Source organism: Pipistrellus hanaki (assembly GCF_964339955.1).
Source record: "Pipistrellus hanaki genome assembly, chromosome: 7".
Taxonomy (NCBI): Eukaryota; Metazoa; Chordata; class Mammalia; order Chiroptera; family Vespertilionidae; genus Pipistrellus; species Pipistrellus hanaki.
In genome coordinates this window covers 69,544,248-69,594,717 of record NC_140509.1, presented here as the reverse complement: position 1 = coordinate 69,594,717, position 50,470 = coordinate 69,544,248, and the positions used below count along the sequence as shown (strand labels likewise).

Genomic DNA, 50,470 nt, shown 5'->3' with positions numbered 1-50,470 from the left:
TTTTGCCAAAAGCTACATTTCATATTCTCCAAGTCTGTCCCCCGTTGATCGATGGGGGAAGGGACTGGAGAAAGGCAGTTTAGATGTATGTGCGCTGGTCTAAGTGACATGGGAAAATGCTTACCTGTCAACCACACCTGGAAACAGGTATTTGGACAGGATGTGCAGGGCCACTGTAGTCAAGCAAAATCTAGACATATAAACTTCTAGACAAAGGAGCCACACTCTTTTGGCTCCATGGCATCTGGCAGGGGCACACTCCCCTGCGCCCTGCATGGCTCATGGCAGGTGGGGCACCACTGGTGGATCAATGGGCTTTAATCTGGCCTGAATGCCAAGCCACACCTGGCTTCATGGAACGAAAACTCTGGACACTTGCCCTGTTTCTGATTGCTGAACTCCTAGCTGCCCCTCTTTCAGGACTGGCTTAGGGGAAGTGGGACATTGCAACTCAGGGAATGTTAACTCCATGCAAATAATGCCTTTTTTGTTTTGTTTTGTTTTGTTTTGTTTTGTTTTGTTTTTGTTTGTTTGTTGATCTTCACCTGAGGATATTTTCCCATTGATTTTCAGAGAGAACGGAAGAGACAGGGAAAGTCAGAAATATGGATGTGAGAGAAACACATTGATTGGTTGCCTCTTGCACTCATCCCAAGCAGGGCTCAGGCTAGGGAGGAGCTTGCAACCAAGGTATGTGCCCTTGACTGGAATCGAACCCAGGACCCTTCGGTCCACAGGACGAGGCTCTATTCGCTGAGCCAACCTGGCTAGGGCATAAAGCCTTTTCCCACATTCCATCTTCCTGTGGGGGTTCTGAAAATGCTTCTTTCAGTGGCATCCCAAGAACCTCACTCCCCCAAATGCTAGGGGAGCTTCATCTTCTGGCGACATTACTACTTCATAAATCATAAGTAGCTTTGGGAATTAGGAAAGGGTAGACCTTTAAGCACTTTTCTTTCTTTAGTCAGAAATGATGGGCACAACCTCACCCTAGTTCTCTGAGGCACAGAACTATCAAGTCTTAGAAAAGCAAGTCAGCAAAAGCCATGGATCTCAAAGACCCTCCCATACGTGTGTCCTCCAGCCATGTTCCATGTAAACTGAACATTGTATAGTGGCAAGATAGCAGCTGCTTTGTTTTGATAAAAATCCATATTACTTTGTCATTGTGTAATATATTTGGGACTAAAGCTTGCTCCTTATTAGGACTATTTAGGAAGAAAGTAAGTCTAGAGGACTCCAAATCAAAGAATGCCATTTGCTAGGAGTGATGGTATTCCTCTCTGAAACACCCTTCTCCCCCTCCATCTGAGAGGGTAGCTTGCCACGCAAGCACAAGGCAGGGGTCCAATGGAAAACAAAGGCAGGTGGAACATAGGCCGAGGTGGACACGCCAGTTTGAGCAGCCTAATCACAGATACCGACCAAGCAGGAATAACAAAATGGTTTGGGACTTCAAAGCAAGAGGCATGTGAAACTCAAAGCGGGAGGCATGCAGAGAGTCTGCAACAATAAGGTGAACTGACATCTAGGAAAGTTGCTGGACAAGAACAATCGAGGGAATCAATCAGGTGATGACATGGATAGAAAGAGAGCAGGCTTGTAGCAAATATATATCTTAGACTACAAGGCTTCAAGGGGCAGCCCATTTGGCTTCTCCTCCCCATGCAGGGAGTCTGAATCTGCTTGTAGGAAATTTTCTACACTTTTGCTTAAATCTTCTGGTCCATGGAGCTCATGCTTCGGTGTAGGGAGACACAACCCCAGGAAAACACCTTGGCTCACCGTTCTGGTTATCACATCTACACTTCAGAAATTGCAGAAAGATCAATAGATTTTTGTAATGCAACCAATGTTGAATTGTTACCTAAGAGGCTAAGTGCTTATAAGCAAAGCCGAGGAACCAGAAATGACTGAGAAAAGTTCAATTGTGATGAATTTATACAAGCATTTCAAAATAAGAAACATACAGAAAAAAATGACTTAATTTCAGTTTTATGTGAGTTTCATGACCTTTTGGAAAAAAATGAATTTAAAAAATTACATATGGGGTTGTCATCACCATCTTTTTCATACTTGAAGGTTCAATAGTCGCAATTCAAGGCCTGGATACAAACATCCTAAACACCGAGGGTTAAAGCATCGAAGACGAAAGCTAGCACACTTACCACTATTTATATTGCAAAAGCTTTGCCCTTTCTGCAAGAACATGCCGTTTCCCAAACACTAACCTCTCTTTACAAGGTTATGCTTATTAGCTGGGATTTGTGGCTCAATAGCAACACTGTTCATCCTTGGTTCAATTCAGATTGTAATTTCTTTTTAAACTACCTGACCCTCATAATCATACGGTGTGTAGGTTTGATCATTCATCTTCCCCAGGCCAACCACTTGGTCTGAACACAGAGTCACTTGTACTTCTGAAACCTCTCAGCATCATGATGATTGGGGTAAAAACGGTTGGGAAAAGTTTGAAAGAAACCTTTCATTACAACGATTTTATTGTCTTGTTCTTTTTTCTGGAACTAAAATTTCTGATTGCAAAAATGAAAGTCTTCCTAAACATGAGAGTAAAGTTTTAAGAGATGCCCTTTGTTAAGTATGGAAGCTAGCAGCTATTTTATTGTCCCCCGTGTTAAGAAATTGCTGAATGAGATTTCGCTTTTGCTCAGAGCCCAGTAGTTATCAGCAGATGCTTGCTAAATGAAGGAATGAATGACTCGACCCAATCTCACGTCTCTAGCCTGAGCTGTATCATGCCTCATGGTATTAAAAATATTGCTTTAGTCAGTGTCTGACTTTACGACTAAAGCACCACAGCCCACAGCACCAATGTTGCCCAAATTGGATTCCAGGTTGGAGGAAAGTAAATCCTGAGCTAATTGCCTCGACTTGACTGTTGCTCATTCCTGAACCAATCATTGAGGCAAAAGGAATGCGATTAGGCTGGCTGGCTTATGTAAAGCAGTAAGGGACCAACTCTGGAGTCAGGATGGTGTCAATTCCACCCAAGGCACATGGAAGTTACCCAACAGAGGAGAGAGAATATTCCAAAAGAAAGTCTGGGACCATTTAGAACTGACAGAGGTGGCAGAGATATAGACAATGTAATTTCTACTTCCAATCTGATTCATTGAAGGGGGCCAAATAGATGGTGACAGAAGATGATCTGACTTTGGGTGGTGAGCACAAAATGCAATATACAGATCATGTATCATATAAATGATCACTTGAAATCTATATAATCTTATCAACCAATGTCATCCCAACTAATTTAATAATAAACCAATTTAGTTTATTGTGTTCTAAATATTTTGCTACTTGAGATAAAAATTGAGAGGTACATGAACTACAATCTAGTAGGATTCTCCACTTACCCTGTAGTTCTATTAATTCTGGATCATTTGGTATGTTAAGAACTATTTGGGATTGTTATCCCTACCTCATTAGTTGAAACTTTTATTATTTTTAGACACATTTTATCCCTATGAAGGCTTTTTACCTTAGTATTTATAAGGACTAGTATTTTTTTAATCCTCACCCAAGGATATTTTTCCATCGATTTTTAGAAAGAGTGGAAGGAAGAGGGAAAGACAGTGAGAAATATTGATGTGAGGGAAACACATTGATTTGGTTGCCTTGTGCATGAGCCCTGACCAGGCCCAGGCTGGGGAGGAGCCTGCAACCCAACCAGCAGGTGGTTAAACAAACTGTTAGGCATCTATGACATAGCCTTAAAAAATGGACTATGTCCCTAACTGGTTTGGCTCAGTGGATAGAGCATCGGCCTGTGGACTGAAGGGTCCCAGGTTCGATTCCGGTCCAGAGCATACACCTTAGTTGCAGGCACATCCGCAGTGGAGGGTGTGCAGTAGGCAGCTGATTGATGTTTCTCTCTCATTGATGCTTCTAAATTTGGTGAGAGGTACACGAGCAGAATCTTTGTATTGTTTCTTAGATTTGAAAATATAAGTTTATCTGAGAATACAAGTTTAATTTAAAATATTAGCATTGTACTTAGTTTATACTTTATAGAGAATGGGCTATTTTAAATGTTCATGCCATTTTAAAGGAAACTCTTGATCAGTTGCTGCCATTCCTGGCTTGATAAAGGTTTAATGTAACATAGAAAACTTCTAAATTACAAGAAAAATATTTGATTTTAGATCAGGAAAAGGTACAGAGACAACAGGGTAGCCCTAATTTAGAATATCCTTTTGTATCAAAGATAGAACTAATTTAAATGATATATGATGGTTGTCTTACTAAATTTTGGTATATACCCCTCCACAAAATAATAACTAAATGTTAAAACTGTCACCTTTGGAGAAATTGAAACACTAAATTTGGCACTGGAAAGAGGTTGGATGTGGTCAGGTACAATGAAAACACCTTTAAATAAACTTAAAATGGCCATAACACCTTATATAATATGCTCTACTATTATAAATTATAATTGGCCTTTTGTTTCTGGAGTCATTATTGACAGAAGGATCAGCTTTGATCTGAGAGCTTCTCACGGTCAGGCCTTTAGCCACCCGTCAGTTAAATGTCTAAATCCTAGAGCTGTAAACGGAGCTCTCTTTAACCTCTCCGCACTTCGTATTTCACATCTACCTATGAAACAGCTGATATAAAACTTAGCTGATATAAAACTTCGATGTCAGTAATCAAAACTAGCATCAGTGAATCTTTGTTGAGACTCAATGACCGTATTTCTAAGTTTCCTCCAACGCTAACAGGTTTTGGACTTAGCAACTGCTGTCAAACAGTACTTACAGTAAACACTTAAAAATTTGTACGTTGGGTTGCCAAAGTGGGAATTAAGGCCCTTTCAAGTTTATTTAAAGACTCAGTTCAGTCCTAGCAGACTCCCTCTCAAACAAGCAAGGGTGTTATGCGTGCGACAACTGCACAGGAAACTTGGTTTTGCCTTCCGCCGCTTACATTTTCAGCAGAAATGCCATCACGGCACAAAACCTACAGGAATCCCACTCTGAGTAATTGAGTAACCAACCTCTTAAAAACTTGCCAGAAGCAACAGTGTCTATAAAAACGTATGCAGTGTGTCAGTTATTCAGTTCTATTTCTGCCCTTCAAATTAGGATTATTTGGGGGGGGGAGGGGCGGAGAAGACATTATACAATTTTTATTTGTGAACCAAATGATTGCCAAAATCAAGCATTAAGAAGGACATACTGCCTAAACCGGTTTGGCTCAGTGGTAGAGCGTCGGTCTGCGGACTGAAAGGTCCCGGGTTCAATTCCGGTCAAGGGCATGTATATTGGTTGTGGGCACATCCCCGGTAGGGGGTGTGCAAGAGGCAGCTGGTCGATGTTTCTCTCATCGACATTTCTAGCTCTCTATCCCCCTCTCTTCCTCTCTGTAAAAAATCAATAAAATATATTTAAAAAAAAAAAAAGGACATACTGACATAGTATATGGGTTAATTGAGCCATTAAGCGGGTGTTCTTTATTCCCTTTTGATTAAAGAAAAAAAAGATTTGCTAAGTGATAGGGTAGAGTTAAATTAGACACATTTTATTTTTATTTTTTTAATATATATTTTATTGATTTTTTACAGCGAGGAAGGGAGAGGGATAGTTAGAAACATCAATCAGCTGCCTCCTGCACCCCACCTCCCCCCATTGGGGATGTGCCCACAACCAGGGCACACACCCCTGACCGGAATCAAACCTGGGACCCTTACAGTCCGAAGGCCAATGCTCTATCCACTGAGCCAAACCAGTTTGGGCAAATTAGACACATTTTAAAGGACATTTTGCCAGGAACATTCATCATGCATTGGCTTTGAGTTCATCCTAAAGAAATATAGGTTCCAACCCCCCCTAGTTCTTTCCCTTCTCCCGATGCTCTGCGCTTTATCGGGAGCAGTAATTGCAAAAGTCCTATAAATGTCTGTCCCATCAGGACGCCCTGCCTCTGAATCCAAATGCTGCCACTAAAAGAAGGAAGGTTCCTTCTTCAGAGACATCACACACAGACTGCCTTTCAAATTAGCAGCCACTCTTGAGAAAATTACCTATTTCCTAGTAGTCTGTTATTGGAGCAAAGAAAATGAAATTCAGTTCCTTGGTAAGGAGGGAAGAGGATACTCAGGAAGCCATCCCTAAAAGTAAATGGTTCCAGTCTCAGGAGCTAGGTCATCTGAGTGATGTTTCTTGCATGCCTCCTTCCTCTCCCACCCATCATTTTCTCTTGCTTACACATCAAGTGTTTTTCAGATGCTGAATGCCAAAGCTCCTGAGGGCAGAGAACATACTCTTTTGGCTCACCCTTATCCTCTCTGTGCCGGGGAATGTAGCAGCCTGGCACAAAATAAGTGCCCAATGAAGTCAGCAAATGTTTATGGAGCAACTATGGAAAGAGTAAACGGTTAGGTGCTTGGGCCTCAATGTTTGTATATATAGACTTCGTTCTGGTTGGAAAAATTGACATACCACTTAGAACAGTGCTCCTAAGTTGTTGTTTTCTTCCATCAAAGAACCCTAATGAAAGAACATTCCAGGTCTTCTGCTTCCTGTCGTTTATGGTCTTTCTGCATTTCCGTGTTTCATTACCTCAACATCACTGCTTCCTTCTGAAGTGCCTGTCCTCTGGATGGCAGGGAAGCCAGAAACTCTCTTCCCAGACACTGCCTCACCTCTGGTTCTACGTCAGACAGACCAAGGAGAGGTATTCCCAGAGGAAAGGCGAGGCTGAAGGGAGTGCAGGCTGCCCAGCAGCTTCACAATCTCTTGCAGGCCACCTGCTCCAGTGCTCTGACAGCCAAGCAGCCTGATGGCAATCCCTTGAGACCCACTGGTGTGACTGCCACAAGCTGAGGAGACAAGAACTTCCAATGACTGGAGATTCAGTGACTCTGGGCCATCCTTGCTGCTGCACTCACCTTCTGCTGCAGGTGGAAGCTCAGAAGTGAGCATACTGAAACCCTTTTTTTTTTTTTACATCAAGTGGCTGGTTCCCTGACTGAATCCCGATAGAGATGTTAGTTTAAATTATCATAAGGAGAGACCTGAGTTTTCCCAGTGTCTTCTTAACTTAGTGAATGAGCTTCACTCTGTCCATGGACTTTGTGGGACCCCGCGCTGACCCTGCGTGTTTACATCCAGGCATTCTCTTCACTACCACCTGTGCTACAGTGTCTTATGACACAAAATCCTAAATACATGGGGAATGGTCTTCTCTTCATTGACTCATGAACTGTAACTGGGCAATGTTAAGTAGAGATGTCATGCATTTTGTCAAAGGGATACCACACATATTTTCATTTTCAGCTCCCACCGGTATAAATTTTGCTAAGTGTATTTCCTTGCTCAGAGATCAAGCCGCTCAGATCCTATGGTAAGCTTAGCCTCTGAGAAGTCTTGGATCCACAAGCCAGTTTTTTGTTTTTATTCGTTGAATCATGAAAATATACAACTTTATATTTTAAGATGCTATTACTTACCACTAATGAGGAATTTTTATAATATTTAAATGAACTAAAAATTGTTACCCAACTCAAAACTTACCCAAACAACTCTCTTCATCCCATCCTGAAAATTTTATTGTAGCAACCTGATCAGGTAAAAAGTCAATTTCATCTTTCAAAAAAAAAAAAAAAAAAAAAGCTGAATAAATTACCCTTGTGAATTGCTCTTTATTATATAAATGGTGGACAATGACTTTTTTTTTTTTTACACAGATTTTATCTTTTATTAGAACATTCTTTCTTCCAATTAACGAAACAAAAGTTGTGTGTGTGTGTGTGTGTGTGTATATATATATATATATATATATATATAAAAGTCAGCATTGTAACAGCTATAATGACCCGTCACTATAATATCCACTGTGGCCAGCAAACCAGCTGATGAGGGATGGAGCTGGCTGGCCAACCTCATGGCCCCTCCCCCCTGTTGGCCTGTCCCTGATCAGTCTCTTCCATCCTGATCAAGAGCTGGCCACTGTCCAAATACCTCCTCCCTTTCCCCCATCCAACCCCGCCCCCGATCAGTCTGCAGCCCCTAACCCTGGCTGGCCCACCCCTGATTACCTCCCCACCCCAATAGGGGGGGTAGCTGGGCAGCCAACATCCTGTAGCCTCTCCCCCCACCAAGTTCCACCCAAGATCGGACCCACACCCCATCAGGGGCAGGACCGGCTGATCAACCACCCATGGCCCCTCCCCAGGCCACTGACCCCCCACTTGGGGGTAGGGCCCGCTGGCCAATCGCCCCCAGCCCCTCCCCCAAACAGGGTGGGCTGGCTGGCCAGCCAACCTCTTGCCGTCTCCTCCTCCTGACAGGCCCAGACCCGATCTGCCTCAATTAGGGCTGGCCAGCCGGACCCCACCCATGCACAAATTTGTGCACTGGGCCTCTAGTACCAACTATTATATAAAAGCTATTCTGCACTTTTCTTGCTAAACTACAGACCAATTTTGTGGAAAAAGAAGTCTTCAAAAGTCATTTCTTTCTTTATTATAAAGCTGTCTAAGAAGACTGGTGGTATTCAAAACACTTTATTGTGTAGAAAATTTTACCATTTTTAACAAAAGCAGTGAAGACCCTGTAGGACTCAGTGGCAATCATTACACGGCGCAGTGTTCTCAATCAAGGATGCAGATGCTGCCATGGGAATGGGGCATGCTCAGTGGCCTGATTCCAGGTGCTGTTCCCAAGGTTTGCTGTCCTAGATTGAGTTCCATCTGTATCCAGATCTACATATTTTTTGGAGTGATCCCATGCCCACTAAAAAAACAACAACCTGCATTATGTTGAAATGACACCAATTATTCTTTTACCATCAATCACTGCAAAACCAAAACATTTTCATAATATTTAATAACCAATACAATGGCCAAATACTTCATGCCACACTGTCATTCAACTTAAAAACAGAGGCTGGTTAATTTCAGTCTGCGTCATCTAGCATGTCTTTGGAGCACATTGAAATAAACAATATGTGTCATTTGATAAGGAAACTTCTTCAGTTTCAGACTCAGTTTGCCTCAAACAATTCTGATATGTTGATAGTCATTAAAACAACTCTAATTTTATTTTCTATAGTGTAAGCTTTGCCACCTTTCAAAGAGATTTTAAAATCTAAAGAAAATATATATTAAAAAACAAAACAAAACAAAACTGTTTGGCTCAGTGGATAAAGTGTCAGCTTGTGGACTAAAGGGTCCCAGGTTTGATTCCAGCCAAGGACACATACCTGGGTTGTGGGCTTGATTTCCGCCTCCCCCCCTCCAGTAGGGGGCAGGCAGGAGGCAGCCTACCAATGATTCTTATCACTGATGTTTCTATCTCTCTATCCCTCTCCCTTCCTCTCTGAAATATATATATATAAAGGAAAACTTCAAAAATTTTAAAATTTTGCCCTAAGTGGTTTGGCTGGGTGGATAGAGCATAGGCCTGTGGACTGGTCAAGGGCATGTACCTTGGTTGCGGGCACATCCCCAGTAGGAGGTGTGCAGGAGGCAGCTGATCAATGTTTCTTTCTCAAAGATGTCTCTAACTCTCTATCCATCTCCCTTCCTCTCTGTAAAAAAAAAAAAAAAAAAAAAAAAAAAAAAATCAATAAAATATATATTAAAAAAACATTCTAAAATTTTGGTGACTGCAATCCTTTATTTTTTTCTAATCAAGACTTTTATTTCTATTCCAAATATTTTGTGCAAATTTCCCCCTTCAAAATTAATGATTCTTAAAAAAAATGCAAGTCACCGAAGTTCCTAGTTTTAGTCACTGATTTGTGTTCCAGTTAAAATCACTGATAAATTATTAAACTTTAGATAATGGTGCTAACATCATGCCAAAAAATTAAGTGCTTTTGCTGTTCTTGGGAACTTACCATAAAATAAATAAAGGCAATGATAATAATCTTTATCAAGTACAACTGTGGCAAAAACAAAACACAAAACCCCAGACAACTGAAGTGATCTGTGACGCCATCGGGACTTCCACAGCCATAGATGTTGGGTGTGACAGGAAACCGCAGGCTCTCCTGCACTTACAAAGAACAAGTCTGGTGGGCTCACACTGACGTCCGAGCAGGTAGGAAGTATGAGTTCTCCCTGCATCACCCATCACCTATTTAGTATACACCTATTTAGCTGTATGTCTATTGTTCCCACTTGAAGCTCATAGCTTGCCAAAGAAAACACTGCCTTTGCTATCAAACTGCTATATAAGAACATTATAAAATACAAACTACAAACTAAGATAATCCTCTTTACAGTATTCAGATTAGTGCATTAAAACAGCATTGACTTTAAAAAGGCAAGTGAGTTAATTGGCAATCAACAATTTTTTTTTTTTCCAGTGATGATGGTACAACAAAATGGTACTCAGGATAAACACTATATTTTAAGTGTTGGGTGCAAAAAAACAGGAATTGTGGAACAGTTTTTCCCCCAATAAATTTGACCTCAGGATACAAATGTGGCCATTGTTCTACAGGATGTAAGGAAAAAAATCATTAATTTTCATTATAATAGCTGTGGAAATGCACAGCAGAGTTACAGGTTGGGATCTTTAGAATTCTAGCACAATAGGTATTGATTTGTCTACTCTCCTTCCACATCACATCAAACATTTAAAGTGACTACACATTCCCCAGTAAATTTCAGGTTTAAACAGAGCCTATGTAAAAACAATCTACCCTTCTTCCTATTTCACTAGGCAATCTACAGCAAATGCTTAACATTATACACATCAGGTATTTGAAACATTTCACTGACTTTATTCAGAGTAATCAAGGGTCTTAAGATAAGACAACAGTAAAAGTTGAATAGATAATTTGTGCTGGTGTAAACCAGAAAAGAAAAAAAAGCCAACAGAAACAGGTTAATTTGTTTTAAGTTTTTGAGAATATTTCCTCTGCTGGCCATAATTCAAATTAAATTTGAGATTTTTAATTGAAGTAACACAAGTCTGGGTGCATGTTACACTGAGACAGATGCCCACAGGACACACACATACAACTTTAAACTTATTAATTCCAAAAATCAAGTCAACATGATAAATAAATTATACATGAAGGACATATACAATGTGGGCAAACAAACTAAGAGTTATTAGACCAAAAATTATGGAAATTATGCCCAGCACTGATATTTAGAAAAACTTTCAGTATTAGGAAATAACATATTTGATCCAAAGGAAAATTTCCCCCAAATAAAAAATATGGGAGCCGTCCTTTATGCAACACCTTTAAAATAATAAAAAACCACGATTTCAGGAACTTTCCTACATAATTTAGATAACTCAATGCAACAGCGTGCTCCTTCATAGTTTTAGCCTTTCACTGCCCATATGACACCAATAATTACAATTCCGATGACAAGGAGAGAAATGATGATGCAGATGGTTTTTCTGGATTTGCGCTGCAGATGCAAAAACAAAAACATGTTTACAAATGTAGAGAAGCCATTGCCATAGCAACTGAAAATCACTTGTTTCCTTTCTAGAGTAAAATTCCCCTCAAATTCTTGGCTGTACTTTTTTGCTTCTTAAAGATTTCTTCAATTCACATGGAACTATTTTTTCAAAAATATTTTTCTTGAGTGACTGGGACAAGGGGTAATCATTCAACTTTTGTCGGTATTTTTTCTGGAGTAGAAGACACAGGAAAACAAAAACTACTGATTTAAAGCGTTTAGACTGAGGTTATATATAAAAACAAAAAACAGCTTAAAAGCTTAGAAATTTTAGAACTTTCATCAAAAAGATGTTCTTATAAAAAAGTTGTGCTTCAAATTGCGTTATAGAAATTGTCACAGGGATATAAAGTATAGCACAGGAAATATAGTCAATAGTATTATAATAAATATATGTTAGTATCAGATGGGTACTAGACTTATTGGGGTGATCACTCTATAAGGTATATAAATATCTAACCACTATGTTGTATATCTGAAATTAATATAATATTATATCAACTATAATTGAAAAATACTTTTTTTTTTAAAGCAGCTGTTCTTCAAAATGAGTTCTCTGAGAATGTTAGCAAGTATAAGTGTTGAACAATTTTTTCCCAAGGTTAATTTATTAGTTTCCAAAATCATTTTCATTCTTTCATATTCATGAAAACTGCATTCAAAATCTCAACGTACAAATAAAAAAAACAAAGAGGCAAAAAAAATTAAGATACAGTCATTTAAAATATAAAGGTTAAAGATTTATTCCATTCTTCATTCCTGGCCCAGTTGTAGATTTCTATATTTCTTAGTGGCTTGTGTATCTCACAGCAGCATGCAGGAATCCTTTTTCTTGCAAAGTAGAAAAATTTGTAAATTTACTTTGTGTCAACCAGAAATGCCATTCAATGTACAAAAAGCTATGTTTCTGACTCTGAAGTTACCCTGAAAATGGTGAATACTTTCAGTATTCCATATATTCACCTAATTTTTCAACTGAATACTCCTTATATATGAAACATAATTCCTCTACAGTTTCAATATCATGCTTACATATTTCCCCCAGGCCCCACTTGGTCACCCCAGACAGGTGTAATGCACCTTTAAGAACAGTCACAGGTATGCATTCCACTACAGTATGGCTGTTACCGGGGGAACCCTCCCTAGGGTCGGGTGGTGAGGCTCTTTGGGGTGCTGCCGTGGTAAGAGCCTTTATTGCCTTCTTTTATGCTCATGGTCCACCCAACCCATTTAGAAGCGCCCTATTTTGCAAAGGCAGCAGTTTACTATCAAAGCTCCAAGCAGGGCTACTGAAAAGAGGCTCTTTTCCTGGGACCTGTGTTACATGGCTCTTTTCTCATCCCTCAGGGCCTCCCAAGTTAAGCAAGAGGGCAGCTCCAGTTTGGGAGGTGCAGCCTGGGAAGATGTGTTTCTTTTCCCAGGGAGGCTGCAGGCTTTCCCTTGCAATTTATATATCTACATTCCCCCAAAGCCCAAAAGCCAAATGAAATAATAGGTAAGCCCAGTCACTGACGAATCCTGCTACACACTACGTTTGAGCAGTTGTAACTGTTGGCATTTACAGATTACCCTGTGCATAACTATTTATGAGAAATACAGTCTATGACATAATGATGTTAATTCTTCAGCGGGGCATATCTGAATCACATGCTAAAGGACAGTAAATATGCATTACTCTGTCAGTGAATACAATTGGCTGTAACTCAGCATCTCTATACAGCTTCATTGTTCTCTATATATCAATGAATATGCAGTGATCTGTCCAGTGATAAAATGACATTGACATTAAAGGAACTTTAATAATTAGTGAGAAAAGTAAAAAGCAACTGGAAATATCTAAGATGGTACAAATCTTAGCGATTTTATAAGAAGGTAACAAGGTCTGAGAAAATAATTATGGACAACAACAAACATGAAGGTTTGAAAGGGAAGTCAAATCTTTAGGTGGGACTTAGTGGTTTCCAAAAAGCCTGCCTTTTTTCCTTTAGAAATTGAAGGTGTACATATTAAACAATATATTGATAGTGCATGGTTCTCATATGCATACAGTACTTTAAACATACTTTATATTTGACACATACATATGGACTCCTTGTATTAACCTGATTTATTTAAGAAATCAATTTACTCCTAGTGAAGGGCCTGCTGAATGCTGACAGAATACCTAATACCTAATAGTCAAGGACAATGAATTCAGTGAAACCTCGGTTCTCAAACTTAATCTGTTCTGGAAGGTTGTTTGAGAAGCAATTTGTTAAAAAACTGAATCATTTTTCCCCATTAGAAATAATGATCACTAAAGATTATTTTCATCTTTCTTATATATAATATATCTCTAAAGTACTGTTTAATCTATAAACAAACACTTCTCTTCTTATACTTATCGGACCACCCCTCCTAGCCTTAAAGGAGTCACGTTCAGCACTCAGTCCAGGGGTGCCTTCCAGGTCAGCATGCAGCATATCACTGCCTCCGAAATGCTATCACCGGCTAACTGCTTTTCCTTCATCCAAATCAACAGCAGTTTGCTACCTCTTCCATTGCCTGTGATTACTGTTTTCTTACACCCTTAGCAACATTAGCACTCCTTATGTTTTAAAACGGATTTCACAGCAACAAAAGCATTTTCTCTGTTGTTTGCTGCATAGAGACGCTTTCTGTCTTGCTGAGGTATCAGTATGAAAGGGTTGTCCGGTTGAAAAAGAAGTTTGGTAACTTCAACAACCGAGACATTTTTCTGTGAACAACTTGTTTGAGAACTGAATTGTTCGAGATGGGAGATGTCCAAGAAACGAGGTGTGAGTGTATGATCTCCACAGGACCTGAAGAGATCTCTGTAGGACAAAAGTTCTTGCTTCTTCAGTCCACAGCGTCATTGACAAGAAGTGAAGAGAAGATGGAGGGGAACAGTGAGAAACAGGCTGTCCAAGAGGTTCTGGGTTGGAATGTCACGGTTACATCAGAGCCTGTCAGCAAAGCCTGGCGTTCCTGCCCTATTGTTCCCCTCAGGAGGCCAACCATTGAAGTTCCTATTCTTGTGGCCACAATTCTGGTTCAACCCTGAAACATCCAGGCTCACTGCAGTTTACACTGACTGGCATATTTCTGACCTGTCTTCCATGGGATTTTCAACTTCCACTTTACACCTGATCACTCACACTCACACTCACACTCACTCACACAGTTAAAAGTCCAGTTATAAGACAATTTACTCGAGTTAGTATTACCTGATAATCTGATGCCCTCGACAGCTGCTGGTTTGCTTGCTGAACGTGCACCTCTGCATTTTCGACGTTGGCTTCTATGCTATCTGTAAGACAAAACACATACGCACCTCTGTGAGCACATGTTGATGCTACAGTGAGAGAGCTGCACGAGTCACTAGATTTCACTCAAGGTAAGATCAAACGTGTTCCTTATCCAAAGTTTAATATTACCATCTGATCCAAGGCAATGCAATTGCTCACCTGGATCCCTGAAATAGCCCTGTGAGTTTCTAGGGCAGTGGTTGGCAAACCGTGGTTCAAGAGCCACATGCGGCTCTTTGGCCCCCTGAGTTTTTAGCAAAGGCCCAGCTTAGGAGTACCCTAATTAAGTTAATAACAATGTACCTATCTATATAGTTTAAGTTTAAAAAATTTGGCTCTCAAAAGAAATTTCAATCATTGTACTGTTGATATTTGGCTCTGTTGACTAATGAGTTTGCTGACTACAGTACTATGGTGAGAGAAGAGACTTAGAATGGACAAATAATAGTTCTATTGACTATATAGGTTCAAGTATGTCAATGGAATGAATTCAGAAAGCATATTAAATGTGTGTGTGTGTGTGTGTATATATATATATTCATATTTCAAAATGGTCAGGATCCTGATCAGTGCTGACAATGACACCATTTAAGATTCACTATCACATTTAAAACTTAAAGGAAGCCTTAGTCAATGGTTTATTTTTAAGAAATTTTAAAAAAGAATTCTAAGTAATACTACTAAATAAATCTACCAAAACCTCTCAAGATGAATGATGGGGCAAATAGCTTCATACTCCCTCTAATCTAAATGCGAAGATCGAACACACAATTATAAATAGCACAAATTTTCCCAAAAGTCCTTATTGTGATGAGAATTAGATTGGGATAAGATCAGAGGTCCTGGAAATGAGTTACAATGACAATTCTCCTGGTGCCTTCCAAGATCTCAGCAGGAGGCCTGATTAAATTGGAGTATTCTAAAAAAAAAAAAAATTAGTCTGGTCAATTCAACCATTTGGAGCCAAAAATGAGATCTGTTTTTGTGTTTGTATGTTTCTTAAAAAAACAACAACATATTTTTATTGATTACAAAGAGGAAAGGAGAGGCAGAGAGAGAGAGAGAACCATCAATGATGACAGAGAATTCCCTACTGGGGATTTGGCCACAACCTGGGCATGTGCCCTTGTCCGGATCGAACCCAGGACACTTCAGTCCGCAAGCCAATGCTCTATCTTCTGAACCAAACTGGCTAGGGTGAGATCTGTTTTAGATAATGCCAAGAGTGATGTTTTGTCTGCTATAATCAATGCTTTTGATTCCAGAGGAAACAAAGAAGAGGGAGCAGTTACTCTTGTTTGAGAAGTAACCACAGGTAAACTTCAGGTAGGTTGCTCACACCTCATGAAATCTAATCAGCAGGTCTTACCTATCACATCTCCTTGCTCATGAATCATCATTCCCAAATCTTTAAATATTTCATTAATATCCATAATATCAGCCTAAGAGAAAAAGGCACATATTATTAAAATCAGAAATTCAGTCCCCAATACACAGAAGAGGAAAATTAAAAACAAAACAAAACAAAACAAAACTGCCATACATAAACTTCAGAAACAACAAAAATTATTTTACTATAAGCAATCCCCAGGTAAGCAGAGCTTGAATAACTAACCAATCCCTAAAATAAGTTTGCAACATTAAAAAAATTAAGCACAGCAGGATGGAAATGAGGTATCTATATTAGGAAAGGACTGTGGCTATCACTAAGTTTATATTATATAATCTGATTTGTTTTGTTATCACAAACATTAGTCTTGCTATTTCCTCACAAGGGCATCAAATATTCTTGTTATGATATATTTCTAGTAAAAATATATACATCAATTTGACAACGTAAAAGAATAAAACATTGTGTGCAAATTTATGAAATGTGATGGATAAAAAAGTTATAAATTTACTTTTCTTCAATATATAATACTATTATTTTACCTAATTAAAGAGTAAAGTGTTGGCACTTTATTTAGGAGAGATGTGGCAATTTACATATGCATCCCTGTCTTAGTTTCCCCATCTAAATATGGCGATGGTAATGCCACAGTTAGCACTTCAGAGACTTATGAGAACTAAATGAGACAGTGAACATACAGAGCTTGCCACCATAGTCCTTGGCACATGCAAGCCCTCAATAAGCTGTAGCTACTGGTAGGTATTAGAAGCTCACCTTCTAGGGAGCATGTAGGCTTTAGATCTTTTGGACGTCATAAACATACTAAAGAGAAATAAAAGACTTTTAAAGCCCTTGAAAGTCATTATTCACGCAGATGAAATCATGTGCCATAGAAGACATCAGACTCCGTGAACGGACATTTACCTCCATGCTGATATTTTTCTCAATGCTAAAGGGGCCCGAGATGACTTAAAAGAATTAAAAAAAAATAAAAATGTTAAAGTAGAAGAGAGTATGTCCTCTCACCCAGGCACAGATCTAAAGAGGTGTGTTTTTTTTTTAAAGAAATTTATTCTAATTTATATCAGAAATGCCACCAAATAGAAATCTTTATTTAGTTTCCTTTCTTAACCCCTCCCCCAGCATTAGATACACATCTTGAAGACAAAGTCACTAAGAACAGAAAAGTCGTCTGACTCTGCAATGTAAAGCTTACTTCAAGTTGCCTAATAGAAGACTCTCTCTCATGGATAAGGCGGAGGTCATCCTCTGTAATTTCGTCATCTTGTACTTGTACTTGAGATTGAGTTTGGCTGATAAAAAGAAAAGAATATGGAAAAAAGAAAGACTGTATTAAAACAATAAGACTTCTTTCCTACTAACAAATACTAAATAGAATATTTTTTAAAGTCAGAGAATTGCTTAAATTCTAAGAATATAACAGAAATATTCATCAAAGTTTATTCTTATTCCATATGATGGATACTATTTTTTTAGAGTTATGATTTAATTATTGGAAGCTGTATTTGGCAGCTGGATATTTCTTTCTGGTTGACTTAGACCTCACACAAGTGAATATATCAAATGATCATTAAGCAATAATATTTATTTCAACAAATAATTATAAAATGTTATTCCTATATTGGAATAATTATTATATATATATTTATAGATTATACAATAAATACTGACTCAAACCTTTTTTTCAAAGTTATTATTTGTTTTCAATTTATAAGAAAATTTTTAGGGTAGTCATAATATAATATACTGAAAGTTTTAATTCTATTCTAGGGATCATAATACATAAAATGTATTTGAATAAGTACCTTTTGATCTGTATCACGTTTTATACCGCTTACCTTTCCCACGATACAAGATTCCTGTCTTTTGCGCTCTCCTCAGGAAAACCACCCTGAATAATTTAGCAAAGAGTAGATTGAGAAGGGGCAAGAAAAAAACGCACAACATCACAACATTCACATTTTCCCTTACAATAACCTAAACTGTTTTACATGTGCATGTGAATATATATGTAAAGAAAAAAAATTTTTTTTCTAATATTGTAGGTCAACTACTTCAAATTATAATAATATTATATCCTAAGATGACAAGGAGGGCACTCATTAAATATTTCTAAGAGCATTTAATAAGCATTAATTAAAATATAATATAATCTTGGAAACTCTACATTAAGAAATAAGAAAATAACTTTTAATAGTGTCTAAGGGAACTTTAAATTAGACTAAGTCAAAATTCTACTCTAAATTATCTGTTCATTTATTTTCTCCAAGTGAATATTCTTCAACATTTGTACAATATATTCACTCTGTCCATTTCCACCTTCACACAACTCCGATTTAGAATGCTCTCTACACTAGCACAGTAACAGCTTCAGGTCCAGTAAGTGTGGAAATATTATTTAGGATTTGACCCCTAATCTTTTCTGACAAAATATTTCTATATTTTTAACATAATCTATAATAGTTTGTTCCATGACATGGACAAAATAACCACAGTAATACATAACTATCATCCTTCTTAAAAACTGAGCAGAAACATTTCAACATTACTCCTGACTTCTAAGCTTTATGACTTAAAAAACATGTCAATGTGGACTTTGGAGGGATCCCTAGAGTATCATGCTCATTTTTTACAATGCCTTTTAAATACTTACAGATACTCTGGAGCTGGCTCTCACTCGGGCCACAAAGTCTTTCTCTTTCTCAGCAGCTTGCCTCTGGACCTTCTGAAAGTTGGTCAGTGATGTTGTGAACTCAGCCACTAAGCGGTCCTTCTGTATTTTCCTTTGACGCTAGAGGAAAGGGGAATAAAACACCTACTAGAATCAAGCTGTGAAGCTCTACAGAATTTGCAAAAGCAGTTTTACCACTAGCTGACTCTTTATTTAACCTTGAAATTCTCGTTCACTCTCCAATTATAGGATCTTACTAACTGACTCTGGATAACATCCTGACAATATGTTCAAACACTGTATACATTTTTGCCTTGAGGCAAAAAGTCCATAATGCTGAAGTCCTTACCTTGAATTTTCATCCTAAAATCTGGGTCATGATTTTGAAGTTATTTTAAAGTAGTTCTCCTTTTTCCTTTTTAAAGGAAAATAAAACCTTATCCTTTTACCTAACTAAACGTCCACTAAGTAAGCAAGGAAATACATATGTGGCCCCAGGGCGTCTCACATCTTGAATGTGTGCACGTTGGGCGAGGCCGGTCTGGGAAGGCCAGGAAACAATTACTCGGGAGGCATTTTCTGAGCACTTATTTAATTATGGGTCAGGGCAACTGCATGGAAATAATTTTTGCTTTATTGAACCACAGGATATTACCTGGGCAATTAAATATAGTTTTGTGTTCTGTGAACTAATCTCAAATAGAATCTCCGCTCCCCCCATCCCCCCTAATTTCCTTTCTAGTGTAACAACTCAAAGATCCCATAAGACATTGGGTTCCTTTCACATTCATTGTATCAACAATGTGTTTTAAAGCTTGGTACCTGCTCACTGGGGGTGGTGGGCAGAGATCCAAACTCTTTAATGTACTTATCTGTTTCTTTAGCGAGTTGGTTAGTATACTGCTGCTTCTGTTGCCTAAAGAGAGAAACACAGATTATAGAGAAAGAATAAATACTATTTCATTAAGCTATGACTCTGCCACTTGAATTAATCCTGATAAGTAGTTTTATAAAAATCACTTTTCTACAGACTGCCTCAGAATGTCTAATAAAATTGTCAGAATCTACTCTTTGATAAATATTGAGTAAAGACGACAGGGAAAGTTCTTTACTCACACAAGATGGGTAACCAAACTTTGAGAAATAAGTATCAGTAGTCATTTAGAAGGGAAGATGACTCAAGCCAACTAGAGATTATGAGATGTCTGATGTTTGAGGCACTGCGGGTGTGGGAGTCTTTTATCTGCGTCCCATAGTTGGGAGGTCATCAGTTAGTAAAGAGGATTTGTTGCCTTAAACTTGGCCCAGTTCTCAGGTCTTAAGGTACATCTGGCCTCTCATATTTCTCTACCTGGGAATTTATAACCTACAAATACTTAAAAAGAGAACAGGGGGAAAAGTAGTAAGTAATAATTCAAATTTATTATTTAAGTTTGCTGATGAAAAAAAAAATGGCATTTTTCCATAGAGTGTACAGGCCACAATAATAGAAGTAAATTATATCAGTATCTACATCTAACTTGCTAGCTAGCTTATAAAGTTAAAAGATTTCTAACTAAAGAACATGACACTAAAAAACATAATATTCATGTGATGCTTTATAAATTACATCAGTACCTCTCAGACATATTACATAACATCTCTCATTTTAAACACATATTAGTCACCACTTAGGATTTTTTAAAATAGAAAGATACTACAGAAGAATATGTTTACATACAGACATCTGCACTTGACCAATAAGGAAAAATTATACCTATTTCCTGAGTACCCTATTTTTAATATGCCTTTTTAAAACTTTAGAAAAAGTCATATAATTAAAATCCTAAAAAGAACACTTTAATGATATCTACATATTCAGAATCTATTATTAATGTTAGCAAAATATTGTAACTATTAAGAATTATGTGTTTCTATTTAATTTCATTCTAATAAATGATGGTTTATTATTTAGATTAGGGCATTTTTACCACTCTGACATCTATATACAACAGAGAAGTACAATATAAATTAGAGATAACTGTAAATTCTTCAAATTGTAATTGATAAGAAATGGGAATTATTATTACCTATCTTTTAATTTCTTCCTCATTTTTTCCTTCAGAGCCAATGTTTGGCATATAACCCATTATATATATATGTTACTTGAAATTTTCAGCTTTGTCTGTGTTGAGCTAAGATTTAAAACAGGTTCAGAATGATGTTGGGCAAATCATCAAACCCCGAGTGGACATAGTTTCCTTATAAGCAAAATGAAAATAGTTCTTTGATTTATTTCACCACAATCTTATAAGGTTCAGATGAGAAAATGTGCAAATAAAACACTCTGTAAAATCTATAACACCACAAAATACAACTGCTGTTCTTCTAATGGCATATTCATTTACTGAAATATGTGTTATATAAACATATTATATTTTTTAACAGAAACTAATGCTTCCTGAAATTCAAGTATGTTGGTATAAGTTTTTGGGAAATATCCCATATTGGATATGTATTTGATCTAAACCAAATAAAAATCTGGTCCCTGTAGCACTGTAGGGATGGATAGCCATGGGACATAAATCACACACATGGAGAAGCTTAGAGTACTAGTTTTCAAAAGCCATAAAAAAACAACCTATTTAAAAAGTATAAGAAAACCCATGTTCACTGACAATAGGGTGGTAAAGGCTTGGGGCAGGGGTGGCCTAGGAGAGGTCAATGGGGGGACAAAGGGACATATGTAATACTTCCAACAATAAAGATTTTTAAAATAAATAAAACTGGAAATGAAAAAAAAGCATAAGAAAAGTAACTAAAGAAGTTCTGCTTTATATGATAAGCCATATCTTTAAAAACAAACAAACAAACAAACAAACATCTGTTTACTCTAGATAAGAAAAAATGTACACAAAAGCTTGGTACAAATGGGAGCAGAAATGCCTTATTAATTTCCCATTGTTTTCTCCAGTAAGCATAACACTACACACTGTGAAAGGAATATAACAACAGTTATTGTTTCCCATTCTTCCTTTTTCTTGTTTAATTAAATACTTACAGCTGTTGCCTCAATTCAGGTGTATCTTGAGGTGTTCCAAGTTGATTCAGTGTCCTCTGTATTTCCACAGCTAGTATGATGGAAGATAAATGTACAATTGTTATAGATGGTAGGGCAACAGAAAATAAGTTAGAAATTAATATAAGCAATTGGGAAGTGAGGAAAACAAAGATAAATATAGAAAACAGTTTAAAAAGTGAAATAAATGGTTTATTTGAATCCGATTAGTGATAATGAATTAATTTTCAAGAGGAAATTGTGTGTGGGCATTAACATCGCAAATTGCACTTAGGATCCAAAGGTATTATATTCTTCCCTCCCCCAGCAGAACATTAGGCACAATGGCACATGGACTTTTGTTAAAAATTGTGAGAAAGATAATTGCAACAATTACACAATTCATTGGAATATAAATATCAATATAAAGTAAATGAATTGTGGTTAATAAACGAGGGAGGAATAACAGAATTAGAAAAAAATCATTTTTCAATTACTGTGTAATAAGTGATTCAAGCAGATCATCAAAGGATGAGAAAATCGCAGGATATTCACAAGACCTGAAATTACTACCACATAGATGGCATTCATTACGAAAGAGCTCACTTACGAGAGGTAAATTTGTAGCTTAAATCAAATAATCACCTTTAGCACCACTAATGGCACAAACTGGCACTAAGAGCCTCCTGACAATGCGGTAAGAAAGTCACAGTAGAGCCGAAGCCGGTTTGGCTCAGTGGGAGTGCATCAGTCTGCCGACTGAAAGGTCCCGGGTTCGATTCCGGTAGGGCATGTACCTTGGTTGCGGGCACATCCCCAGTAGGGGGTGAGCAAGAGGCAGCTGATGGTTGATTCTCTTTCATCGATGCTTCTAGCTCTCTATCTCTCTCTCTTCCTCTCTGTAAAAAATCAGTAAAATATATTTAAAAAAAAAAAAAGTCACAGTAGGACCTATGCGTTTGTCTTGCCAAAATATTTAACCTGCATCTAATCATGAGAAAGAAATCAGATAACTTACAAAAATAGTGGCCTGAACTTTTAAAACGTCAATGCTACAAAAGGAAAAAAATTAAAAGCAGGCAAGCTTTTTAAATTAAACAATAGAAGAGCCCAAAATAATAAAGTATAAAAAAGGTAGTGTGATTTTTCACTAACTTATAAATCAGGGTGGGAAATGCTATAAAAACTTGAGGGGACAATTGAAGAAGTTGAATCTGGAGTGAAGGATACCAAACAAATGTTGAAAAACTTCAACAATTGGTGAACCCAGGTGAAGGTACATAAAAAGCTCAGTATACTATACTTTTAATTTTCTATAGGTTTAAAATACTTAAAAGTTAAAAATCAAGGATTTAAAATTCATGCTAAGCCCACAAACCAGAAGTCTATAACCAATGCAATTAAAAAAAAAAAAAAAAAAGCTCTCTTCACAATAGGGGAGATTACCTAGTTTGACATGTATACATGGAATGCCAAGTAGAAATGAGTTGAAAATCCAGCTTAAGAACTAGAGAAAAATAATCCAACCCACCCATACTTTTCATTTAAAATACATGGTTTACTTATATAGCTTACATGCTTTTAAATAGTCATTATTTATTTATGGGATGAAGGGAAGGATTGTATTCCAAAACACAGGATAACTTTTGTTCACTGAGGATGATGTAATGATCACAGCTTTCAAATCAGAGTTGGAAAGTATAAATACTGAAGAGGAATCATACAGCATATAGCAATTGTTAACCACCCAACTAGTTTCAAAGGAATCTCTTTTGCTTTGATTTTGGCAGATTTTCCTTTTGCAGGGTAGAGAATTCTTGTTTGCTGTTTTTAACTTATGCTTGTAATTACTTATATATTTTCTTTTTACCTCAACAGATTTTCTTGGAATATCTTTTAGAGATTTAAAGCTATTTTTTATTTTTATTTTTTCAAGTGTGTTGGTCAGACTAATTGAAGTGTAGACCTCTAAAGGATAAAGGCAGGCATTAACCTAATCTCTTGTCTTTTTAAAAAAGTCCTATTAAGCCATGGGCAGGTTGGAGCGCCATACACCAAAAGGATGTGGCTTCAATTCTCTGTAGGGCATGTACTTACATTGCAGGTTTGATCCCAGTCAAGTGAGAATAGGAGGCAACTGATCCATATTTCTAACATCTATTTCTCTCCCTCTCTCCTCTTTCAAATCAATAAACATATTGATCCATATTTCTAACATCTATTTCTCTCCCTCTCTCCTCTTTCAAATCAATAAACATATGTTCAGGTGAGAATAAAATTTTTTTTAAGTATATGGTTTTCTAACCACTGTGCTGTATACCTGAAACTAATACAAAATATTGAATATAAATGATAACTGAAAAAAAATATTTTTTTTAAAAAAAAAAACAACAACTATCACCCACCCAAAAAAGAATTTCAACTGCTTCTGAAAGGCCCAATGGGAGCCTAAATACCCCAAGCAGTATTACCCTAGTTTATTTTTTTCAAACAGACAGACTCAGCAGCCCCAGTTTTAATGCTTTCTGCCTACAGGTTAGGGAAAGGAAGAGAAAACTGAAACCTCCTGGTAGCTCTGCACTCTAACAAAACAGTGAACCAAGAGCGACTCCAATCCCTATGTCCTTGCTCAGAAATGCCACCAAAAACCTGTCAAGCTGAGCATGGTGATACCCCTCCTAGTCCCATTTATTGGTCCGCCTGCAGGATGCAGAAGGTAAGTCAGGATGGCTAGCAGAGCCCTAGTCGATAGTAACTCCAATTGACAAGCTCTTCAAAATGGGACATTGAACACAGACCATCACAAATTCTGGTATCTTGTGTAAACCTGCTGATACCATTTAAATTCGCTTTGCTCTATCCTACAAGAAATAGAAAACATGAGGAGTATGCTTTCAGTTGGTCCCTTATCTGTATGGATTGTTGGCATACTGCTGCAAAGCAAATGACAAATTGCTTTTCTTTAGTCTCAATACAAATAGGGAACAGTGCTTGGTGAGAATTATGCTGCTCCAAGCCATTTTACTGAATGCCCCAAAAGGTGGCCAGCTCTGGCTTCAACTCCCCCGAAGAAACTGCAATCCAGCTAGTTCAAGTGCTAGCACAAGTAGCTCCACAACTTGGCGTTAATGACCCCATTGATCCGATGGTAGCTGAAATGCCTGTTTATTACCGGGATGCTGTATAAAACCAGTCCCAAGTCCCAATTAAAAAAAAAAAAATCCATAGGAGTCCCTTAGAATCTTGAGGCTGAATCATGCTCTCTTTGGCAAACCCATTTATCCTTCTGAGGAAGAGCTTTGATCTTGCTACTGAGCCCTGGATTAAAAGTAAACATTGGTATACGAGGTAACCAAGCGACGTGAGCTGCCCATGTGCATTAGGTGTTGCGTAGTCTCATTGGCATATCTCTTACTTCATTTTGTTCTATGTATGCCAGTCAGCTTGTCCCTCACCCCACTTCCTATAGCATTTGTTCAATGGGAAAATAAACTAGGAATGGAGGGATAAAAGCCACAGGTAGGCTCATCAACATGGACTTCCCCTTCCTCACACAGACATGATTACTGGCAATGTTACATACCACTTGGAGGCAACAGCAAGCCAATGTGAATATGTGATATGACACCATTCTTGGAGGTATCAGGCAGCCACCCTGTGGCAAGATGATTGTACCCCTTCCACCTTAGTGGAGGCAGAGTTTTATATGACTGAAGCAGTAGCACTGTAGATCACCCCAAGATTCAACCAGCTTCCCAGTCCATGTACAGGTCACAATCATGGTATTCCACACACCAGTGCTTCTGAGCAAGATGAGAGAGAGAGAGAGAGAGAGAGAGAAAGAGAGAGAGAGAGAGAGAGAGAGAGAGAGAGAGAATAGGACACAGGGATTCATTGCCTGCCGGTACTCCTTTATCTGGAACCTGCTGGGCTAGAATGTTTAATGGCCTAACGAAGGCTCAACGATGGTGTCGCCTGGGAGACAGTATTTTCGAAATACTCTCAAAGGATAACCACTCCAGGGTGCTGTTTCACCCACAGCCAGAAAGAAAACTTAGATTTTGGAACTATGGGGTGGAAGTTGAAGACACACATTTCACATGTGTACTGAATTACCCCACGGCAAATTTTCTTCCATCGCTGGCGGTGACAGAGACAATATCCAAGTCAGAAATACAACCATGTCTTCACCCGAGTAGAAGAATGCATCTGTCTATTTGGTGTGAGGATAGTATGTCATTGACTGAGGTCGTTGCTAATGGGAGGTAAGGGTATACCAACTCATACCAACATGAGAGGAGAAGGGACTTACAACTCTTAGGGAGCAGCTGGAGGGAACTAGTTAACACTGCCATCTTTAACCATAACAGTTAGTATCACACAACATGTGAGCCGGAGCAACAGGGACCCTGGTTTGAAAGTCTGGATCACTCTAACCAGTCAAAGTGTTGAATGAAGGCAGAGAAACATGGAATGGCTACTCAGGGAAAAAGTACTAATACAAACTGCACCTGTTTCCAGCTATAGAGCAGCAATTACAGTGAAAGAAGTTTCTAGAGGGATGACAAACTGGATGGTGATGTGGATAAACGGATAACCACTCCTGGTTTCTCCACAGCAGTCTAATGGGTTTCATTTCATTATCTAGTGTGTGTATTGTGAATTTATGGGATAGTCATATTCAATTTTAACTGGCATATGTCCAACTTTAAAGAAAACTCATGAAACATAAGGAACATATTCTTTACATAACCTTAAAGTTTCTTGGGGGGAAAAATTTACATAGTCCATGGAGGTCAGATCAGATTAAGATGTACCTCTGCAAGGGTACAATGAACAAATTATTTTTACATTGTTCACTTCTAGAGAGGAGACCTTAGGGAATATGTTACATTTTTTCATAAAAATCAAGAGGACACTATTTTCTATACATTCAAACATCCAAGAAAATGTGCATTGCTATTTCCTCAAAACAAAAACAGTCCCCAGCTCGGAATCTGCAGAGCTTCAGAGGACTGAAGAGCCATTCTGTTCCACGAGAGTCTGCTGCCATCTAGTGGAATACTTAAAAAAAATGCTTCATAGGAAAGTCTAATTTTTGTGTCATAAACCTGAGGCAGCAGTTGGTGTTTAAGGCTATGTAGTGTGACCTGTCAGTTCCCCGGGGAACAGGGAGGACACGGTTGGACCAGCGGGAGTGTCAGGCTAAGGAGCACCCTGGCCAACCCTAACAGGCACAGAGAACGCCTTCAAATAACGGAATAGAATAAAGCTATCTTCTCTCTCTTAGCACAAAACATTCCCATTGCTCAACCCAAAACAACTCAAGTTGTAACATCCAATCATAGGAAACATGACTAGCAATGTATCACAAGTAAACATGTGTATCAGTGGGGCAAGTGACTTTGAGATCTGACTCCGTCTCACCCACAGCACACTGAAGAAGAAGTCGAGTTTACTGCCGACTAGGAAGCAACCTTGGGGTCACATAGCCTGATTTGGAAATCTGAACTCTTCATCCTGGATGCTGACCTTGGCCAGTTTACTTAATCTCTCCAAGAGATAATTGCTTCGAGAGTCAAATGGTGAGAAAACCAGCTCCTCTCAGGTATCATGAACCTCAAATGAGAACGATGTATGAAGCACCTTTATTAGCTATAGTAAGAGCTCAATAAATGAGAGCTACAGTATAAACTGGTTTGTTTCTCTCCTGAGGTCATAAATGAACAATGAGAATATTCTTACTAACATAATTAACTAATGTGAGCCATGTGTCAGGAGGATACCAAAACTTTACTCCCTGTTATAACAATTGTAGAGGTAATGATAGATATCAATTGACACAAGATAGTTATACCCCATATGTAGGAGGCAGGAGTCCACTGACAAGTATCTAGCAGTGACATACAAGTGATGTGATTGAACTAGAAAAAAAAAGTAAATATTAAAAGAAAAAAAAAAACTGTTTTACACTCAACTCTTTTCTCACCTATCAAACTCTCTACCTGTTTTAAACAGTGGTTTGCAGTATTATAAGAGATTTGTGGCCCAGTGCATGAATTTGTCCACATTGAAAAGAAATTAATTAGAATAAATATTTTAATATCACTATTTGCCCTTTCTCCATAATAGTGTGTCAACCATCAAATTCATGATTGACAATGACAGGTTGTCAAAACACATGCATGCAATTGGCATCAGTGAGAGTTTTATGTATATCACACATGCGCGAGTCAACTTAGCCTTTTATATAATAGATATAGAGTAGACTTGCTTAATTAGACCTGCTTTCTGATTTAGCTAAACTTTTTCCAGCCCAGTGAAGCACCCCAACTTCTCTTTCAGGTAGTTGTTAGCGGCACAGCAGAAAATATCAACACGAAGCAAATTATTATTGTAGGTCATGCAGGGAGAACAAAGGGTAAAATATTTAACCGCAGCAGTTTGACTATATTCTGAGCAATGACAAAATCTGAAGTCATTTTCAAGGTCCACCATTTCTTACTTCTTTTCAGTTGGGTCAAGTTTCTAAACTTTCTAAATCTCTGTTTTCCGGCTAATGAAAAGAAAATAGGATTTCACCAAGTCTCCTATCTACCTACTCCAGGACTTATGTGAAAATCAAATGAGATGAGGCACAGGAAAATGCTTAACAGACATTTGGTTTCAGTGTAAAATGTTTCTACCTCATTATAAAGCAAGTCGTGTTGCTGGGCTGAAGAAACTCCAAGAAGGCTAGTCGCTAGGAAGAGGAAGCTGGGCATTGCTACTTGATGTCATTACCTAGATGGGCACTTAGCATATTAACCTGTTATATATGTAGATTCCAGATATAGAAATAGATATAGATATAGATATAGATATATAGATAGATATTAAAACTGGTCATGTTAACTACAATTAGAGAATCATTAGATTAGGTTTGTTACAAGGTATAAGGCGCATGGAAAAATGTATCACAGTAAATACTTGTATCAGTAGCTGAAAAACAGATCAATACAAAAAGGTCCTTAAGAAAAAAAATTAAGTCAACTTGGTCTATTTCATATTCCAAGAAAAACCAAGAAAGGTGCATTATAATTCTAAAAGGCACAACACAAGTGGAGAAAACTCCCTAGAGAACCTGAAAGAATTAGAGGCTTTTTTCCAAACAGGATCTCTATCTCATGTTCCATCTTGTGACCCGATCAGGGAGCTTATCTTCTTTGTGGGTAAAAGAACTGACGCAAATTGTGGAGACAAGAAGGGGTGGCGAGGGCGATGCAGACCTTCCAAAGGATGAATCTCCAGTGACGGAGGCCTCCAGGGTTGGCCAAGCCCAGGGGTTTGCTGTGCCGCCTGCCTAGTATGTGAAGGCAGATGCTGCCCCATGAAGGAAGCTCACATTTAGAACACATTCCATTTCAAATTCCTCACTGGGTCCTTCCCAGTTACTTCAAAGGTAGAAAGGCAGAGCGGTTATTGACAATGTAGAAATTGAGGGCATTTTAAACTTACTGTAGGTTAACAAAGAGTTAAATCTGAAGGCATGCTCTTAAAAATAAAGTACAAAAACAAGTCATTTGACTGCATGGGAACAATAGTTTGGGTTTCTGAGACTTGGCAAGTTCTATCTCAGCAGAGATTGTCAGTCCTGATGTTTGATCTCACACACCTGCTCAGTTCACCTGCTCTGAGAGGGTCTGGAATCAGAGGTCACCAAGACCCGGGCAGGGAGTGGCCTCTTGAGAAGGTGACCCGTGTGAGCAGTGAGCACGGGCCAGGACTCGGCCAAGCGGCTGCTAACCTGCGTCTGAAAAGAAACTCTGCGCCAGGATCCCCTCGTTGTCTCATGTTTAGAAGAGACACTGCTGTGTGACAAGGTCCTGGGAAAGCTGTGTTGTCATTGGTGCCTCCTTCCTACGGTCCTTTATTTATTTATTTATTTATTTATTTAATTTATTTTTTTTTTCTTGAGAAGAAAAACAAGCCAACCTGTATAAACTTAGGAGTCACGGAATAGACCTTTGCTCTCAGCAAAATCAGGTTTTCCACAATGTGAGAGCCGTACCTACACATTCTGTTCCCTCCTCACAGCTGTCTGGTATGTGCCACCTGAAGACCTCTGAGTTTTCAACCGTTTTATTTTAAAAACAGGACGACTTACGATTGTAAAACATTTTATAAAACGAATTCTGAAAATAGCTGTTCTCAGTTTGCTTATGTGGAGTCCTGGCTTATTGGTTGTTTTTGTTTATGGCAGGATGTATAAAATCTATTTTGTAGTTTTAAAATTGAAAACAATCCTTAAAAAAAATAAAAGGGTCGCAATAAAGGTTGGGGGTAAGGTGAAGCCTCATTCTAGTTCTCCAACCTTCCTGCCCCCCCCCCCCCCCCCAACCCTTGGCCCAATAAGTCTCCTTCAGCTCCAAAAGCAGCCAAAGGCAGGCCACGTCATGAAGTTCACCTCCCATTTACATGGCAGCAACAGCGATTCCCGAATCACTACCTCAGTCCTAATTTCTGATCAGGCTATTTACCAAAATAGCGCTACTCAGATGTTGCTAAAACACTGTAAATGGGTTTCTGCTTCCAATAGAAACATGGTCGAAGTTTGTGTGTGATCCTTCCAGGGTCACATAGTGGCACCACAGCATTCTCCTTTCTAAAATATTCTGTCCTAGCCTTTGTCAACCAACAAACCCTAACAGCCTCTGCATGCAAAGCTCTTGAGGAAAACAGTTATGCATGACTCCCTGCCATAAAAGAGATTATGGACCAGATAACAACAAATGCTATCACTTAGAAAAAATATATAAAGACTAAAAGATGGCCGAAACCGGTTTGGTTCAGTGGTAGAGCATCGGTCTGCGGACTGAAAGGTCCCAGGTTCGATTCCGGTCAAGGGCATGTGCATTGGTTGTGGGCACATCCCCGGTGGGGGGTGTGCAGGAGGCAGCTGGTCGATGTTTCTCTCTCATCGACGTTTCTAGCTCTCTGTCTCTCTCCCTTCCTCTCTGTAAAAAATCAACAAAATATATTATAAAAAAAAAAAAAGACTAAAAGATGGAAAAAAAATTTTCACAAGCCAGCATCTTATTACCAAATGAGAGGAGATCGCTGCCATAAGGCCAAACAAAAGGAAAATAAAAATTTATCCAATGGCTACTGCTTTTTGAAAATATATAAATGTACTTTAAATACACTGGGTAACCTAATTTAGAGCATGCATTGCAATTTTATGGAGGGCTGATGCAAGCCAGGCACTGCTCCTAGAGCACAGACAGAGCTGTGAAAAGACATTTTATCTCAGGGAGCTGACATTTTAGTAAGGTATAACTGTAGTGTTGAATTTACTAATAAAAGACATAATAAAAATAAAGCAGATTCATGAGAAAAAGAGTAATTGGAGCTGCCCCCTGCATGTCAGCTACTGGGAATCGAGCCTGCAATCGGGGCATGTGCCCTGACTGGGAACTGAACCAACATCTTGGTGCATGGGAGGACACTCAACCACAATGGCCATGGCCAGGAGTCATACCTTAAAGTTGAAATTCATAAAACAAAAAAGGGTTCGCTCTGATTTGATCATAGACAGCACTCACATTTGGCCATGTAGGAGAAAAGTCACTAGAGAAAAGAAGTTGTTGCTCTTTGTTAAAATTCCCTTGAATAAGACAATTTCCACACCTATCTCTGTTTCATGTCAACAGCTTAGGCATGAAGAAAATGACAATGAAATCAAAGCTATTAAAGTTTTTCTCCTCAAGGGGAAAAAAGAAACCCAATAAACATTTTCAAATGTGTGATGTTAAAAGTAGATCGATCTTGCCGAAACCGGTTTGGCTCAGTGGTAGAGCGTCGGTCTGCGGACTGAAAGGTCCCAGGTTCAATTCCAGGCAAGGGCATGCACCTTGGTTGCGGGCACATCCCCAGTAGGGGGCGTGCAAGAGGCAGCTGATCAATGACTCTCTCGCATCAATGTTTCTAACTCTATCTCTCCCTTCCTCTCTGTGAAAAAAAATAAAAAGAAAAAAAAAGAGAGGAAAAAAAAAAGTAGATAGATCTATCTATCTTTCTACCAATCAAATAGCATTTTAGGAGGGACAGGGAGAGGAGGAGGGAGAAGAGTGGGAGAACAGTTTTCAACTCCCTTTCCTCTATCAATTGCCTTCCTATCCAAAAATGCTCACTAGCAGGAAAAAAAATCCCCAATTCCTGGAAAATACACACAGCTCCAGTAAGTTTCATAAACTGCTCAGGCCTGTGACTGTTTTTTTCAAGAAAAGCTTGCCCTGGCACTAAAATAGAAAAGTTGACATTAGCTTCCCTTTTGTGCAATCATGTGTTAAGATGCAAAAACAAGTGTCTCCTTCACCAGACTCTAATGAAAAAAAAATTGTCTTCATTCTCGTAGTAACAAAAGGGCTCACCTTTGTGTATAGACTTTGTATTTCATCTCATAGTCCTAAAGACCTAATAGGGACAAGATCCAAGCACTGGCTCTAATTAACAAATAAGTTAACTATGCATACAGAATGAGAAGTTAATTACAGAACAAATATTTTTTTCAACTCTAAACATATCTGTGTTGGACTAACAACTATAATCTATAGGAGCTAAGCATTAAAAAAGTAAAACAATACAGACTCAACATAAATATTTTTCAGTCACCTTCTCTTAACCTTTATAACATGGGCTTAAGTTCAAATATTTTATTCCTCTCCAGAAAGTTCTGCCTTCCCAAATCTTCTGGAAAACACACATACACACACACACACACACACACACTCACACACACACATACACAGATACACACACACACACACACACACACACACAATGTGATAAGTCCTGCATATTTTAGCAGAACACACTCAGTACATAAATTCAGATGAGTATACTTTATTATCAATGGATCAACTCTGTTCATTTTCCAAAAGTTGTTAGCCACCCTGTATCTTCCTCTTTCAGATTACTTTTAAAAAACAAAAATAACAACTCAAATGCCAGATTCTCATTAGCACTGATGGGAAGACTTACTACAACATGGTGCATAGGGAAAACTTTTATCTCAAGGACTATGTTCCATGTTCAGCTGTTAATCATTTCTATGTGTTAATTTCCTCCAATTCATAACTTGGCTAATTCTGGTATGATTAACACCAAAATCCCTGTGACTACAATAGTCCCATCTCTTCATACTTAGAAATAATACCTAAGTCTAACTGGTCTTATGAATGACTGTATCAATTATGAGATTTTAAAAGTATTTATTATGGGACCAGATATGGCAATTGGTCTCTTAATAATGAAGAGAATAATCCTGCATATGTTATAAGAGTTTTCAGGATTCTTTAAAACCTTGGTTAAAAATATAGCCTGTTAAAGGTGGAAAACCATAACCCAGCCCAGAGGGGGGGGGGGGAATATATATATATATATATATATATATATATATATATATATATATATATATATATATATATATAAGAATATCATGCCCTAGCCAGTTTGGCTCAGTGGATAGTGTCAGCCTGCAGATTGAATGGTCCCGGGTTCGATTCTAGTCAAGGGCACATGCTTGAGTTGCAGGCTCAATCCCCAGTAGGGGGCATCATCATTGATGTTTCTATCGCTCGCTCTCTTTTCCTCTCTGAAATCAATACAGATATATTATAAAATTTTTATATATCATGTCCTAGAAAGTGGAATAGCTCACTCAAGTCACACTGCTATTTGGATCTGATTTCAGGAAATGTGCATGCACACACATATAGCTAGTCTAATTAAAACTTTTCCTATGGTCTCATTGATTCTCCTAACTAAGTAATATTCGAACAAGTCTGATTCTAAAGAGGAAATTGCAATATAAATCACAATGAGATACAAATATAGTTAAAATGTAAAAGACGATAGATGCCAAATTTGGCAAGGATTTGGAGCAATACAAACTCTGATCACTTGTTGGTGGGAGTATAGCCTGGTACAACTACTTTAAGTAACTGTTTAGCTGTATGTACTGTAGCTGAATATTCACATATCCAGCAACCCAATTTCTACATACATGAAACAAAAGAATGTTCACAACAACAAAGAAACATAAACCAGAAACACTCCAAATGTCCATCAACAACAAAAAGAAGTGATTGTGGTATGTGTGAATATAGAATATATGGAGTATTAAAAACAAAAGATCTACATTATATGCAACCACATGGATGAATTCCAAAAACATAATGGGAGAAAGAAGTCGAACACAAAACATATTACTTGAGTCGATTAAATAAAGCTTATAAACTAAGAAAATTAATCATGTTAGAAGTCAGGACACTAGTTATCTTCAGAGAGGGTATAAGTGTGAAGAGCTTTAGGGACTAGTAATGTTCTATTTATTCACATGTTTGGCGTTATAACAGGTAATTCATTGAGCTATACACTAATAATATATTAATATATATATATATATATATATATATATATATATATATATATATATTTGACATCTATTTTTTAAGTTAAAACAATAATTACATGATAGATTTCAATACATTTATTCTGTTTCTTTTTAAAAAAAACATGAGTTCTTTCTGAGTGTTCTGAATAAATTTTTCTGTATTGTTTGTTGTCTGTGCAAAGATAAATGGCTTCTATGAAAATACCTTACTTGGGTTTACCTTACACAGCAGACCCAGCCATTTTAACCCAAAGGCTCGCTTATTTTTTGGGGCTATAGGTCACTAGTAGGAGTTTGTTTCCGATACTCCTAGTAAAAATGTTCCTTTTGAACATCTCATGCCAAAGCTTGAGAACTAAATTTAGCCACCTCTTTGATTCATGATGATTTTCTAGACCTGGGGTAACAGTTTAATTTACATACCAACTCCAGTCTACGAGGAAGTGCTGCTGACGCACTGAGAAAGACTAGACGCCGGGTCGGGGCCAGCCACAGAGAACACGGTCTCTGCGGTGGGCAAAGGATGAGCACGGGAGTACAAATACTTGCTGAGTCTGGGACAGCCAACAGAACACTTTCTCTCACAGGATGGAAATGTCTTCTTAATCATTTTAAATGCTCCACAGAGAAATTGCCAATAAAGTTCTTAAGAAGTTACATTAATATAATCTATTTTTATCTGAATATATTTTATATTTAAGTACTCATAATATTTTTTATTTGATATAAATTATATTACTGCAACATGGTTTAAATATTTCACTGGTAAATCAAATTGATAAGACTACACATTACTTTTAATAAAAAGTCGTTTAAGGAAAAAATGTTTAAATACATTTTGTTTCATCTATCCTATTCTTTGCAAATCAGAACTGCCAGAATAAAATACTAGAAACAAATAACAACAACAAAAAAATAAGCAACACCCCTCCCCCCCCCACTACCACCACCACTAAACTCCCATCTTACTAAATGTTATCCTTGGGTTCCTCCAAGAATGAAAAATCTTTTTGATTACTATTTTCTTTCTTTCTTTCTTTCTTTTTTTTTTTTTTTTTTTTTTTTTTGGTATAAACTAAACCATACAACCCAATTATAGCAAAGGTAATTTAAAAATGAGCTTTCCCACTGCTCAGGAAGACTACAGCTTTACTTGGAAGATCACATATTCTAACTATAAGGGTGTCACCTTACAGCATGTTCTCCTTAGGTTTCTTTTGTAAAACTAGATAATTCATGCAGACACAAATTCACAAGATGCAAATGTACTGTGAAAAGAGCATCCAAATGCGGTGCAAAAGTACCATTTTACTCAATCTCATCCAGTATTGTTAGCATTACCAGATGGGGAAAAGTGAACTGAAATTTCACACTTCTGCCTTTCACTTCCATGTGATTTCTTCACAGCCCTGCTCAGTGGCACATACCGGATAATAGGTTAAACATTTAACAACTAACTCTATCTAAATCTAAACTTCCCTTCATTTAGACAATGAACCTCAGAATCGGAAAAAATGCAGTGATGACGGGTTTCACTAAATTCATGACTCCAAATCTCAAATGAATACGGTACTCAACCTGCCATTAATCCTTCTCTGTTCCAAGGTATGCCGATTCTCCCAGTTGTCAAAACTACAAGTAATCACTTTCTCTTCTTTCCATGGACTTCCACCAGCCTTCCTTCCCATTCTCTATCCAATGCCTTTGCCTCCTATTTTGTTTAAAAACAGCTTATTCAGACAGGAACTCCTCATCTTCACCCACCACGTTTACTGTTTATACCACACAACTCAGTGCAGTGGATGAGCCAGACACTAACGATCCATTCCCCTTCCCCACTAGCCTTCAAAGACAGTTCTTTTACAATTATACTCTCCCTAGAATCTCCCTTTTGGACTGAACAAATGCAACCTTTCTTTGATCCTCTTTCTACTTCCATGATAGAATCTGCCTAAATACTGATTTTCCCTTCTCTCTCAAATGAAGCAATACCCAGTTTTAGTGAGCACATTGCAATCTAGCTTTCCTGGCAGCTAGGCATGGTCATGTGACTATATCTCATTTCTGGTCAGTATATAAGCAGAGGTGAGCAGGATTCTGAAAAGTCTTGGTCCTTCTTCCCCCTTTTCTCCATCTACACTTGGAATATGGATATTAGAACACTCTTTCCAAAGTCATCAGTTTGCAAGTTCTAATTCTCTGCTTTTATCTTAGTCTCTCAGCAGCATTAGATACAGATGATGCCTCACTCAGTCTTGAAACACTTTTTTTTAAATTTCTAGAAATCCACCAAATGCTAATTTTCTGGTGATCTCTCTGATCACTCCTGATTCTTTATGCTGCTTTCTCCCTGCCTTCTTGACCTCTATTTTTTTTTTAAATGCCCCAGTCCTCTTCTCTTAACTCTACTCACTCCTTTGCAATTATTTTAGAACTATGGTTTTATATTCTGATGACACTCTGATGTCCTAATTCATATATACTGAGGGGCCAGATTATTATGATCTCTGAACATATAATAATCTGGCCACTCAGTGTATATCCTATATAATAAAAGGCTAATATGCAACTTGTCCCCTTGACCAGGAGTTCGACCAGCAGGCAGGCAGGCCAAACCGCCCATGTTCCCTCCCTCTACCCAGGCTGGCCGCACCCCACTCATGCACAAATTCATGCACTGGGCCTCTAATACATACACACACACACACACACACACACACACACTGAGTGGGCAGATTATTATGTGTTCAGATATCATAATAATCTGGCCACTCAGTGTATTTAAAACAGATGCTTCACTTAGATGTTTAAAAGACATCTCAAAAGTTACTTGACCAAAACAAAACTCTTCCCACTTCTGAACTGTAGTCCTTCCCATCTCAGTACATGCTCACCATTCTCTTGGTTGCTCAATGCAAAAGCCACGAGTTTTCCTGGATTCCTCTTTCTCTTTCAGTCCATGTGCATTCATCAGCAAGTCCCACTGGCTCTGCCTCCAGAGAACATCCGTCATTTCTCTCTGTACCCACTGCTATCACCCCGATGTAAGCCACATCTCTCTCATCGGACACCTGTGATGGCCAATGTGTCCCTCCTCTATTTTCTAAGAGAAGCCAAAGCAATCTTTTCAAAGTGCAGATCTGATTGTGCCTCTTCCCTGACTCTCAGAATGAAATCTAATCTCCTCAGATAGCCTCCAAGGCTCTAGGTGACCTGCTCAACCTCTCCAATTTCATTTCCGGTCACTCTTGCCTCAAGTGTTGTGTTTCAGCCACACTGGAGTTTTATTTCGCATTTTCTGCACATACTAATCTCTTGCCTGCTTTTTATTTAGTACCAGCAGTGGCTTCCATTTAAATGATCTTTCCCAGTGTCTCCTCACTACCAGCCTCTTCCCCATCTAAGCTAAGGCAGCTTCTTATGTTTACATAAGACATAAGATTATGCTTCAAATATCTAAAGATAGTGGTTGTACTTTCTAATGGTAAAATACTCCCCATATAATAGGTCTGCACAAGAAACAGTAGTGGGTCTAATCACCACTTCCAAACTGTCCTAATGGCAATGCAGTGGCATACTCAGCTATCAACTGTGCCATGCATATGCAACGCTGGTCCAATTTACCACTTCTCATTTGCCTGCATCAACTGATCTCTTCCTCAGGAGCATGACCTGATTTAAGCTAACCCTTACCCCCTTTCATTTCAAGCTCACACGCTATCTCCACCTGATGCATCTTTCACACCACTGCCTTTAAAATCTCAATACTCTACAGTTATTTCTCCTTCTTCCCAGAAGTCCTGGCATCATTTAGCTTGAGGACACCTTCCCTATTCTTTGGAGAAAGGCATCGTGGACTCCTTTCTTACACAAAGGTCTGGATTTTCCACACATGTAAATTAAAACAAGTTCTCTTAATTTTCACACAGGTAGGCTGAGGCTACCAGAGTGATTTCTAATCAGCAACAAGGAAGCCACAGAAAGGAGAAGCTCTTTGGAGCATCATCAGAATAGACAAGAAGCTGGAAGAATGAGGTGGAGACAATGCTGGTGTGCTGGCACAAACTGGAACAATCCCTGATGGACCATTCCTATGGTCCCTGACAGACATGACACCTCTACACTATAGCAATCACTCCCTTTTCCTCTAATAATCACCAAAGAAAACAAGTATTACTCCAAAGCAGAATAAACATTTATTCTACCCAGCTGTGCACAGTGGCACTCTTTGAGGACCATCTGTAATCTAATTTACTCCCTTTGTCCCAAAACACACTGATATCTCACGTAGAGTAATAATTGTCGGGAAGTTAATGATTAGATAGATACACAGTTTGGTCATCTGAAAACAGTCCTCATTTCAGTGTATCAACGTTCTGGTAAAAAGAGTAGCCTGAAAGAAGTAGAATGAAGAAAAATAAAATAATACTCTAAAAGTGTTGCACAGATAATGCCCAGAATGTCAAAACAGTGACCACAAGATGACTAGAATCATCCCGGTATGTGATTAGCTGTGATTCAGAAACAAAGAGTAAAACAAAACGAAAGTTCTATAGGCTTAAATCTGCTATAGTGATTTTTTTTTGTCTTATGTATATTCTGATGTGCAATAATTTCTAATAACATACCACATTGAATCAGACTACTAATATTCTGTCTTTGACAGATACAGCAAAGGAATCTGGAGAATCAAGATAATTATCTTCTTTATCTGCCTAAATAGATAATAATGTTCCTTCCTTAGTTCTTCCCTGCTCCTGGATAACATACCACATAGTTACCCTTTACAAAATTAACCTCAACCATATCCAGTCAGATTTTCTTAATAAACATACGTTCCTTAAAAACGTGAGCCCTAGCCTGTTTGGCTCACTGCATAGAGCATTGGCCTGCAGACTGAAAGGTTCCAGATTGGATTCTAATCAAGGGCAGATAGCAGTGTTGTTGGTTCGATCCCCAGTGGGGGGCATGCCAGAGGCAGCCATCAATGATTCTCATCATTGATGTTTTTATCTCTCCCTTTCCTTCTTCCTTCCTCTCTGAAATGAATAATAATAAAAAATAAAAATTTTAAAAAAACTTGATAGTGTTGCCTCTTTTCAAACCTATGAGACTTAGTCAAGTCTCATTAATCTCACCTAGAATCAGAGAGTTATAAAGCAAACATAAATATGTACTTTTTTATATCTTTATTCATTATAAAATTATATTATGTGCCTAAAGCTCTAAAGAAAAATGCAGTTTAGTGTTATCTCTTCTATATATAATTATTTCTTTTTAAAATATATTTCTATTGATTTCGGAGAGGAAGGGAAAGAAAGAGATATATATAGAAACATCAATGATGAGAGAGAACCAGTGATTGGCTGCCTCCTGCAAGCTCCCTACTGGGGATCCAGCCAGCAACCCAGACATGAACCCTGACTCAGTCTGCAGGTCAACATGAGCCAAACTGGCTAGGGCTATAATTATTTCTTATGTTCCTTCTAAAGAATTCTAGCCTCCTAAAATCTGTTCTTAAAGGAATTCCTCCATCTCTCAAGCACTAGTAGTAGTCCTTTTCTTAATCTCCACCAAGTTCAGCTAAGAACTGAAAACAGTGAAGTCAATTTAAAACTTGACTTACAACATTGTGTGATCTTCTGGATGTTGGAAGAGATACGCTGGGCCAGCTGAGTGGGGTCACCACTGGTTCCTGACGTGTAAGCCATGGTTGATTTGCTTAGTCAGTAATTTCATCAGATGTTGGTGAACTGTACAGTTTCCTAAGCAGTCACCTAAATAACAACAACAAAAAAAGTTGCATGGTTGTATTTTGAAAGTTATTGACTTATAGTTTCCAAACAATTTGGGAGGTTGCAAATATAAACTTGATTAACCTAAGAGGGTTGAAATCTCTCCCCTATGTCTATTAACAAAACTAAACTTTATAAGACACTGTCGACTTAAATATGTTAAACAAAATAAGGTTCAAACTGTACATTCCCTTTGAACTTCTCTGATTTCTCTACGGAAGAATTATAAAGTCCTTTTTTCTGTGTATAATTTTATTTGTTTATATTTGTCTTTAAACTGTGAGCAACTTTAAGGCAGGGCCCACATGCTATTTATTTATCTTTCTCCACCAGTTAAAACAATCCCGGGCACAGAACAGATATTTAAATATTTATTAAACAGAATACAGACTTCAGGCTACCCCCAGGAATTTCATTACTCTAATGTAACATACAGCTCAGGAACATATGATTAATGGTCTCTAATTTTAGAGATCAAAAAGGAAGAAGGTCAAGTTTGAAAGAGCAAAGCCAGCAAGCGAGGAAGAAAGCAATGCCCTGTAAAATGCTTACTATACAAACATCTTCCTGATAGAGCAAGAACAGCTCTCCTCGTCCAGGGCCGGCATTAGGACAGGAAGTTAAGCTGGGCCACTGCTATGATAAGGAGGTAAGAAGAGAAATTCTTTTCTTCTTCTAGCCACACCACACCATTGGGAGTTTGAAAAGAAACATGTCCTATGTACAGGACTGTGAACAACAAAGAATTTCAACTACTCCTACACCATCTTTTCACTGAGTGTGTACTGAATACTGCAGAGTTGTAGGCGGTCAATTTGTAAGCCAACCATCTACCACGAGTTTACTAGAGGCCCAGCTTTAAAAGAAGCACTTGGGCTTGGCTCTGTGGTTGAGTGTCAGCCAATGAACTGGGAGGTCATGGTTTGCTTCCCAGTCAGGGCACATGCCCAGGTTGCAGGCTTGAGCCCCAGTAAGGGGCATGTCTCTCTCTCATTGATGTTTCTCTCTTTTCTTCTCCCTTCCTCTCTATAAATCAATTTTTAAGAAAATTTTAAAGAAGCACTTGAGCTGCAAGCAAATACAACAAAGGTAAAGTAAGTATTTGTTCAAGTCAAGTTGGTCTTTTAGGTGAAAAGGATAAAGTTAGTCATGTAAAACAACAAAAGCAATACAAATCAGTGAAGAAAAGGTCAATACTGACAGGGACTATGGAAAGGAAATATCACTATTGCCCCTATCTAGTAAGAATTCATGAAACAGAAGCATAAGACTTAGATATCTGGGTATGGAAAACAACAAAGGCAAAGCACTAAAACCTGGAGCGGGTAGACCCAGAATATGAGGACAGAGCAAACACACTGCGTCAATCACCAGAGAAAGGAGAGGTTCCTGGTCAACTCTGAGCCAGAAGATTTATGGCTGGGACATGTGAGAGACAGCACTGAAAAAAAAGAGAGGGGAATGACCTAACATTCATTGCACATCTGTGAAAGGAGAAGCATTTCACAAAGACTATCTGATTCAATTTTTAAAATCTCCCCTTCAAAGTAGGTAATAGCAAATACACCTTGTTTTAACGATGAGCAAACAAACTGTGGTTTATAAAGGTTAAGACACTGGAAAGGTAACCCAACCCATCCACCAGGGGAGGTGGGATTCTATCCCAGGGTTCTGGTTCCAAAACTACTCCAGCTGGGCTCCCACACAAAACTAGTGTCACAGAAGAGGGCGGGCCCTACACGCCGGTTAGTTTGAATGTGTTGTGATAAGAAACCACTGCAGAATTCTGGAAGGGGAGAAGAGGCCACAAGGAAATATGTTTCTGTTCTAAGGGTCAGTGCTGGCAGGAAGTACAACAGCGGAACTGTTGAGATGGGTGCAACAGTACTGGTTCCATGCCTGAAACCCTGACATGTGTCCTGGGAGCTTTTTGATGCTCTCTATTCTTCTTCATTGGTCCATAGATCAACACAGCACTGACCTATTCTGGGTCCTCTGGACCTCACCAAGTCCTAGAGATAGATCCAAAACCAATTTCATAAAAGGGTAGATTAAAACCTCAGTGCAGACAGCAGAACCACTGCAGCAGGGCGGCAGGAATGAAGTTCCAGGCAGCTTTGGACTTGGGCCTGCAGTAACCGAAAGCTCTGGGCCCAGAGAGACTGGATCTGGGGATTCAATGAGACTAACCATCTACAAACTGCCAATTGGATCTCAAAATTATGCATCTATTTTTTTTTTTCAAGAGCGCTTTATTGAGATATAACTCACATATCATATGATTTACCACTTAAAGTGTATAATTCAGCCCTAACCGGTTTGGCTCTGTGGATAGAGCATAGGCCTGCAGACTGAAAGGTCCCGGGTTAGATTCCAATCAAGGGCACATGCCCAGGTTTGGGGCTCGATCCCCAGTAGAGGGCGTGCAGGAGACAGCCGATGAATGGTTCTCTCTCATTGATGTTTTTCTCTTTCTCTCCCTCTCCCTTCCTCTCTGAAATCAATAAAAGTATATTTTTAAAACTAAAAAATTGCACTATTTAGTACATTTGTAATTTAAAAAAATAATAAAGTGTACAATCCAACAGTATTTTTAAACATTCACCAAGTTGTGCCACCATCACCACATCACATTTAGGACATTTCATTACGCTAAAGATAAAGTCCATACCCATAAGGGCCACTCCCCCTTGCTCTCCAATCTCCCCAGCTGTAGGCAATCACTAATACATTTATATCTTCATAGGTATGCCTATTCTGCGTATTTCATATGAATGGAATCATACAATATGTATTCTTTTGCGACTGTTATGTTTTCAAGGTCCATCCATATTGATGTATGAATCAATACTTCATTACTTTTATAGCCAAATAATATTCTACTACATGGTTAGAGAAAATTTTCTCCTGGCTCAATGACATCTTTCTTTTTCCTTTCCCTCTTATCAACTAGAGCTCTAGAAAAACTGGCTCACAGCCAACACAAACACAGTGGATGAGGAAATGTTCCTTTTTTCTTATTTATGTACTCTCTTCTACTCTCTTGGGTGCATGTGTGTGAGGGGAGGGGCTCCTCCATCCACATACACAAACACACCTATGTACACATGAGTCTCCCCTCCATATCTCCAAGTCATACTCTTTTTAAAAAATATATATATTTTATTGATTTTCCACAGAGAGGAAGGAAGAGGAATAGAGAGCTAGAAAGGTTGATGAGAGAGAAACATTGACCAGCTGCCTCCTGCACACGCCCTACAGGGGATGTGCCCACAACCAAGGTACATGCCCTTGACCAAAATCGAACAACCCGGGACCCTTCAGTCCACAGACCGACGCTCCATCCACTGAGCCAAACCGGTTTGGGCTCCAAGTCATACTCTTAACTCTGATTAGTATCTACACGGTCTTTGCAGCTACAGGAACTCACCAATTTCCTTTCAGCTGCCAGTGGAACTGGTAACAAGGGAACTCTATCTTAGACAAGGCACATGGACAAAGCAGTGGAAATAGTTTCACTTTCTTAATGGTGAGCACTAGCATACAGCATCAGATTTCCCTCCACATCGTGCCCCAAAATATTAAGAATATATTTGTCAACGTATAGCATTTGACGGAAAAGGCAATGTTTTGTTGGTTTTTCCCTTCACGTCTGATTTTAAAGAAAGTAACAAACTAAAAAGCAAGAAGGGGAGGCATCTCGAAACATTCGATGTACCTGTAAGGGTCTTTTCATAATCCAACCAATGAGAGGCAGGCAGTCTATTTTGTAGACTGCTCTGTTCTCAGTGCCTGGCTATACAATTGGTGCTTAATCAATACTTGTAGAAAGAGTGAATAAATGGACCTATTTCCTAAGAACACACAACCAATCTGAGGGTTAAGGTCACTATTTCTAAGACACCGAGTTCCGGTGCCTTCTTTCGGATCCTGAAGGGCCCAGGCTCCCTGCTGCCTTTAGGCCTGTGCTTGGCGCCACTTCCTACCTAAAGGCGCTTCTTCCCATGAGCTGCATGTGACCGGCTCCTTTTTCGCAACATTTCCTCCCAGGCTAGAGAAGCCTTCCGTGACCACTGGATCTGAAGTGAGAGGTCACCGCCCCCGCCACAATCCACCTATCTCTCTAACTTACTGCGTCATAGTGCTCATCATCATATAAAATGATCTACTTAGTACAGTGGTCGGCAAACTCATCAGTCCACAGAGCCAAATATCAACAGGACAACGACTGAAATTTCTTTTGAGAGCCAATTTTTTAAAACTTAAACTTCTTCTAATGCCACTTCTTCAAAATAGACTCGCCCAGGCCATGGTTTTTGTGGAAAAGCCACACTCAAGGGGCCAAAGAGCTGCATGTGGCTCGAGAGCCACAGTTTGCTGACCACGGACTAAGTATATTGTTTAATACCTATGCCTACACCTCTGGAAGAAAATAGGAGAGATGAACCACATTCGTTAGCTCAGCTCTTCCATCTGTTAAACTATTATATTATTTGATTTCAGTTCACAATGCCAAGGACTATTTTCACCCTTTCATACACTGAACTTCCAAATGAAATGGAATCATAGCAAACTTTAGCCATACTTACTGCAGATGTTTTTTTTTAAATATTTTTTCAACCTCCAGCACTTAGCTAAAGTCTGGTATCCTAAACAAAACTTTCGGTTTGACTTTTTTATTGGGAGCAGAAGTAAAATATTGAAGAAAAATGATGTGGACCTTAATCAGTTAATATGGTATCATATTAACTTCTACAGAAACTTTAAAACTACAGCATAATTCTTAATAGTTCTTAACTAGTCACAAATTAAGAACATAATTCTTAACTAGTCACAAGTTTGAGACAACTTCTCAAAGTGGCCTGGAGAGCAGAGGCTGACCCACATCACAAGACAGGTGAACTCTGTTATCAGTTCATGCACCTGAGGCTAGCCACCTCCAACGTGACTACACTGAGCAGCATTTTAAAACCATTTCCTTTTTCCAGATTCTGTACATGTTTTAAATTATACACAATTCTAGTCAGAATACATTGATGGAAATTAAACAAACTGAACGTATGCATACGAGAGCCAGGCAAATGCAAGAAACAAGAGAGAAAAAATATAGCATTTGACCAGAAAAGCAATGTTGTTTCTTTGTGTCTGAATGTAAATAAAGTAACCACCCAGGAAACTAGAGAGGGGAGGCATCTTGAGATACTTTGTGTATTTTCAAACGTCTTTACAGAAACCAATTCATGACATGTATGGAGAACGTCAAGGGAAGTTAGATTTAATCAAGCCAAATAGAAAACCGACCACAATGAGCCTCTGAATCAAGGTATGTGGTCCCTTTAACCGTAGCCCTCTAGGCTTAGTCCTTCCAGATCCGGAAGGAGAACTTTAAAATGTGTTTTTCTAAATCAGTGGGTTAAAAAGAGGAAGAGGTCAGCAGAAGCCGGATTCCAGAGCCGCCGGGGGCTGGCTCCCGGCGGTCCCGCCCCGGAGCGCGCAGCTCGCAGGTGCGCCCGAGCGATCTGGGCCCGGGGGCCGCGGGGGAGGCGGCGAGGCTGCAGCCGCCGGCCCGGGCCCCCTGGCCGCGCCGCTCACCGGGGGCCGGGCGTGCGGGGAGTGCGGGGCGTGGGGCCCGGGCCCGGGGATCCCCGCCCCTCCGCCCCCCCCGCCTGCCGCAAAGCGCAGAACGCCACTTGACGACGCGGAGACACAAGGAGGCGCAGCATCTGCAAGGACATCGGACCGCGGGTGTCCGGCCAGGACCCCCTTCCCATGCTCGTCTTACCTCCACCGCCTCGGCTTCCTCCTCCTCCACCTCCTTCCGCTTCGACCACAGGCTCCCGCGGGCCCCGGAGCCCCGCGCCACGATTCTCGGCTGCTGGGTGTTGGCGATGGGACACCCACTGCGCATGCCCCACCATACAGCCCAGGAAGGGGGCGGGGGGTTGCCTCTCTCCCATTGGACCGCGGTGCTGAGTGACAGCCGTCTTCTCCCGCCCCCTTCTGATTCCAAACTAAGGAATGGGCATATCAGCAAAATTGCAAGGGAGGTATTTGGGGGGCGGGGAGGGGAAGGGGTGTCTGACTTACAGATGGTGAACGCCTTAGCTTGCGTGCAAAAAAAAAAAAAAAAGGAGAAAGAAATGGAGGGCAGCTGTCTTCTCTATCTGCTGAAAACCCGCCCCATCAGCTCATTCCGGTCTTGTTTCCTAACCCTTGACTGATTTCACAGTTCCAGTAAAAACTGCGAACGCAAATCGCAAATCAACAATCCCGGCAGGAACAATGAAAGAATAAGTCAGGAGTCATCTCCGTGTGCTCATCTAGTAGGCAAGTCTTCATAGCATACAAGGCGTTCATTCTCAGCATCCTGGAAGGGCAGGGCATATTTTGCACAGGGTTTGAAAAAAGCAGAAAGTCTTCTAGCAACAAATATTAAACAATAATGTAATTGGTAGATAAAAAGCATCACCTTCTTCAAGTGAAATAAGTACCTCACCAAATTAGCTTGCCCTTTGCTTACATTAGGGCGACATTATTTTCTGAAAGGATCCCCAGGACATCAAAAGTCCAGATGCACTTAAGTGGGGAAAAAGCAACCCCAGAATATTTTGCATTGGTACCACCTGAGCAAATTCATATATATATATATATATATATATATATATATATATATATATATATATATATCCACTGATAAGAAGCAAGGATCTCTTGCTTTATCTTTCATTTTTTACTTTTAACAAAGAAATGGGAGCAAGATGTATTTTGTGTTTCTCACCTTTATTGAAGAAAACTACAGTGCAAGTGTGATAATAAGCTGCAGCTTATACTCTGTCCCTGTAAAAAGGGAGCAATAGAGAGAGATGGGCATTCCGCCAAGCTGAAGCACACATTCCATCTAAAAGCGTAGTATGATTCAGCCATAGCTGATGTGGACTTAGAGGGATTTTGACCTAATATAGTCAAATTATCTGCTTTGTTAAGATATCATGGAAATTCAGATTTCTATGTGAAATTCCTCCTTTTTTTCAATATTCTTAGATTTTGATTAAACATTTTGTGATCAGATAAAATATCTTTCATCCTCTGTAAAAAACAGTAGTGTCAACCATAGAGTTTTAAAGCTGAAGAGGAGGCCCTTAATAGATGATCTAGCTCTACTTCCTCATTTCACATATTAAAGAAACTGAAACCAAAAGAAAATTCATCAAAATCACCCAAATGATTATGAGCAGCACAGGTCCAAATGACTTAATTCAGAATCTTGAGTACTTCCTACCATATAATTCATTCAGCAAGGATCCATTGAAAACCTCTCATATGTCAGGTACTTTTCTGGGCACTGAGATAACTAAGAGGACTAGGATATTTTCCCTCAAGGAGTACAAGGAGTTGGATCCTCCCCAGGACACTGTAAGATGTGCTCTGATGAAGATTTGTACACAGCACCATGGGATCCAGAGATGAGGAAGCCTTACTGTGGAGTCAGGGACCATTTCAAAGGAGAAGTGTTAACAGAACACTTAAGTGTTAACAAAAAAGTCGCGATTTTTGGAAAGAAAGCGGGACGTCTGGTCACCTTAGGTTGGAACTATAGGAAGAGATGAGCTCTCTAACTCTCACGATGGAATGTTATGAACTTTCTATGTTTAAGGAGGGCATAGGAAAAACAACCCTGACAAGAAGTAGTCAGAGAAATAGGAAATAAACCAGGAAAAGGTAAACTAAAGAATAAAGGAAAACATCTCAAAAAGAGGTAATGATCTATGATATTACATATCACAGTAAGTTCAAATACATTAAGAAGCACAACTTGTGCATTGGACTTGAGAATTAAGGAGTGGTTGGTGTCATGGACATAGACAATAGGGTAGTGAAGACATGGGGGCAGGGGTAGGGGTTGGGAGAAGAGGGAGAAAGGGGGGGGGATGGGAGATATCTATAATACTAGCAACAGTATTTTTGTATATACACTTTATATATGTACATATATGTAACAAAGTGGTTGGTGAATTTAGGAAGAGGCATTTCAATCATCAAGAAACTACCATGCAAAGAATTTACATCTACATAAGGTCCAGTGTATTCTCCAAACATCCTTTCATGTTACACTGATTGAGGGGAAAGTGGGGCAAGAGCCAGAGCCACTGTGTGGATTAAATCGGTGTAAAACTGCATGCTGGCGCCGCTGTGGCTCACTCAGGGTACATGATGGAGGCTTTGTAGAAACGCAAACTCATGGAAGAAATGCTGTGAGACCCAGAGTGTTGGAATGTCCTGGTGGCTGGATGTCTTGGGAACAATTGGCCGAAGTCAGCTGGGATTGAGCAAATCAAGGGTGGGTTATAAACTGTATGAGAAAGAACAAAAATAGCCAATAATTATGCTTGGAAAGCAAACCAAAGTACACAAAGAAAAGCAAAATAAAACAAGCTGTTTTATTGTTGCTATTTGGACCAAGCAAATAAAAAAACAAATCTGGATTTAATAAGGGGAGAATCTATTCGGAAGTTATTGTAATGGGGAGAAACCTTTGAGTATAAGTTTTGCAGATGTTTCATGATTTAGGCAATAGTATTATCCTATATAATAAAGAGTTAATATGCTAATTAGGCCTGACAGCAGAATGACCAGTGGGTGGGGCGTGGCAGCTAGGCCTTAAGGGCCTACTGTTGCACAAATTTCATGCATTGGGTCACTAATATATATATATATATATATATATATATATATATATATATATATATATATACATATATATATATATATGTATATATATATATATATATATATATATATATATATATATAGAGAGAGAGAGAGAGAGAGAGAGAGAGAGAGAGAGAGAGAGAGAGAGAGGAATAAACAAGACTAGAAAGAATTGGGTGTGAGGCCTTGGAATGAATGGATTTGACAAGATCAGAAAATGTTTCGCCTTGAGGCCAGTCTAGAGGGGGCGCTGTTGAGGAAGGGCTGAGGCTGGACTAAAGTTCAGGCACCTGGGGAGGAAGGGGAGAATCTTAACCAAAGTTTGGCTAGCAAGCATTTTGCCCTGATTGATCTGTACTGACAGAAGTTTAGTTAACCATTCAGGAGGCAAATGGGGATCTGGCCTTGTCCAGCCTTTAGGTAAATGAGCAGGAGCGGGGTTTTCAGGGAGAGGGAATTCTGTGAGTCTTATCCAAGTCATATGAGGAAGGGTGGTTATATACCATAAGCCCATTTCCCAGAAACCAAATGTATGAGGACTTCTTTAACTATCACTGTTTTCAAGATCACAAGGCCCAGGTAAAATTCAGCATCATCAGACACCTAAGAGACTGGCGATGTGAGAAAGAATGATAATACAGGGTGCTGCCAAGGGTAGGATATGGGGAAATGAACACTGCCTTATAGTGTGGCAGCTCTTCAAATGGACACAGCCTTTCGGCAAACTTTCAAATGTAAGCTCATCAGCCTCATCTTTAAAAATTGATACCGAGAGAATGCTTGGACAAATGTGCTGATATAATCTATATTATGATATTATTTTAAATACCAAACATTTGGGAACAACATAAATACCTGTCATTGAGATCCATTAAGGATATTTGCACACACTTAACAATGTGGCATTAGCAAAGATAATGGAGAGTTAGAAGTAGTGTAGTGATTAAGGGTTGCTCGCTGGAGTCAGGCTGCCTGAGTCAAACCCCAGCTTCAGCATTTATTGACACGTAATCTTGGGCAACTCAATCTCTCTGTGCCTCAGTTTTTTTCACCTGGGAAATAGCAATGTATTTATGTCATAGGTTTGTTAGAGGGATTACATGAGTTAATACAAGCTAGCATGTAGTGTAACATAAATATAATAGTACTAGAGGCCCAGTGCACAAATTCGTGCACCAGGGGAGAAGTGGGGAGGGTCCCTCTGGATGGCTGAAACCTGCAGTCCAACCCCGCCTGCAGCTCCTTCCTGCTGCTCCCACTCATCCTGGCCCCACTGTGCCTGCCACAGATTTGCACCCAATCAATTCCTATCGGAAGAGGCTAGTGCTGCCACAGCAGCACTCGGCAGCCATAGCTCTGCATCTGTCACCCTCCCAAGGGGAGTGGCCTGTGAATCAGGCTAAAACCAGCTCTATGACATCCCTGAGAGGGCCTGGATTGTGAGAGGGTGCAGGCCAGGCTAAGGGACCCTACCGGTGCACAATCAGGCTAGGGAGGGATGGCAGGAGGGCTCCAGGGTGTGTACGGCCCATCTCCCTCAGTCCTGATCAGCCAGACCCCCATAGTAAGCTAACCTACTGGTTGGAGCATCTGCCCCCTGGTGGTCAGTGTATGTCATAGTGAGTGGTTGAGCAGCCTTAGCATGCCATTA

The 50,470-nt window shown here is 39.1% G+C and overlaps 1 protein-coding gene across 2 annotated transcripts; it reads right to left on the bottom strand.

Moving 5' to 3' along the window:
- Nucleotides 1-9,625: 9,625 nt before the first annotated feature.
- STX7 (syntaxin 7) lies at nt 9,626-46,041 on the bottom strand. 2 transcript variants are annotated; one of them, XM_084889565.1, is made up of 10 exons: nt 45,893-46,041; nt 39,942-40,092; nt 21,883-21,952; nt 19,665-19,758; nt 18,825-18,962; nt 18,010-18,062; nt 17,367-17,463; nt 16,130-16,202; nt 14,680-14,762; nt 9,626-11,398 (listed from the first exon to the last, which is right to left on the bottom strand). In XM_084889565.1, exons 2-10 carry the CDS (start codon nt 40,024-40,026, stop codon nt 11,309-11,311), a joined length of 783 nt encoding a protein of 260 aa, XP_084745691.1. In that variant the 5' UTR covers nt 40,027-40,092; nt 45,893-46,041; the 3' UTR covers nt 9,626-11,308. The 2 variants fall into 2 exon arrangements, with proteins under 2 accessions (XP_084745691.1, XP_084745692.1); XM_084889566.1 differs by lacking the exon at nt 9,626-11,398 and adding an exon at nt 12,163-12,283 and having other exon boundaries at nt 45,893-46,018.
- Nucleotides 46,042-50,470: the final 4,429 nt, after the last annotated feature.

What these genes read in the sequence shown, in the direction of transcription:
- STX7 (XM_084889565.1), bottom strand. Translation starts at nt 40,026, where the DNA reads ATGGCTTACACGTCAGGAACCAGTGGTGACCCCACTCAGCTGGCCCAG. An exon ending in CCAGAAGATCACACAATGTT is followed by an intron (nt 21,953 to 39,941) that starts GTAAGTCAAGTT and finishes CCATCATACTAG; the next exon opens with CTGTGGAAATACAGAGGACA. An exon ending in CCACCACCCCCAGTGAGCAG is followed by an intron (nt 18,963 to 19,664) that starts GTACCAAGCTTT and finishes CCTTTCCTCTAG; the next exon opens with CGTCAAAGGAAAATACAGAA.